The 70,709-nt window shown below is 39.6% G+C and overlaps 3 protein-coding genes across 5 annotated transcripts; 2 read left to right on the forward strand and 1 right to left on the reverse strand.

Annotated features, from left to right (window-relative positions):
• Positions 1-1,518: 1,518 nt before the first annotated feature.
• On the forward strand, positions 1,519-18,733 carry LOC128699185 (small subunit processome component 20 homolog). Its single transcript, XM_053791763.2, has 3 exons — positions 1,519-1,651; positions 4,539-4,749; positions 10,343-18,733. Exons 2-3 carry the CDS (start codon positions 4,546-4,548, stop codon positions 18,503-18,505), a joined length of 8,367 nt encoding a protein of 2,788 aa, XP_053647738.1. The 5' UTR covers positions 1,519-1,651; positions 4,539-4,545; the 3' UTR covers positions 18,506-18,733.
• Positions 18,734-22,761: 4,028 nt separating this feature from the next.
• Positions 22,762-40,639, forward strand: LOC128699184 (uncharacterized). The gene is made up of 3 exons (XM_070096711.1): positions 22,762-23,244; positions 29,091-29,222; positions 30,190-40,639. Exon 3 carries the CDS (start codon positions 30,450-30,452, stop codon positions 35,307-35,309), a length of 4,860 nt encoding a protein of 1,619 aa, XP_069952812.1. The 5' UTR covers positions 22,762-23,244; positions 29,091-29,222; positions 30,190-30,449; the 3' UTR covers positions 35,310-40,639.
• A 157-nt stretch (positions 40,640-40,796) lies between these two features.
• Positions 40,797-59,545, reverse strand: LOC138854311 (uncharacterized). 3 transcript variants are annotated; one of them, XM_070096713.1, is made up of 4 exons: positions 59,385-59,545; positions 53,947-54,165; positions 46,923-47,086; positions 40,797-41,586 (listed from the first exon to the last, which is right to left on the reverse strand). In XM_070096713.1, the coding sequence occupies exons 1-4, from the start codon at positions 59,438-59,440 to the stop codon at positions 41,540-41,542; spliced, it is 486 nt and encodes a 161-aa protein (XP_069952814.1). In that variant the 5' UTR covers positions 59,441-59,545; the 3' UTR covers positions 40,797-41,539. The 3 variants fall into 3 exon arrangements, with proteins under 3 accessions (XP_069952814.1, XP_069952815.1, XP_069952813.1); XM_070096714.1 differs by lacking the exon at positions 40,797-41,586 and having other exon boundaries at positions 45,052-47,086; positions 59,318-59,539; XM_070096712.1 differs by lacking the exon at positions 40,797-41,586 and having other exon boundaries at positions 45,057-47,086.
• Positions 59,546-70,709: the final 11,164 nt, after the last annotated feature.

Raw genomic sequence — 70,709 nt, forward strand, 5'->3', positions numbered from 1 at the left:
CGCCCAAGAGGACCTCAACACCGCTAGTAGCGCAGATGCAGCATGGAACCCGTGCCATACCCTACCCTTCATGCCAGTAAACCAGCAATCCGGGATAGCAACCTCACATCTGCCGAGCTACCTCGGTGGACAAAAGAGAGGGCGGCCGGATATCCGCCACAAAGCATACCTCCTTCGGCCACCACCCCCGGAATCCGAAAGGTGGCTTCCAGAGATACACCCGTCGCCCGAAAGACACCCAAAGCTACTCCGGGATACCGGAGAGGGATCGGGACATCCCCAGGCAATCCAGATTCCACGGCAAACTACGCCACCGCCAAGAACCTCAACGGAATGGGATGGACCCCGGTGTCCTTTCCCCTACCTAGGAACTAGCGCGCCTGTGGGAGAAATCCCAAAGGCCAAAAAGAGGAAGGGCAAAAGGGAGGGGTGGGGAGGAGGAGGAGGAGGAAAGGAAAAAGGGGAGATGGGGAGGATGGGGAGGATGGGATAGGGGAGGGGAGAATGGGGGGTAATTAGGTTCGGTCTGAGGAAGAAGACCGACAGATCTAATTCCTCAGACCAAGAGCCTCTTCACCACGCCAAGGAGCCCCCCTTGAAGAGGAGCCTTCTGTATATATAGAACACTAAACTCCAATATAAACCCTCCTCTCAAACTTTTCATTCATAGTTACAACAGAAAACACAAGCTCAACAAAAGGTACGAAACTCTCTTTGACATCCTTCGTGTCTGTTTCACCCTTCGCAAAAAATGCGATTCATATAAAGGACCCTACGATCTGGAATTCATTGCCTGTAGCCACGCAAAACTTGTACGTTGTACTTGTGTAAATTGTACCCAATAACCTAATTGTACCTAATAACACGATTGTAAACAAGCCACTGTACGGGTGGAACTTGAACTCAAGGCAAGTGAGTCGTAAAACTCCAGACCAACGCGAAAGCCACTGGGCCAGCTGGCTGCAATAAGATTAGTCTGACTAGGTATATTTATATATCATAGGGATGTTAGCATGGGTCGCACTGTGACCACAAATGCAAGAGTTTTACGACTCTGCCGTGAGTTCAAGTCCCACCCATACTAGGTTTTTTTTTTATACCTAAACTTATTTATCATTATCTGTAAGAGAAAGCCTGTTGTTGTTGATCCAGTTGTGGGTGAGTGTCTGTCTCTGTTGTGGTTTAGGCAAGGAGGTTCACCTAACCTAATTGCGAACTCATTGTTCCAGTTTCTCTTTCCGATTGTAACTTTGTTTCCTTTATAATTTCAGCCCATATTTGTGTAATAGATTTTTACCGGACTTTTGGAAAACATTGCTTAACAGGCCCCTCAAGGAATGTTCCTTGATGTTGGTGAGGGGCTCTTGATCTAGAGAATTGGATCTATCCTCCGGTTCCCTGAATTAAGTCTTTGAATACCTTCCACATTCCCCCCACGCGTTGCATAATCCTGCGGGTTTAGCGCTCCCCTTAATTATAATATATATCTGCTGAACAGGACGTAAGTTTTCGTGTCCCGTAACACCTCCAACAACAACATGACGGTCAACACGTGTTCATGGCTGATATAAGTTAATATTCCGAGGTTTGCTCTGCATTATATGAACACTGGAATATGAAATGTATCGGATGACTTGGTTGTATCCACATTGTACGTATTGCTGAGTTAAATCATTACTTATCACCTTTGTATTTGAATTTGTATTCCTTTAATGGTTATTTTTTAAGTTTTTGTCCAGGTTCATTAATTAAACATACTTTTGTGATTGTCTAATATAAGAGAGAAGGAACACTGCAGTAGGCCTATTGACCCATGCTAGGCAGGTCTAACTTATACCCAACTACGGCCACTTATCAGATTTAGATTTTGCCACCGAAGTGGCTAGTTTATTGTGCACACCATATCCATCCTGTGGACGGTAGCGCGAGAGCATATGGATACACAAAAGGCCTAGGAACTAGTCTTACAGAAAGGCTTCCCTTATGGTTTAGCGCTTCTTTTTTATTATAATAATAATACAGAAAGGCTTGAAATAATAAGATATTAAGAGAACCCCAATGGAAATAAATATCTCTTGACTTCTTGGGTTATCCTCGGTAATTTACACGTTACTAGTATATGTGATAATTATAGTCACATAAATTTGTGTAGTTGGACTTGTGTACTTGTATCTAAATAAACTTGACTTATTAAGAAGTAAGTGAAGTTCATTTATGTACAATTACACAAGTGAAATGTATTGGGTAACTTAGCTGTATATGCATCTTAAGTATTGCTAAGTTAAATTACCCACTTATAAACCAAAGAGTTAGTCAAAGTGACTTATTTTCATGGGGAGTCCTTATAATATCTTATTAAAAGCTTAGCTGTTAGGTTCAGTAAAAATCAGTCATGATTATAACCATAGAAATAGTCGATTGCTAGCGCAGTGTCAGCATCGCTACTTCAGGCTCAGGTTCTTCATCTTCATCAACTTTATCTGTTTAGGTGCCAAATCAAATAAGGTAGCCAGATGAAATTGGTAACCACATGACCAATACCTATATTATCTTTTACCCATGACTGTAATTACTGTATTTTGCAATTAAATCTCTCCAGATTGGCATATTAGGGGCATGGATTATTTTCCTGGAGATGGCTTTAAGGATAAATGTCCCTTTGACCTAGCCCCAGACCAGGCTGTTGCTGCTAGCTGCATGCAGTTCAATGTACATATATACCATAGCCTGTCTGATCAGGAACTCACTTGAGAAACTTACAAATTTCCTGTTGAAGGCAATCAGGGGTATGTTGGTAATTCCCCTTATATATGTGGGAAGGTGTTGAAAAATCTTAATTCCTTTATGTACTCATTGCAGCCCTGCTTTTCATTGGGGTCGGGGGTTATTGTGCACCGTCTGCCAAGCCTCTTGCTTTCATAGGGAATAATTTCTGTGTGTACATTTGGGGCCAGTCCCTTATAAAATCAGTAAAGTAGACCCTTACATTACACGGTAGTTAGGTTCCAGAAAATGCCGTGTTAGGTAAATCTGTGTTAGATAACTGAAATACTTTCTATTTCTTTCAATTTTTGGCCAGTGCTTCCTTCCGTACTGCAGATATACTGGCCCCTTTCTGCAGCTCTGATTCTTTGCCTTTGCCTGTAGAGGGAGCATCTCTTTCTAATTTACATCTCTTTTTTTTTTTTTTAAGGGAATGTGCCTTGTGCATACCTCAAGTGCCACAGAGTTAATTCTTTCTATGCAAAGCTTCAAATCTGTATTGTTGAGGATATCTTCCTAGATTGCTTCATTTAGGACATGGTTAATTTGATCCCACTGTATGTTTCTGTTATTGAAGTTGAATTTGGTGAAAGCACCCTCATAACTGATCTCATTTTGCTGGTCAGGAGCCTTGCACATATATGTCAGTACTTCTGTTATGTTGTGATCTGAGTGTATTGTCTTAGTTACTGTTATATTTCATATCAGATCATCATTATTATTGAAGATGAGGTCAAGTGTATTTTCCAGTTTTGTTGGCTCCACTATTTGCTGCCTTAAGGTGGATTTGTTGCAGAGATTCAATAGCTCGTGTGCATGTGAATTTTTATCTGAGCTGTCTCCTGGGGTTATCTCTGCTTAAACATTTGCCACATTCCTCTATTTTAGGTGTTTTAAGTTGAATCACCCAGCAACAAGATATTTGGGGGTGGGGTTGGGAGATTATCTAAGGAGTAGACAGTTTTCAAAAGCTGTTCCTTGAATTGTTGGGAAGTTGTATCTGGTGGCTTGTATACAACCACAATGACAAGGTTTTGGTTTTCAGTCTTTACCGCCAAAACTTCAACTACATCATTTGGTGTGTTTAGTAATTCCGAGCAAATGAGCAACTATTTGACATACAGGCCAGATCCCCCAGGTTGCCTGTTTTTTCTGTCGCATCTGAATAGGTTATACCCTGTGATCCATATTTCATTGTCAGAGTTATCTTTTGTGTGGGTCTCTGTGAAAGCCAGAAACATTGCATTTGATTCTGTCAGCAGTCCATTGATGAAAAGTATTTTGTTGTTTGTTGATGACTTTAGCCCTGTATACTTATTTGCAAATACAAATGTAGTGATGGTATGTAGGGGGCATTACTTGCTGGCACTAATATCTGTTGTTTTGGGCGGGAACCTTGGGGGTGTGTTTCCTTAAGACACCTGCTGTTGCTGTTCACCTAGCAATAAATAGGTACCTGGATGTTAGCCACCTGGTGTGGGTTGTATCCTGGAGACAAAATTAACCTAATTTACCAAAAATACTCTGCATAACCTTTGTTATGCAGAGTATGTCATTGTTGTCAGCTTGGTCTGTATAAGTTGTATCATGTACTTGTAGAAATAAAGATTATTATTATTGTTATTATTATTATTATTATTATTATTATTATTATTATTATTATTACTATGATTATTATTATTATTATTATAATATTATTTCTATTAGGAATAAGTATGTTGTGGTTTAACTTAACTTATACTTTTAAGTCTATATAAAATATTTTTTTTTATCAGAACTAAAATGAAGGAGACGTCACAGCGTCAGGCCCACAAAGCCACCAATACTTTCAAGTTTCAAGGGTTTGGGGAAAAAGTGAAAGCTCTTCGAGTTAGTGCCAGAAAATTCCTTCTCCGGCGTCCTCAAAGTGAAGATGGAGAGAATATCACCATCTTTTTCCAGACTCTCATTAAGTGTAGAGAACTGAATATCACTGAAGCTTTCCAGGTATGGTGTATGCACATCTCTTGTTACACTGCAGTCTCACATATCTATATCTTAATTTTTAATGGTTTGTTGTTACTTCTCTGATCATTCTTGTTTTTTGATCACTTGTCTTTTAATTTGCCACTTTTTTTTTTTTCTTTTTTTTTTTTGCTGTAGCCATTACTAATAATTGTACAGTCATATGTTTAAAGCACTCCGCTTTTTGTCATATCTGGTTTTCAGTTCACATCATCATTTATTGCTGTTCAGTAATAATAATAATAATAATAATAATAATAATAATAATAATAATAATAATAATAATAATAATAATACACAAATAACCCACACTTAGGAGAGGGGAAACTTATGACAGCATTTTAGTTTAACTAGGATCATTGACAAATTAGATCACTGACATTGTGATTTATCAATGGCCCAGGTTCAAAAAATAAAAAATAAAAAGTTTATTTCTTTGCAAAGATTACAATGTGTGTTTACATTTCATAATTTGAGTGGTACAAAAGAAGCCACTATCATGCCAAGGCATTTCAGGCAAACTTAACCTAATACCTAAAAACTACTTAACTAGACGGGTGAGTAGTGGTAGATTATAAATATTCAATATTTTACTCTAATATTAATATGAGGTAGTACAATTTATGATACAGACATACATTTTTAACTTTGTAATAATGGCTTAATAGTTAAGGGATAATAAAATATTTGAGAGAGTTGCTTCAATTTTGGTTAGAGATTAGCATAGTGTCGGTATGGTTATTATTGAGAGATGAGATGATTTTTAAGTATAGCACTAAATTGATTTATGGGCAGGGGACCTCTTGCTGTTTTGGGCAAAATGTTCCAGATCTTCAGGCCCGTTATGTGCATTGCATTTTTCCATAGTGTGACACAGACACGAGGGATGTCAAAAAGTGTTTTGTGCCTCGTGTTATGCCTGTGTGCTCTGTTGAAGCTGTCTAGAAGTTTGAGTGGAGGGTTGATATTGGAGCTTAATGTTCTGTATATATAGTAGGCACAGTAATAAGTGTGCATATTTTAAATATTAAGTAAGTTAAAGCTCTTGAAGAGTGGTGGAGTGTGTTGTCTGATGCAGGAGTTTGTGATCATCTGCACAGCAGCTTTTTGTTGGGTTATTAAAGGTTTAAGGTGAATGGCCATGGTAGATCCCCAAGCACAAATACCATAGATGAGCGATTTAAGTAAGGAGCGCCATTTGGGGTACATAGTATTGTATCTTGGAAGGATGCCTACTGTTTTGGAAATTTTTCTTAGTTATATGCTGGATGTGGGTCTGAAATATAAGACTACAGTCAAGGCGGAGACCTAGAAATTTGCCCTCAGTGTGTCTTGTAATAGGTGAACCATTTATCGATATGTTTAGCTGGATATATAATGCTCTGTTTCCAAAAAGGATGAAGTAGGTTTTGTCTATATTGCGAGTGAGTTTGTTGGTCGTCGTCCAGTTTGATATTTTATGTAGCTCGCTTTTTGCAGTGTCACTAAGTATAGGCAGGTTTGGGTGGGAGAAGATGTAAGTGGTGTCATCTGTGAATAGAACTGGTTTAACCCCTTCAGGGTCCAAGGCCCAAATCTGATGTGGTGCCCCAGTGTCCAAGAATTTAAAAAAAAAAAATTTGTTATTTTTTCTTATGAAATGGTAGAGATTCTTTTTGTGAAGGTAATAAAACAAAAAGTACGAAATTTGATGGAAAATTGACAAAATTATGCTCTCACGAATTTTGATGTGTCAGCGATATTTACGAATTGGCGATTTTGCTGACTTTGACTCACATTTTCAAAATTCAAAATTCAAAATTCAAAGTTTATTCTCTATAAGGATTACAATGCTGAGTTTACAGAAATTTGGTTATTGTTTGGTTTACATGTAGTAAAATTGAGATTACAGAGTGTACCACTCGAACGCTTAGCATGGCTAGGCATTTCGGGCATACTTAGTTTTATTCTTAAATGTAAAATATTACAAATTATGAGGTAAGTTGGTATTATGGCTAAGTGACTAAATACTATTTTGTGAGTTTAGCAATGTGAATGCTTTTGTTTTGGCACAGTATATAGTTTCAGTATTGGAGTATCACAGGATTCATTATTTTAAGACTGAGATTAATATTTCTGTTTATGGTCAAATGAGTGAGCGATTGTAAGTGTGAACCACCAGGTGGTATTCGTGAAGTTAGTTGACGGGGTGTATCAGGGAGATAAGATGTTTTCTAATGGTAGTTTTGAAGGTGATGAATGTGTCTGCAGTTCTAGAGTTCTCAGGTAGGGTATTCCAGATTTTAGGGCCTTTGACATACATTGAATTTTTGTAAAGGTTTAGTCGGACACGGGGAATGTCGTAGAGATGTTTGTTTCTGGTGTTATGCCTGTGGGTTCTGTCACAACTATCAAGAAAGCGTTTTAGGTCAAGGTTGATATTAGAGTTTAAGGCCCTGTAGATATAGATTGCACAGTAGTAAGTGTGGATGTACTGAACTGGGAGTAAGTTTAGATCTTTGAAGAGTGGGGGGGTGTGCTGCCAGGGATGGGATTTAGTGATTATTCTTACTGCAGCTTTTTGTTGGGTTATTATTGGCTTTAGGTGTGATGCTGCAGTTGATCCCCAAGCACAAATAGCATAGGTGAGGTATGGATAAATAAGTGAGTGGTATAGTGTGAGAAGGGCATTTTGCGGCACGTAGTATCGTATCTTGGAGAGGATCCCAACCGTTTTGGATACTTTTTTGGCTATATGCTGGATATGGGTGCTGAAATTCAGGTTATTGTCAAGGTATAAGCCTAAGAATTTTCCCCCATTATTTCTGGTAATTAGAGTGTTGTCAATCTTAATGTTAATTTGTGCATCTCCTGCTCTGCTACCAAACATGATATAGTAAGTTTTGTCAGTGTTAAGCGTAAGTTTATTGGCTGTCATCCAAGTCGATATTTTAATCAGCTCCTCATTCACAATGGTGTTAAGGGTGGCAAGATTAGGGTGAGAGATGACATAAGTCGTGTCATCAGCAAAGAGAATGGGTTTCAGGTGTTGGGATACGTTTGGAAGGTCATTGATGTATATGAGGAAGAGCAGGGGACCAAGGACACTTCCCTGCGGAACTCCAGTATCAAGTGGCCGTGTTGTTGATGCTGTGTCTTTAATGGTGACGTACTGATACCTATTAGTAATGTAAGATTTGAAATAAGCAAGCGCATGGCCTCTTATACCGTAGTGGTCAAGTTTGTGGAGTAGGATTTCGTGGTTTACTGTGTCAAAAGCTTTTCTTAGGTCAATAAAAATTCCTAGTGGATATTCCTTATTTTTAGGCCAATTACTTTATTCCAGTCAATCAAATTCTTAGCTATTTCACTAGTATTACTTCTATTCTATCGATTGAGCACAAGAAATTGCCACGTTAACTGTTTCAACTACAAAATAAAGTGATCAGAAATTGTTAATTTGGCCAATTTAACACAAAGTTCAAAATATTCCAATTTCAAAATAGGGTCCAGAATAAACAATGTAGGTATTCCTGGAACTAAACTAACATTTTTTCTGTTCGTTAGTTATGTTTTGAGGCTTTACAAATAAATTCCATTTTGATTTTTTATTCACATAATGAATTTTTATTCACACCAAAAAATAGAAGATTTACTGTTATGCAATACTGTAATAATTGTATAAATATCATCACCATATTTGTGAATGTATATTAGACCCACCAGCTGGCGTGTATTAGATGTGTGAGGCCGTTTGTTTACTCTTGAATATCGGCAAAAATTTAACATTTCCGCTACTTTGAGCTCAGTTTCAAGCCATTTCCAGTGCTAAAACCAATCAAAATCATCTCTATTTCTGTAATATGTCTTCCATTCTATCAAATGAGACCAAGAAATTGCAAATACAACTATAAAAAACATACAAAAAACACTGCAAAGTCGCTGTTTTAATCGAAAAATCATGATTTCAGTTTTTTTCTCTCATTATACACAGTGTGCTGCAGGATTTGTTTTATGTGGTGCACACACATACCACACAGATGTATTCTCTCATATCTAGGCCCAAATGTACCACTCACAGTTTATCAGAGTGAGCTGAGCTCATGACGTAGATCTGTGGTTTGGACCCTGAACGTAAAGCCGTAGATCTACGGGACAGACCCTGAAAGGGTTAAGGAGTTGCAATGCATTTTCGAGGTCATTGATGTAAATAAGAAAGAGTAGAGGACCTCCGACACTTCCCTGTGGCACTCCAACAACTACAGGCTGAATATTGGAGGTCACGCCACTTATGTATGTACCTACCATCCAACTTACGACCTGCTCGACATACGACCACTCAACTTACGACCATGTTTTTTATGCCAGATTTCTGGGAAATAAACAACTGTTTGTGTTGTGCACAGTGCTTATCCTAAACCTTACAGTATAAAATACAGTACTAACAGCATAAAAAGTAAAGTAAAAAATGAAATACCAAAATAAAACAATAAAATAAAATCATTACAGTAGTGTGATATTGATATTCAGTAGTAAGATTTGACTTACATCCATTTTGACTTACAACCAGTTGATTGGAACCAAGCTTGGTCGTAAGTCAGATGGTACCTGTACATACTGGTGTCTATCACTATGATAAGATTTTAGGTAATTGAGAGAGTGTCCTCTGACCCCATAATGCTCTAGTTTTAGGCACAAGATATTGTGGTTTACTATATCAAATGCTTTCCATAGGTCTATGAAGATCCCCAGAGGATATTCATTTTTTCAAGTGCTGTATATAGTAATTCGAGCATCTGAATAATTACATCATTTGTGCTTTTTTTTGGCCTAAACCCAAACTGGCAGGGATTCAGTATGTTATGGGATAGGAGGTAGGAGTAGATTTGTTTATGTATTATTTTTTCAAAGATTTTTGAGAGTAAAGGCAAGTTAGATATTGGTCTGTAGTTATTTAGTTCTGTAGGTTCGCCTCCTTTGAGGATTGGGGTGACCCTTGCTGTCTTAAGTATAGATGGGAATGTTGAGGGTTCAACAGATTTGTTAAATAGTGTTGCAGTAATGGGGGAAAGCACATGAGCTGCTATTTTTTATTCGTGTTTTTTTTTATGTATGTGGGTTTTGTGTAGAAATATTTTGACACATTCATCAATATTGTGGCTGTCCACTTGCTCATCTAGTTCAGAAAATAATTTAATTCCATAATAAATTTATATTACAGCCTCTCCTCACTTAGTGACATGCTCGTTTACCAACAACTTGGACTTACAACGGGCTCTCTGACCAGTATGCATGCCTAAATAATGAATATTAGAGCCGATTTCCTCTATTCTGTTTATTATAATGTACAGCGTACTACTGTATAAACATTTAAAAATATACTAAAAATGTTATAAATGGTGCAAAGGTTACATTAAAACAAATTCAAAGATGGTTGAGATAAACCCACTACCATTATAGCATGCTCCTTGCTTAGTGACAAATTCGTTTACCGAGCTGGTCTTAGGAACGGAACTCCATCATTAAATGAGGAGAGGCTGTATTTAAGTAAAAGATATTTGTTATAACTTGGGCTAATAGTATTCCATTTGTACAGGCTTTTCAGACTGACCTGGGTGGTGACGTCCAGACAACGGTTCAACTGGTTCATCAAGAAAAGCATATAGCTAAGTGTCTGGCTGATCACTTGGCAATACCAAACTCTCTGGCATTGCATCCACTTCTAGACCTCTTGGTAGCCTTTGCAAATGACATCCCTCAGGAGTTCTACCAACAACATTTTTACCAATTTTTGCCACTATTGGTTTCACAACTTTCAACTAAAGATCCTGATCAGATAGAGTCTGTGTTTCTTTGTATTGTATCATTATTTGTAGTCTTACAGAAATATGTCTGCGATGACCTGTATGAACTGTATCATGTTCATCAGTATGCAGCTTTATTTTCAGAGGCATACCCATGGTACATTAATGAACTCGCTGCCCAAAGTCTTGCTTTTCTGATACGGAAGCTTCCTAATCGGAACACGTTTTTGGGTATAGCTTTTAGAAAATTAAAAAAAGATGAGAGTCAGGTGCAAGGTCTGGGAAGACTCATTGCAGCATTAATGAAGTCGGATGTAGCTCAGCGTTTACAGAGTATAACTTCTCAGATATTATCTTCGTTATTGGATCTCTTGGGAGAGGAAGATATACCATCTAGTCAAGCCTTGGAAGCTGTCTCTTATGGCCTTAAAAATGTTGCTAGTTACATCACAGCCCAGCACCCAAACAAGAATACCAAGTGGCAGACATTATGGGAGGAAGATTCTACCCTGGTATGGCCTACTTTATGGAGTAGCATTAAATCATTGCTTCCCAGTGCTTGCATGCCTGGTGCCTCCTGTCATCATCTTCATGCTGTTTTACAAGTGACACAGGTTTTAGTGAGTTATAAACAATGTGCACTTCTCATAGATTTATCTGATGCTTTACATCAGTGTAAAGCTGTAATTAAGGCTCCTCTACCAGACAGTATTGGTAATACTGTCTTCAATATTGTTAGCATCCTTCTGACCTCGCCTCATCATCAAGTTCTTGGTGTGACTCTTAATGAAACTGTATTAGAGCTCCTTGATTCTCATTACTCTTACATAATTAAATTCAGTGTTATAAAGCAGTTTGTTGATCATAAAAGATTTGACACAGAGATCTTACCACTAATATTACATTACATGAACAGTTTAGTAAGGACTAGTCAAGGGGAAGATGTTGATAGAGAAGTGCTATCCATGATTGCCTTCCTTGTTCAGTGTAAACAACCACCATGTAGCACTGGAATGGACCTAAGCTCATGGAGAAAATACCCACTGGATTTCACACGCACAATTTTGGCCATTGGAAGTGTTTGTGAAAAGAGTGTTCCATCATTAATTGAAACCAAATTAAGTGGAGGACTGAAAGAAGATCTATCTAATTTAGAGGAATTGCTCCTGTGCTTGTTGTGTTTACCTCATGTGATACCCCTGGATTATCAAGATTTGACTCCATACCTTACCTGGATTCTCAGTGATGCAATTGAAATATTAAGTGACAAGACAGAGAAAGTTATTGATGATGATAAAACTGCAGCCACAAAAAAGAAAGGAAAATCAAGAATTGAGGTCCCAGATCTCATTATTGACTTAAATGTTAAGCATAATATTTCTTTGAATGGAAGAAAAATTTTGTTTTTATTGGGAGTTTTGATTGAGGTTATGGCACATACATTAACTGCTGATGATTTTCTTGCCAGCCTAAGCCACCAACAAATATTAGAAGTTTTAAAGCAGAAAAAGCATTATAGAGAAAATGTTCATATCCTGAAGGCAATGGATTTGCATTTAACTATTGCATTCACAGAGGAAAATTCTGACATAATAAATGAAATTTTTTTGAAAGATATTTATTGTATACTTGCACCATCTTTGACCTCTTCAAACCCTCAAGCTCGTTTGTTGGTGATTCATATATTCTCTCTGTTCCCAGTAACCTTACTGCCACCACCAGAAAATATGGGTAATGTTGAAAATATGTTTCAGATTATGTTGAAGGCAGAATGTGTGGCAGTAACACCTTGGGAATATAAGGATCGCTTACGATATTTATCTATGTTGGATGCAGAACATGTGCTGTATCATCGTCCAGTGTGTGGAACGTATGATCTGGCTCCACTTTTGCTATTTCTTGGACAGTTGTATGTAAATTATAAAGATGTTTGGCCCTCAGTTTTACAAGGAATATCTAGTTATGCCCACTCATTAAGAATGGAAATCTTTTGGCCTCTCTGGTTTGCTAGGCTAAAGATAGCCTCTCACATTACCAGCCAGGTATTACAAGGGTATTCAGTAGACCCTAAGGAAGCTCTCTTCTTTGAAAATGAAGTTCTTCTTGATGTTGTCAGTCACATAGCAAATCACAGTGGCTTCAAAAGTGTACCACTGAAACCAGATCATCTTAATTTCAGAGACTTACTCTGGAGAGCAATGAGGAAATTCCCTGATATCTGTGAAGCTAAAAGTAGAGATCTGGTACCATTGTTTCTGAATTTTCTTGAAAATGAGATTTTCCCTGCTGACTTTACTATAGCTCCAACTCAAGATCTCACTGTCAGAGGGATTTCCAATAATGCAGTTTCCACTGAAGACCTCAGTGATTCAATATTAAAAGATGAAAGCTTTCACTTGACTTTAGAAAATGAGTACAAAGGAGATAAAATCAATCATTCACTTCCTAAAAGGGCACCTATTAAGTCGTTGTGTGAACAGCTAACTGTTTTTTCACAGTTTCATAACCCACGAATGCTGTTTCAGACAAATAAGTTGGAACAAATCTACAAAGAATTTTTAAGCCATTCATCTCCTACTCTTCAGAAATTAGCCCTTGATTGTATAATGACATATAATTACCCTTATCTCATACCTTATAAAGAAAGCTTATACAAGATTTTAGATGATAAATCATTCAAAAATGCACTAACCCTCTTCAGCATTGATGGATCAGAGCAGTGTGTGCAGGACACCCACCGCAGTGACTTTATGCCATTCCTTATGAGAATTCTCTATGGTAAAATGCATTTCAAAACAGGCTCCAATACTTCTGGTAAGGCTAAAATTTCAGTGCGAAAGTCTGTTGTACTTAGATTTTTAGCAGGTGCCAGAGAATCTGAAATAAATTCCTTCCTTGAACTGTCTTTTGATGTTCTAATGAGTCACCTGAATGGCACTGCTTTGGATGTAGTGAATCAAAGCTCTCAAAATCTTGACATAAAAAAAGTTGTACCTCTCAACAGACTACAAGGGGCACTCACCACACTTGAAAATATAATAGAAAAGATTGGAAACTTATTAAGAGACAAGATTCCCTTCTTACTTAAGATAATACTTTATATAGTAAACCTGGTGTCATTACTGTTGGAACAACGTACAGAAATTAATGAACGAAATATTTCTTTTCTGAAATACCTACGACAACAGGCACAAAAGAGACTCTTGGCATTTTTCCAACAGTTTGAAGAGTACTGCTGGTCATCAGAAGAAATTGAAGCAGTCTTCCAGGCAGTTGTTTGGCCAAACTTAAAACGTCTTCCAGATGAAGGAATCGCCACCCCAACACCTTTATTATGTCTCTTTCAGTGCTGGGCTGAAAATCCAAGATTTTTTCCTTTACTTGGTAAATGTCATGAGAAGGACTCTTCACTAACTCCACTGACAAGTATTGTGAAGTTGCTAAACCATGAAAAATGTAGTAACTCTGTAACTGCAATTATTTTAAATATTGTGGAAAAATTACTTACACTGGAAGATTACAGTGCTGTGGATAGAGAAGGGGAGAAGACTGCAGAGCCACTGAACTTAAGTTCTCACATTGTAAGCATTGGGAAACTAGATTCTCGTGATGGGGAATGTAAAAAAAATTATGGCTCAGCACTGCTTGTACCTCACTTAGATGGTCTTTTGCAAAACATGAAGGTCATGATATCAAAGTTGGGTAAAGGTCAGAGTGTAACCCATCGTGACCTTACTATTCTTACTAAATTGACAGAATGGGTCACAAATAAGGATATTAGTGATGACCTGTTAAGCCTTATTATTCCACTTATTGTCAAGAAACACATCAAAAAGGAAGAAAAGATATCTCAGTTACTTGCAACCTGCTCTTATCTTTTGCCTGTTATAGACAATTCAGTTCAATATTTACGGCCATTCATTACTCAGTTTGGTTGCCTGGAGAGCCGTGATGCACGAAATGCACTCTGTCAAGCTGTTACAGCAATAGCCGTAGTTAATCCACATTATAAAGTTCTTGCAGATACAGCAGCAAGTTTGAACTCGTGGAACCCAAGGATGGTTGAAGAAATTGATTTTGAACGACGGCTAAGTAGATACCAGCAGTTGACTGAATATTGTAAAACTCAGCAGTGTCTTGATAAAATTGATGTAGACTTTTGTCAACTTCTTTTATACAACAATATGTTTGTAATATGTCATGTTGAGGATTCATCCTTAAGAGATTTGTCAAGTTTGTGCCTAACTCAGATGATCGACATGCTCACTCGGCTGCAGTCAAATTACCCTTCTGAGTTCAAACAGCTTGTGGTTGATAAATTCCTTCCACTGATTAAACGTGGTCTTCAAAGTGAAAAGGAAGTTGTGAGGACTGAAATTATACTTGTTCTTCGCAAAGTAGTTCACAAATGCCATACATATGTAGACAGATTAAAAGATCTTTATAAATTAGCAGATGAGACAGATGAAGAGTCAGATTTCTTTAGTAATATGGGACATATTCAAAGACATAGACGAGCTAGAGCTCTGGGAAAGCTAGCTGATAAGTTGAAGAGTGGTGACTTATCTTTGGCAAGTGAAACCATCATAGATTATCTGATGCCAATGGTAACAGTGTATCTTTTCAAGGATATGTATGTTAAAGAGGATTATTTGATGTACAGTTCAGTAAAGTGTATTGGGGCATTTGCTAAATTCCTACCTTGGCATTCTTACTTGAAAATGTTACAAAGCTACCTGAACATGTTGCTTAAAGAAGACATAAAGCATCTCAAACTTGGGGTGAGAGTTTTAGATGCTGTAATTGATGGCTTTCATGAGGATGTCGAAGAATTTGCTATTCCGACAACAGTAAAACCACTTGCAGAAGATTCCGAACTTCAAAATGTGCAGAAAAATGAACAACTTACTTCTAAAGCAGGAGAACGTATTGAAAATGATGAAGAGAATTATGATCACTCAGTAGCAAGCTATGAGAAATCTTTAAGTAAACCACAGAAAGTATATCGCACACTGGTCAATAACCTCATTCCACAAATACAGAAGACTTTAGCTGCCAGAACCAGAGCTGAAACAGAACACAAACTTAACAGAAGTAAGTATCCTGAGGATGAAGATGTCAAACGCATTCCTCTTGCATTTGCACTAATTAAGCTTCTGAAAAAACTCCCCAGAAATGTACTTAATGCTAATGTTAATAATGTGCTTATGAAAATGATTACCTTTTTAAAATCCAGAGCAGAAAGTATTCGTGAAGAATCTCGCAGTATGCTTGTAAAAATTATGCTTGAACTAGGAGGGAAATATTTGCCTTGGTTAGTGAATGATTTACAAAGTATCCTAACCAGTGGTTATCAAGCACATGTGTTAGTTTACACTTTGCATTCTGTTTTAACTCAGTTACGCCCTGTTTTGACTGCAAATGATGTTGATGCATGCATGTCACAAATGGTCAACATTTGTAAAAAAGATATTCTTGGTTTTCAAGCTGAGGAGAAACATGTGGCTCAGATAACTAGTAAGGTAAAGGAAGCCCGACATGATAAAGGCTATAATATACTGTGCTTTACTGCTGAATTCATATCAGCAGAGAGTCTTAAAGATATTATTTTGCCATTAAAGGATGTGCTAGCCGATACACAAGATAAGAAAGTAGTAAATAAAATGGCTAGATGTTTAGTTGAGATTGCCAATGGACTGGAGAAGAATCAGGGTATATCTGTAACTCATAAATCTCTATTCATTTATGGAATTTTAAATGAAAAATTAACTGAAATAACATCTGACAAGAGTACAGAGAAATTAACTAAAAAAAAAGATATTCAAAGACCAGATTCATTATTAATTCAACCAGAGCCAAAGAGAGCAAGGCTGAACCCCAAAACTTCACTGAGGGCAACTGCTCATGTACTAATTGAATTTGCATTGCATCTTCTAGGTAATTTAATGAAAAAAGAAAAATTGTTGCCAAAAGAGTCAGAGCATCAGAAATTGCTAGATCCATATATTTCAGTGCTGGCCCGCTGCATAAATTCTGAATATCCTGAGGTAAGCTTACAAGCTCTGAAATGTGTTACCTGGTTAATTAAATTTCCTCTCCCATCCCTTCAGAATCAGTTGAAAAACATATGTGGTCAGATGTTTATAATATTAAACAAATTTTCCTCCCCAGAGCTTGCCAGGGGAAAAATATATGATCTTGTTCAGTTTTCTTTTAAGACATTAGCCTTAATTCTTAAAAAAGTGGAATTTTACATGATGAGTGAAGAGGAGGTTCGTGTGTTGTTACACTATGTTGAAGGAAATCTTGAGGACCGTAATCAACAACAGACAGCTTTTGTTGTTCTTCAAGCAATCGTTTCAAGAAAGATAGATGCTCCTGAATTGCATACATTGATGAGGCGTGTTCAAGAAATGAGCATTACATGCAATCGGCGATACGCACTCAATCAAGCACGTGTCACTTACTATGCATACCTTCTCACATATCCCATGAAGCCCAAACGTGTTGAAGCCAACATACTATATTTCCTTGGAAATGTATCATATACACATGAGGAGGGACGGTTATCTGCCACAACTATGATTAATGCTATTATAGCCAATTTCCCTATTAAGCTATTTAACAAAGCACTGGAAACAAACCTGTGGTTCAAATTGTCTGAACAAATATTGAAAGATGAGTCAAAAGAAAATCTCTTACTCTTGCATAAAGCACTGAAGACACTTTTTCAGAGATCCAGTAGAAAAGAATTATTGATAGAATTGTGTATGAAGCTTTTGCAGGTGGATGATGAAAATGTTACTTCAGATTTAGTAGGTATACAGCTGGCTTGTAAAGCCTTGAATGCCTTTCTTGATGTGCCTTTTAAACTTCTTCCAAATAGTCTTTTGTCAAGTGTCACTTCTCAAATAATCACACTTATTAATCCATCAAGGTACAGTGCTCAGCTTAATACGAATAACCAACAGGATGAATGTGATGGGACAGACATGGATGCTCATCTTCGACAAATTGATACTACTCTTTGTGCACTTCTTGAAGTGCTGACCAAACTGGTGAATGCCTTCCAAAGTCATCCAGAATGGAATACATATGTTAAAGAAAGTATGTGGGATTTTGTACAAGCTCATTTGCGCTACCCTCATATACAGGTGAGGTTAAGTGCTGCTGGCTTGGTAGGTCATGTGTTAGCTGCACATCCTATAGAGGATAAGACATCACCCTCACTTGTTTCTTCAACTGACCAAGCACGTTCCCTTGTATTAGACCTTTGTGGGCTTTTGCAAACACAAACTTCAACTGGCATTCCTGTTGTGACTCAACTATCACTTACAGTTGTGAGGAACCTCATATATATAATTCGTCATTCTTGCAAAGTGTCACTAATCCACAAACTACCTAAAATAGATGATAACAGCGATGCTGAGAGTCAAAATATCAAAACTGGAAACTCTTCTGGAGAAGAAGCCATTGTACCTAGTGCAGTGTGGGTCATTCGCCGTGTAGGCGATATGGCTTATGAAGAACTCCAGAAAAGTGGGAAGGATTATACTGTAGTGCGAGAAGCATTATTAAACCTCATGGCTGGTCTGGTTGTTGCAATTGGAGACCAAGTAAAATCAACGACTCTTCTCACTTACATGGTGAAGCATCTTGCTCGTGAATTGTCTGATGAACATATTCCTACATCCCTTGTTAAACAAACCCATGAGGTAGCAGCGCTTGTGAAGGAATGTGTTGGTCTGGAAACTTACACTCGCCACCTTACTTCAGCACAGGTTGTACTTTCCAAGAAACGATGGGAGAGACGTGCACATGACCACCAACAGCGGGCCATTAATCCTCATCTTGCAGTGAAAAAGAAGAGAAAGAAGCAGGAATCATTGAAAGAATCTAAAAAGCGAAGAATTGCTGATAGGAAGGGAAAAGTTAAGATAAAAAAGAAACATTAAGAGACCATGTAATCATCATGGAGTAATTTAACTTTTATTATGACAGTAAAGCTATCATTATCTTTGTCTAAATCTGTTGGTAGTAGTTTTGCTTTCATACATTTTAGTGTTTGAAGCTATGCAGATGTTACTATAATGTCATTTTTGTATGACTGCACAGTGCTCTACCAAGAATTTTTTTAAAAATAGATTTGTGACTTAAAAAACAATAAAAAATAATATATAATATTCCTCTGTTAATATCTTTTATTTGCACTCATCACACTGTATTAAAATTTTCTAAGTAAATTTTAGGATAAAAGCCACCTTATGGCATTTAAATATATTGGTAAAAACCATACCAAAAGTATTATTCAGAGGGCTGAGGAGGGGCTGTTGATATGGTCTGAATATGTAGAGAGGATGGATAAAAACAAAGAATGATTAGGAGGTGTATAAATCTGGGGTAGAAGAAAGGATGGGCAGTCGTCATCCCAGGAAAGGCAGGGGGTAAAAGATGTTTTGAGTTCTAGGACCTTGGACATTCAACAAGTTTGTGACTGCATTATACAGGAGTGGAGAAAAGTGATTTTTATGAATTGCTGTTGGAGTGTGAGCAAGGTAGGCATGCTTTTGGAGTGTGAGCAAGGTAGGCATGCTTTTGGAGTGTGAGCAAGGTAGGCATGCTTTTGGAGTGTGAGCAAGGTAGGCATGCTTTTGGAGTGTGAGCAAGGTAGGCATGCTTTTGGAGTGTGAGCAAGGTAGACATGCTTTTGGAGTGTAAGCAAGGTAGGCATGCTTTTGGAGTGTGAGCAAGGTAGGCATGCTTTTGGAGTGTGAGCAAGGTAGACATGCTTTTGGAGTGTGAGTATGGTAGGCATGCTTTTGGAGTGTGAGCAAGGTAAGCATGCTTTTGGAGTGTGAGCAAGGTAGGCATGCTTTTGGAGTGTGAGCAAGGTAAGATTTATGAAGGGATTCAGAGAAACAGTCAGCCAGATTTGAGTCCTGGAAGTTGGAAGTACAGTGCCAGAACTGTGAAGGAGGGACGAGGATGTTACTGTTTGGAGGGCCAGCTGAACTGTGATGCCAGTCTGCTTCTGGCAAGACAGTGACTGAATGAATGATGGTGAGTGTTATTTCTTTCTCAGATCACCCAATCTCAGTGGGAGATGGTCAGTGTGTTAATAATAATGCAGATTACAGTATTTAGTGCTGTATAATCTGTATGAGTTTAGCTCTTCCATATGATTATAGTAATGCGAGTAAATTATAATAGGCAAAACAAGGATATGTATCTGTAATTTTGCCACAGAACCAGGATCTGTTAGCAGATATCCCCTTAAGGAAAGTGAATTGATGCTAATGAGGGGCTGTTGATCCAAGGAACTGAACCTATCCCTCCCTCATGATTAAAATACCATACAATATAACCCCTAGAAGCTTAGCACTTTTGCCTTACTTAACTGGGGCTGGCTTAAGAAAGCAGGAACTCGCAGGATTGTGATGAAGACAAGTCTTGTTTGGAAACTTGTGAATCAGTGGAGTTATTACTGTCTGCATCAGTCTTAAAGAGGACATCAGGCTGAAGCTTACTGAATTGATAGGCTTATAGCCCCGATTTACACATATAAAATTTAATCAAGGCTTTTTAATGAATCATAAAAATGTATGCCTTACAGGGGTAGGGGTGAGGATGACTGGGGACTGGTAGAGCTCTTGATCCAAGGATTTTGAGCAATGTTTCCCTTTTTCAAATCAAAACTCGCCTTTCCCAGGCACTGTATGACCCCAAAAGGTATAGCTTCCCAGTTATTGTAATAATACCCAATATTTACTGTACATGCCTGAGGCTCAGCATACTTAGTACTGCAGTTCTATCAGTCAAATTAAACTTTCTACTTTAACTATACCAAGTAAACCAAGACGATGATGAAACTGTTACTATAAAGGGATATATGAAGCACAATACTGAATTACTCTGAAGACAATATTTTGAGTTGGAGTACTGACTAGAGGAGACTGCATCATGGTTGCCAACAATTAACCTATAAAGGTAATTCCTACCAATGCTCTACCTGGCGATGTATGACCCTTATGCATTTAGCGCTTCCCATAAATATAATACTACAGCAATACTAGTAAATAATAATGATTATAAAACGAACGCCTGACTTGTGATGAATGGTTTTGAAAACCGACAAGTTGAAGAATTGAGACACTTATGCAACATGTGGGAATCTTTACTGAAGAAACGTTTCGCCACACAGTGGCTTCATCAGTCCAATACCAAGTAGAAATGGGTAAGGAGAGGAGGTAATCAGTCCCTCAGCCTGGAATCGATGTTTTCAGTCCATCACTCTTGTAGGAAGTACAGCATATGAATGAATGAATGAGGACTCACAGGTAAGGACCCACTAGGGGCGAGGGGCAAGTGGGGACAGGGCGAAGAATAGTCGGTGAGAGGAATGTCTTGAGTTGAAGATAAAGAGCCAGGACTAGACCCAACAGCTAAGCCTTGGGCCAGAGAGGTGGCTTATATACTGCAGTCAGGTGAGTGAAGCAGGAGGTGGGATCATAGTGGGACCTTCCACTAGTGCAAGTAGGTCGTCGTCCAAAGGTTGGACAAGCGTTGAAGAGGTCTTTGTACCAGGATCCCATGATGTTGCAGTGTCTGACAGATGTGACGAAGCCACTGTGTGGCAAAATGTTTCTTCAATAAAGATTCCCATATGTTGCATAATTCTTCAACTTGTTGGTTTTCAAAACCATTCATCACATGTCAGACACTGCAATATCATGGGATCTTTGTACAAAGATTTCTTCAACACCTGTCCAACCTTTGGACGACGACCTACTTTCACTAGTGGAAGGTCACACTGTGATCCCACCTCCTCTTCCTCTTCCTGCTTCGCTCACCTGACTGCAGTATATAAGCCACCTCTCTGGCCCTATGCTGTACTTCCTACAAGAGTGATGGACTGAAAACATCGATTCCAGGCTGAGGGACTGATTACCTCAATCTCCTCCTCTCCTTACGCATTTCTACTTTGTATTGGACTGATGAAGCCACTGTGTGGCGAAACTTTTCTTCAATAAAGATTCCCATAAGTTGCATACGTGTCTCAATTCTTCAACGCCTGACTTGAACTAAATAAGAACACATCACTCAGCGTATCTTTTGGGAGATGTATGACCCGTATGGATTTGGTTTGAGATACTGTATACTGTGTCTGAGATCTAAATGCAAAACATTTAGGAAGGTTACTTTTTCTCTGACTGCAAATCGAACAAACTGTTGGAACCATATTTTTAGGATTTTATTGCTGGGGCTCCTTGTAAGGGCTCTTGATCCAAAGAATCGGAGCTGCCCTCTGTTTCCTTTGATCAATAATGATTATTTCTCATAACCCTATCCCTCAAGGGAGATTCCTTCATGCTGGTGAGGGGCTCTTGATCTGTATAATCCTACAGGTTTAGCGCTCCCCCATAATTATAATATATAATCTCATAACTCTAGCAGAGAGTTTAGTACTCCCAAAATAAATATATCCCTTTAAAGGGAGGGGACGCTGCTCTACTGATCCAGAAGAATTCAGCATTTTTTAAAGCAAAAATGGAAGGGACGCCTTGATTCTGATTAAGGCCTCTTGATCAAAGGAACTAGTCTTGTTGTAAATCTCTGCACTTTCTCCAATTTCTTGATGTTTGACAAAGTGTGGGTTTCACGTTGGTGTTGCGGACTGTGCGCGCGCGCGTTGCTTCACCATTATTCCTTCACTTGCACAGCGCTGTGTGACCCTAGTAAGTTTATTCAGGTACAGGTACATATAAAAAGCTACATAAATTTTTATACATAGCAGCATATATGCAGATTACCTAGGATAACCCAACCCTAGTGGGTTTAGCACTTGGTTTTGTTTATAATAATCCACTTGTAGGTTCTTCAGTATAAGATACGATAAAAGTTTATAGACTGAATAGTTCTATAATAGCATATTAGAACACTGTTATTGATATACATTGGTGGTAAATAATGAAGGTATAACATAGGATGACGTAACAAAGGCAGCTCATCCATGGAGGTACGATGATCATGCCAGGTGGTATGTTTCTTCATCTTCAGGCGCTGTGTGACCCTTATAGGTGTAGAGCTTATCCATGAATATAGCAATGACAATCACAATGGCAGACAGTAAATTGTAATGAAATATGCTATACTGACTGTATTAGGTTATGCTATATAAATCCATATAATGTATTATATATGTGTCTATTACACCTGTGCCCTTAAAATAATTGTAAATAAAAAATAGGTTTGCATATGTATGAAATACCTAGAAAAACTAACACTAAGGGAAATAAATCGTATTTTTTTATTTGAGTGGGTTTTCCTAAACTCATTATACATAATATACTGTTTTATAAACCAATATTGTATGATCCTTGTGGTTTTAGCGCTTAGTTTTGATTGTAGTAATAAATCCAAAACAATTGTACAATCAAGACCACTGTAAAAATTTTGTTAATTAACTGCCACTGCCCAAAATGTTTTGCATAAATACGGTTTTCCACATGAGAAATAAACTGTAAACCAGTTTTTGTAACTAATGCATCTACCTGGGAAGTAAACAATTATTATAGGGAGTAACTGATTTAAAGAAGAGTGGTGGAAGTCTCGGAGTATAAGCGACCAAATATCGATGGCTGTGACAGTGGGCTTAATGGACGACGCCTTTGCTACAACCACCAGGATATTAATGGTGAACATCGTGCCATGCAGCCACCTGAGGGCTGGCACCCTGAACTGAGTGCCAGGGGGCAGACTTAGGCAGTGAACGTTATAAAAGCGAGAAGCTCTGGCTCTCGAAGTTTTATTGTAAACTCGTTTACCGTGACCATTGTGTGGGTGGGTCGGGAAGACATAGTCAAACTGGCAGGTTTTCGACAGTTTTGTGATTTTTGTGCATAGCATGAACAAGCATTTATGATTTTTGTTATATCAGTATTCATGATTAATCAAAATGCCTGAAATGACAAATTTTATCTCAGTATTAATGGGACCACGGTGGACATAAGCCAGAAGGCTTGATAAATAAAATTTGCATTATCTTATCTTAATATTTATATGTATGACAAACAGTGTGTCTAATGACAATAAAATGTATGCAAATATATTTCCAAGAATAATTTTGCCTGAATAAATATCAAACTGCTGACCCCACTGAAAAAAAAAAAATATTTCGGTTGGGTTTTATCGAAGATTTTCTTATTATTAAATTAAGCGCTAAACCCATAAGCACTGTGGAAGGGGATGTGCGAAATTAGAAATATACGAAGGTTAAGAATGGGTGTGCAAGTTAGGGGTTAGTGGAGATGAGGGGTAGTATATTATGTAGATTTAACCTAAGATAACCCAATAGTCCTTTCTCTGGGTACATGAAGTTCACTTAGAAGTTTCTTCTATTGCTGACTGCATATGTAAGCCATATTTAGATTTACAAATTATTTCACAGTGTATTATAAATTTATAGAGTGAGTTCAAAAAAAAACATAACTGTAACAGACATACAGCAGTGACTAATTGTGCAGTTAACCTAGAACAACTCTTATAAAATAATGGCTGTAAACCAGCAAGCCCTTGTGGTTTAGCGCTTCTTTTTTATTATAATAATAATAATGTAAGCCAGCAAATGGAAATAGACAGATACTAAAGTACTTTTATAAAAGGTTGTTTGCTCTCAACTTATCAACTACCTAGAACAACCCAACAGTCGAGCATGACACCACTGGGGTTATCGTTTGTGCCTTATTTAAACATACATGTAAGTCATTTTTACATTCAATACACTCATTGTAAGTATAAGATAAATGTAAAACTTAAAATTACAAAACTTATGCCGTCTTGAATGGCATTGTAACCTTTGGAAAGAAAAATTTTGTTTGTGGTTTGTATTAGCTATATGCACTTCAAGAGGATGCCTTGAGGTTGAAGGTTCTTGATTTAAGGAATTAAACCTGATTATCTCCCATTCCTCGGGTGTTGTATAAACAACAATAATAATAATACTGTTGCAGCATGATGCAGTGTTTGTATAAAGGCGAATGACATTTAGGTTTGCATGCAGAAAGCCCCTTAATATGCAGATTATTATTACAATCAAGGGGGAAGCGCTAAACCCGGAGGATTATACAGCGCCGGGGGGGGGGGGGGATGTGGAAGGCATTCAGGCTTAATTTGGGGAACTGGAGCACAGATCCAATTCCCTAAATCAAGAGCCCCTCACCAACATCAAGGAACCTTCCTTGAGGGGTTAATATGCAGAGCATTTCGGGCAAACTTAAGTTTAATAAGGCAATAACAGTGTAAGTAATTTTATACATACAGTCACTATAAGTATAAATTTAGGAGTTACACTGAGGATAAGAGAATTAAATATCCTATTAGTTCATGCTACATGGCTTTTATCAAGTTTAATTAAGGAATTACAGGTTTGGTTATGATTATAGGTGATGAGGATTCTAGTTTATTAGCATAAAGGAGGGGGGGGGGAAATCAGTGTTTTAATGTTTGAGAGGATTACAGATATTGAGAATGAGATTATATTGTTTTATATGTGTTCGTGACATTGAGAATATGGAAACAGTTTTCACATATTTAGCTGATATTGAGATATGTTAGGGATTTTAATTTAATTTAATATGTTTATTATTCACCCCATACCCATCCTGTGGGTGGTAGTCAAAAGAGTACAGAGGTACATAATGGGTCCAGGGACTGGACCCCAAAGTTTTGATTGCTGAGCAAGTTACAAAGGTAATGAATTCCAGGTAGATCTGGTCACAATCATGACAAGTTACAAAGGTATTTACAGATTACAGAGGTACATAATGGGTCCAGGGACCGGGCCCTAAGTTTTGATAGCTGAACAAGGTACAAAGGTAATGAAGTCACAAGTTACAAAGGTAATGAATCATGTAAGTAAGTAAATTTACTTACTTACGTTTATACATGGTTATAATCATGAACGAATTTTAAAGTAATGTGCAATTCACACGTCCACACCCAGTAACAATTGTAATGAGTTATCAGTGCAAATATTAATTGTTGGGTGACACACGCACACACACACACACTTTCCAGAGCTAAGGGGAATGTCCTACGAAGAAAGGTTAAGGGAAATAGGCCTGACGACACTGGAGGACAGGAGGGTTATAGGAGACATGATAACTACATACAGATATTGCGAGGAATAGGTAAGGTGGACAGAGACAGGATGTTCCAGAGATGGGAGACAGAAACAAGGGGTCACAATTTTGAAGTTGAAGACTCAGATGAGTCAAAGGGATGTTAGGAAGTATTTCTTCAGTCACAGAGTTGTCAGGAAGTGGAATAGTCTGGAAAGTGAGGTAGTGGAGGCAGGAACCATACATAACTTTAAGACGAGGTATGATAAAGCTCATGGAGCAGGGAGAAAGAGGACCTAGTAGCTATCAGTGAAGAGGCGGGGCCAGGAGGTGAGTCTCGACTCCTGCAACCACAAATAGGTGAATGCACATACACGCCAGGGCCAGGAGCTATGACCCGACCCCTCCAACCACAAATAGGTGAGCCAGGAAGTGGAACAGTGGCGAGTGATGCAGTGGAGGCAGGAACCATGCATAGCTTGAAGACGAGGTATGATAAAGCTCATGGAGCAGGGAGAGAGAGGACCTAGTATAGTTCAGTGAAGAGGCGGGGCCAGGAGCTGAGTCTCGACCCTTGCAACCACAATCAGCTGAGTACAATTAGGTGAGTACATGCACACACAGTTCGATTTTAGGCCCTTTTAAGTACACTGGATTTTTAAAGAGATTTAGCCGGTGAAATTGCCGACCTAGAAAATGTACAGAGAACTTTCACGGCGCGCATAACGGAGATAAAACACCTCAATTATTGGGAGCGCTTGAGGTTCCTAAACCTGTATTCCCTGGAACGCAGGAGGGAGAGATACATGATTATATACACCTGGAAAATCCTAGAGGGACTAGTACCGAACTTGCACACGAAAATCACTCACTACGAAAGCAAAAGACTTGGCAGACGATGGACCATCCCCCCAATGAAAAGCAGGGGTGTCACTAGCACGTTAAGAGACCATACAATAAGTGTCAGGGGCCCGAGACTGTTCAGCTGCCTCCCAGCACACATAAGGGGGATTACCAACAGACCCCTGGCAGTCTTCAAGCTGGCACTGGACAAGCACCTAAAGTCAGTTCCTGATCAGCCGGGCTGTGGCTCGTACGTTGGTTTGCGTGCAGCCAGCAGCAACAGCCTGGTTGATCAGGGGCTGATCCATCAGGAGGCCTGGTCACAGACCGGGCCGCGGGGGCGTTGACCCCCGAAACTCTCTCCAGGTAAACTCCAGGTAAACACGGATAATTTTTTTTTTTGCCTAGTATTATATATATGGGTTTTGTTGCAGTGTTCAAGAAAGTGCTTCAGGTCGGGATTATTATTAGAATTTATTGTTCTGTAAATGTAGGATGCACAGCAGTAACAGTGAATGTTTTGTATAGTGAGTAGGTTTAGGTCTTTGAAGAGAAGGGGGGTGGAGGTTGCTTAACAGTGGATTGTGATCATTTGAACTGCAGCTTTTTGTTGGGTTATTATTGGCTTTAGGTGAATTGCTGTTGTGGATCCCCAGGCGCAAATAGCATAGGTGAGGTAGGGGTAGATCAGTGAATAGTATAATGTAAACAGTGCTGTTTGTGGTACATGATAACGTATCTTTGAGAGGATGCCAACTGTTTTGGATACTTTTTTTTTTTTGTTGTGTTGGATATTAGTTGAATTTCAAGTTGCTGTTAAGGTGCAGACCCAAAAATTTTCCCACATTATGTTTAGCAATAAAAGTATTGTTAACCATAATGTTTAGTTGGACATTATTTGCTCTGTTCCCAAACGTAATTAAAAGGTTTTGTCAATGTTAAGTGTAAGTTTATTGGTAGTCGCCCAGGTTGATATATTTGCGAGCTCTTCATTAACAACAGTGTTGAGTGAGACAAGATTATGGTGAGAGATGACAAAAGTTTTGTCGTCAGCGAAGAGAATAGGTCTAAGTTGTTGCGATACATTTGGAAGATCGTTGATGTATAATCTTTTGACTACCGCTCGCAGAATGGGTATGGGGTGCATAATAAAGATATTAAAAAGTTGATGTATTAAAGGAAAAGTAGGGGGCCAAGGATGCTTCCCTGTGGTATGTAAGTGTCCAGAGGTCTTGTTGAGGAGGTTGTCCTTATAAAGACTAGTGGCTAAAGCTCTCTCTTCACACACGGAGAGCCAGGGTTCGATTCCCGGCGGGATGAAAACATTTCGACGTGTTTCCTTACACTTGTTGTCATGTTCACCTAGCAGAATAGGTACCTGGGTGCTAGTCGACTGGTGTTGGTCGCATCCTGGGGGACAAGACTGAGGACCCCAATAGAAATAAGTTAGACAGTCCTCGATGCCGCGCTGACTTTTTTTTAGGTTATCCTGGGTGGCTAACCCTCCGGGGTTAAAAATCCGAAGAAAATCTTATCTATAAGATTATAGGTGCATGGCCTCTTATACCGTAATGATTAGGTTTTTGAAGTAGGATGCTGTAGTCTACTGTATCAAAAACTTTCCTTATGTCGATAAAGAGTTTAGTTTAATATCTTTATTATGCACCCCATACCCATCCTGTGGGCGGTAGTCAAAAGATTACAGAGGTACATAATGGGTCCAGGGACTGGACCCCGATGAGGAGCCCTAGAGGAAATTAATTTTTTTCGAGTGCTGTGTAAAGCAGGTCTAGCATTTTATAATTGCTTCATTTGTGCTTTTGTTTCTCCTGAAGCCAAACTGGAAGAGGTTGAGAATGCTTTGTGATGTTATAAATGAGTATAATCTCTTGTGTATGAGTTTCTCGAAGATTTTGGATAGTAAAGGCAAGTTTGATTTTGGCCTATAGTTGTTTACTTCTGTTGGGTCACCACCTTTGTGTATTGGTGTAACCCTTGCTGTCTTGGGTAATGTCGGGAAAGTGCTACTTTCTAGTGATTTGTTAGAGTAATGTAATGGTGGGAAAGAGGACATGAGACGCTAGTTTGAACACTAGTGATGGGACATGAGCTATATTTCCTTATTTTTTTTAGCGAATTAATAATCAAGATGACTTCAGTGGGCTTGGTTGGTGCAAGACAGAGGGATGTTGGGAAGTTCCCATCTAAGTAATCACTTGCTTGGATATTGGTACCTGGAATTTTTCTGGCGAGACTTGATCCTATGGTCGAGAAGTCATTTATCTTGCTAGCTGTGTTAATTGGCTGGAGTTGCTGTTCGTTTGGTTTAGTTAGGACAATAGGTTTAGCGTTTTCACATGAATGCTTTAAAGAATAAGATGCAAATCTGATGACTGCTACACTGTTGTCTTATTATTACGACATTATATATTACAGTATTATATAAAAAAAAAACTTTTTGCAGCTGCATTAATTAGGTACTGTTGTAGCTGGGTACAACAAAATTATCTTTGCTTACCCTAATACATACCAAATTAGCTTCAAGGTGATATATTGACCAAACTCTAATAACTTTCAGAATGTAAACAAGAACATGTGTACTGAACTGCAAAAATCCATGTTGAAAGTCGACCAGTAATAATATAGGCGGAAGACAATGAAAATTCCTGCATAGAAGACCCAAGTGACTATAACTTATCTTACCACATTAGTAAGTGTTTTGTTACTTAGTTTTACTACCTCAAGTACATCTTATTAACTGCATCACATGCTTAGCACAGCATGTACAACCTGAATATTTTTTTTATATATTTAATTTAGTATTTAATTTATGTAATTACACTTGTTCACGGAATTTTTTATTGTAGTGTTGTCATTTAATCACTGTACTCTTGGCTCTTTAGCCTGATGTTTGCATATTGCCATGGTAAACAAACACTAAATTACCAGTATTGTATATAGGGTCATCTTGACATTTCACGTGTAGATTAAACAAACAGTAAAAAGAGGTCTTTTTCGCTGCATTTCGATCCACATCGGTTTTAACTTTGACACATATAACAACTGTAACTTCACTTAAGTTGGCGTTACTTGTTATTAATGCGTGTGTGCAAAACATCATGGGTATTAGGAAGTATGATATAACTTTTCCATCCAGTCTCTAGCTTGTTAGGTGACTATTTGTACAAAAACTAAGAGATAAGGTGGGGATACTGATAAGTGTTGAAGTCATAGTTTGTGCTCGGTGCATTTAAATCTAGTTAAAACGAATAAACAATTTGAATATAATGCAGAATGAGAAAATAGTAATGCTAAATGAAAGATGGACAACTATATGAACATAAGAATGGAGGAGTACTGCAACAAGCTTACAGGTTCATGATAGGCAGGTTAAACTCAATCCCACTCATGTACCTTTCAACAATTCTTAAAGCTAACTCTGTGAAAAATTTAAATAATGATATTGTTGCTGGAATAATTCTCATCTAACAAATACAATTTCTATATACTATGTGCTATATAAATCGATTGAAGAAAATATTAACATCTGAATTTCACGAAGTGGAATTTTTGTGAATGTTTAATTGTATAAGATTTAAGAATTCTGTATATTCCCGTTCTTTTTTTCAATCAATGACAATTGTAAGCAAAGTGATTAATTGTCTTCAATATTTTAGGTCACATGTGATATATGCTGTTAAGGCTAAATAAGAAGCTTTTCCATCAGTGTTCCAGCATCTATTAAAACTGAAAATGCAAGTTCCAAGGAGAAACTGGATTAAATATGGTAACTATAACAATGTATACTTGTATTTCTAGTTTAAATACATTGCAACGCAACACCATATACTGGATTAATTTATGTGAAATAACTCTATGTTCATCATAGGCTGCGGTTAATGTATGGTACAGCAGCCATCAAAACATTTGCATAACAATGAAAAATTGTAGAAATAGGTCATGTATGGAACAAGGAAAACCTCCGGTACAAGGAAACCTTCCTGAACAAGAACCTTCTGAAAAAGGAGAACCTCCGGAAAAAGGACAACTTCCAGAACAAGGAGAACCTTTGGAACAAGAACCTCCAGAACAAAAACCTCAGGAACAACGAGACCCTCTGGAACATGGAGAACCTCTGGAAGAAGGAAAGTTCCTGGAACAAGGAGAACCTCCGGAACAAGGAGAACCTCCAGAACAAGGAGAACCTCTGGAACAAGGAGAACCTCTGGAACAAGGAAAACCTATGGAACAAGGAGATTCTCCGAAACAAGGAGAACCTCCAGAACAAAGAGAACCTCTGGAACAAGGAGAACCTCTGGAACATGGAGAACCTCTGGAACAAGGAAAACCTATGGAACAAGGGGATCCTCCAAAACAAGGAGAACCTCCGGAACAAGGAGATCCTCCGGAACAAGGAGATCCTCCGGAACAAGGAAATCCTCCGGAACGGGATTCTCTGGGTAGGAGCACGGGACACAGCTGTAAGGATAAAGATCCAAGGCAAATACCAACTGAACCTGTGGTCGTTGCTTCATTTAAGAGCGTAAAAACGAGCAACTGTAAAGATAATTATAGCACAGGAGCCTCAGGAACATTAAGTCTAGATGAAAAACAAATTGAAAAAATAATTAATGAGAAAAATTCACAGAGTAGCAGTGCTGGGGATGACAAATATCTTGATTTTGCATCAAACGCTGAAATCAAGCAGGAAGTTGAAGATATTAATACGAGTCAGGAATTATGTGATGAACACATTCACTTAGGATTAGTTAATTCTGATAATCTACTTGAAAAAGACACAGGATCTTTCAAAAAACCGCATAAATGTGATTACTGTGAAACATCATTTCGAACCCCTTATGAGCTGGAACGCCATGGCAGAATTCACAGTGGTGAAAGGCCTTTCAAGTGTCAGTTGTGTGAAATGTGCTTCAAACGGAAAGATCATGTTGAAGTGCATATGCGACGGCATAATGAAGACAGACGCCACGTTTGTGATATATGTGGCATGTGGTTTGTAACATCGTCATGTCTGCTACGACATAGGAGGCGAACCCACCAGGTAGCTGATCCTCCTAGTCATTTAAGGCAAAAATCTAAACCAAAAAAAATGCACAGTAGATGCTCGTATAATGCTAACTGGAGAGAAGATGAGAAGGCATCACCTGATGATGGTAATCAGAATTCTTTACCCACGGGGAAACAACGAAGCAAATCTAAGAGGTATAAGAGTAGAGCTAAGGGTGATAGTACTTACCGGCCTGGAGGCAAAACGGTTTGCGTTTTCAAAAAGCGTAAATTGAGAAATAGGAGTTACTCGTTTGCTGAATTAGACGACGATATTGAATGCTTTGAGAGTGATGAAGGGGATAAAATTCCTTATCTTAAGATACAAACTAAGAATAGCGAACAGGAAGTTGACAGTGTGATCAATGAAGCCTGTGAACTACAACATAGTTTGTTTCCTGTTGACTTTTTCAGTCATTCATCCTCTCTGGATCATGTGCTTTTGCTGGAAGAAATAAACAAATTAATATCAAATAGGTCTCTCACTGATTCTAGAGAATGTAAGTTAGATGTCTCTTGTGCCAGTGACCTAAATTTAGAAGGTGGATATCCTATATTGGAAGAAAAACACACTGATGAGCCTAAGTCAGAATCAGAAAGCGAAGGCTCAGAAGTACCACAAATTTCATGTGACGTGACTTTTGAAGAGCCAGAAAATGAAACTAAAGCTAATAATACAAACAGTGAAAAAAAAAACATTGACCCTAGCTCTAATGCTACTTTAAGTTTCACCGTGGACAGTGACAAAGATTTATCAGTTGACGCATTGAAAATGCAACTGAAAGGAAATACATCTGAAAATTACAGTAGTAGACTATTCCATAAAATTGACTTAAGAACAAGTACTATTTCTAATAATATTATTGTTGAGTCTGCGAAAATACAGATGGGAGCGGAAGAATGTATAGTGAAAGACAATGAAAGGTGTACACAATTACTGAAAATTCTCTATCGCTCTCTAAGAAAAACAAGACATGTTAGCAAAACTGATGAAGGTTGCCCAGACAATGAATTATCTATGACTGAACGTCATATCTCACATTGTCTGCCTCATTCTACACTTTTAAGGAGCAGGAAGAGCATATGGCAGAATCGTTGTATTAGGAAAAAATGGCTTAATAAAAGTAGAGACTTTTTATATGCTCACAGCTTTAAAGAGGATACTGAAATTAAAGCACATACAAAATCTAATAAATGCCATTTGTGTGATTTGTTTTTTCGGTCTCTTTCAGAATTCAAGCGACATGCTAGAATTCATAGTGGTGAGAGGTCTTATCTTTGTGAATTATGTGGTTTTGGATTTATTCAAAAATGCCATTTACACTTGCAGGTGCGAAGACATACTGGTGCAAGACGTCACACATGCAGAGAATGTGGAATGAAGTTTTTTACTACATCAGATCTCAGTAGACATATATTAATTCACAAAACAAACAAACCATTCAAATGTCATGTATGTACTGTAACATATAGGAGAGCTTCGCATTTAGAGCAGCACATTCGACGCCATATTGATGCAACTCCACTTACAGGTCATTTTTGTGACACATTTTTTACCACCGCGTTACTCAAAAAACACGAGAAGCATCATTTTAATGCAGACCCACATTCCTGCCCTGACTGCAGTGCGTCCTTCAGCTCTGCGACATCTCTTTCCAAACATCGACATGTACGTACTGATGCTCAATACAATCTGATGAAAATCTGCGTTAAAGGTATGAAAATTAATGATCGGTATGAGTGCATATCATCAAAAGGATCACCACTCTCGCTTATTATAAGGAGAGTCACCGGAGGATCCAATTTGAAAATACCCGGTGTGAAAACATGCACCAAGGAAAAATTTCAGCCTCAAGATACGTATGTAGATGACATTACTGAGCAATGTATTTCAGACTGGGAGTCAAAAGATTATTTTCTGAGAAATACATCTTCACAGAATTGCAAAGATTTGAAACCTTTAGAAAAGCAGTCAAGAAAAACTTCGAAGAGTAATAATCACGAGGACGACAATAAATTTTCCAATGAAGACGGCTCGTTTTTGACAGAGAATAAAACTATTGAAGGTAGCTTTGATATTTCCATCAAAGATCGACCATTAAGTTCAGATCATAAAGAGAAAATTGTTCTTGGTAATACAAGAAATATGTTAATAAAATCAAGTGCCCCAGGGAAAGTGTGCAGTGGTAATGAAAAAGATGTTCAAAGCGTTAGTAAATTTAGCCCATGTAAGGTCAGTTGCACTGAAGATTTAACTAACACAGTTTCCGAGACCCTAGTAAACGTTACTAAAGATGAACTCGGCACATTTCGTTCGTGTATATTGCAAAATAAAGTGAGAATTGGAAAGAAATGTATTCCACCAATAGAAAATAGTACTTCGTCCAGTACCTTGCATGAAAATTATAATGGAGAAAATAATATAAAAAACCAAGATGCAGATATACATTTTAACGGTGTCATGCAAAATAAGGTTAAAACTTTGTCTCAGGAAGCTACTGTCCTTTGTAAAAATCAGGCACAGACAGCTGCTTTAATAGATGTTAATTCTGAAGGGGATTGCATTGTTAAAGAGAATGGAGTGGCATATCAAGATGTGGTCAACTTTAATGGGAATCGTGAAAATAATACATGCCATAAGGTTTCTCCTCTGAATTCATGTGTTCACTTTAAGAAAGGCAGAAGTCAGGTTTCCAACAATTTGGAAGTGGATCCTGAAAATAAAAGTGGTTCTGTTGGAAAAAAATATTTCGTCCCACATTCTGAAGCCTCATCGAGTAATACAAAACTTGGAAATCAACAGCCAGGAGAGATGTTAAGCCTACAAAAGAACGAACAAATTACTGAGTTATTCACCTCAAAAACATTACCAGCAGGATCTGAATTGCATTGTATCTCAGAACTACCACTGATATCACCAATTTCATGTGGCAGTGAACAAAAAGCTATTATGCCTAAAGCAACTCCAGTAAGCTCTGTTGTAGCAAGCACGATAAAGGAAAATAAGAGAGAAAATATGATAAAGGCAAATGATGCAGAATCTATGATAGAGGAAATGCATACAAAAAATTCAGATACAATTTATCCTTTCTCTAAGGAAAAACAAAGTGATGATGGTAGGCTGAAACCATTCTCATATGTTTCAAATAATGAAAAAAACGTAAATGTCCAACAAAAAATTGGAATTACAAGCTCACATTCTGCCCCATCAAGTAGATATCAACAATCAAATGATTCAGGATCATTATATGAAAGCCAGGAAAGTAAACGAAATTCAGTAACCACGTGTCCTACTTTATTACATAAAGCACCTGAACAATTTGGATCAGAGATTATAGGTGAAAGGAAGCCTCTTATACAGGAAGCACCAATTAGGCAACAAAACAGACTCAAACATAAGCTAGCAGCAGTGAAATCTTTGAATGATGAAAGATTTAAGTATATCAAACAAGATCTAGTCTCCAAATTTGTTTCACTATACACAGATAAATTAAAGGAAACTCAATATAGCACTCATGTTTATAATTATATGCCTGATATTCCAAATGGTAGTATGGCTGATATTTATTTGGGAGGTTCTCATATTTTAACAAATCCTCAGGAACCAAATCATGAGAGAGTGATCTCAACTACGACAGAGAACTGTATGAACAACAGCTTAAAATTTCAAATTAGCAATATCCTTGCACTAGGATCATATGTATCTCATTCGGCATCTTCATCCACTTAACCCAGTTTTAATCAAAGAAAAATAAATGATGTTGACCCAAGATAGAGAACCCCAATTCTAATACGATTTAGTAACTTTTACCATTTCATCATTGTTTATGATAATGGAATTGGATATTTTTGTGTCCTGTTTATCTGTTGCTTTTAGTAGTACTGTACATAGGTGCATAGCAATTGATCATTTTTTTTTTTTGTTGTGGTAGAAAGACTCAGGATCTCATACATTAAGTGTAAATATTTAGATCTTATTACTGCACTTTGCAATTTCCCTTATTCAGTAAATGTATTAAAGCTTCATAGTGATGTATTTTAATATTATCGTAATGTATGTTATGAATGTGTTCAAATGCAGTACTGTATACAGTAATTTGTTAAAGATTACGTAGGTATATTGACAAATGAATATTTTAGCGATTGTTGAGTGATTATTAAGCTGCAGGATAAGTTCATACTTTATAGCGCAAATTTCTCCCAATTTTGAGGTAGAAAGTTGGAAATTCGGATCACAGAGAAAGAGGTATTTCTGCTTACAATATTGCAGTTGAAACTTACCTGTATATTAAATGAATAGTATATAGAATGAATTTCTGCCAATTACTGACTTAAGATGCTCGGGATCAGTTTTAGAACTTAAAAGCTCTCTTTCTATTGGCTTTAGAGGTCTTTGAAAGCGTATGTTCAAAAAAATTATAGCAACATATAATAAACCACGGTACGGGTGGGGTTAGAACCCATGGCAAGTTAGTCGTAAAACTCCAGGCCAGTGCGTAAGCCACTGGGCCAGTTAGCGGGAGATTCAACTGTAAAAACTTGCATTTGTGGTTGCAGAGGGGCCCATGCTAATCTTCTTATGGTGTAAAAAAACACTTAGATAAATCTTATTGTAGCCAGCAGGCCCAGTGGCATACGCTCTGGCTTGGAGTTTTACGACTCGCATGGGTTCTAGCCCCACAGGTACCGTAGGTTGTTTGTAATCGTGTTATTACGGTTTCGTGAAACATAATACGCTGTAAGTGCTAAAATTTTAGGTACAAAACAAAGTTTGAGAACAAGTCTAATACTGTGACTGGAGGAAATCTTAAGTCCACAAAATGAAAATTTGGCCCAAGCTTTATTTAAATAAATGTTGTCTCTCTCTCAGTACATTGTGAAATGCTCTGATCTTCAATACATGAGATTTGTCCTGATCTTTGCTATCTGCCCCCACTGCCTATTATCATATTACAATAATCCATACAGTTCTCTTAGATTCTTAAACACTTGAAAACAAATAATGCATTAAAAAACAAGATTGCTTAACAACCTTTCTACCTTACTGCATGTTGTAGTTACTTCACATAACTAACAAACTCTATAAATAAAATTGATATCATGACTGATTTACAAGAACAAGTATACCGTGCTGTAAGAGGTCACAACACATCAAATAACCACATACTGAAGAACATCACATATCACTCGAGTTACTAGTCTTGCAAGACACCGTTATACGTGAAATCATGATATATAGGTTTCATAATTCGACAAAAATAATAATTTTCCACATAGTACTTAACATTTTAGTTGGATGTACTGAAGTGTACATTAATAAAATACAATGCATTTAGCTAAAAGAGCATGTAAAATAATAACAAAATCTTATTTTAAATTCTGGTTGGTGGTCCAGTATTTTTGGTCTTGGAATGCATAAAGAGGGTTGATGTGGATCACTTTTATTTGTATTCTGCTCGGGTCACACATTCGGTAACTTATAATAACTTTCCAGTTTATGTACAAGTATTGACCTCTCATTATTTTCAGGTTAGAAACTCTTATCTTCACCTCATTCTTTCTAACTGTACAAATTGTTTAATTGTTTTCATTGATTTTAAGCCTGCCCGTAATGCTATGCATTCAAGTGGCTTTGGCATGCTGCATTTAACTGTATTCTTTTGTACTTCTTTGTATCATGTTCAAATTAAAAAAAAAAAAAGGCGAAGGCCATCTGCAATACACGAGTACTACCTTTAACTATATTAAAGATTTTTTTTTTCAAAACTCATGCTTATTCCCCTTCCTGACATGTCCAGCATTACTTAATATCCAAGAGACGAGATGGGTGGTGGATGAAAAAAAAGTCAAAATCAATTGAATAACGAAAGAATGAGTACGGTATGAGTACCAGTCTACAAGGTAATTAGAGCGGGGGTGGTGTTTACACCAATTATTATTATTATCATCGGGGGGCGCTAAACCCGTAGGATTATACAGCAGCTGTGGGTGTGGAAGGCATTCGGGCTTAGTTCAGGGAACTGGAGCACAGATTCAATTCTCTAGATCAAGAGCCCCTCACCAGCATCAAGAACCTCCCTTGAGGGGATGTTTATACCAAGAGGTATACTAGGCCTCCCCCTGTTCAAGCTAAATTTGGAGTGCAAAGTAGGCATGCATATTTTTTCCCCCTAAAATTTTCATTATTCAGTTTAGGTCTTCCAAAGTGATTTTAGCTTAAGCATAATATTTAAATCATGTTTTATTGAAAGGGTGCTCTCTGGATGCGTGTTAATGTCACAGCTGCTCTTGCCGATAACACAGTTCTTTTGGGAGATTCTAAAGAATTTGAGAGGGTAAATGAAAGATACTTCAAGTTTTGAATCCCTGACCGGATTTGTCCATAGCTTTTGCAAAGTTTTTCATGAGCCCCATTTTATGTATAGCGGTGGTAGCAAAATTTTGTTTGGTTCAGTGAGAGGTGGATGTTGAACATTTTTCATCCCAGGCTCCAATGATTGACGAGGTGGTAGTCTCTCATGATGTAGTGGGAACTTCTTGCACGGCTGCCCTTTTAACATAGAAAACAGCAGTACCTAGTGTATCTACCCTGTTTGGCTAAGAAAATCACCTACCTTTCACCTCAAAATATAAATTTGCACATCACAACCACCTTTTATGACTGCTGGAACAATAATGAAGGGCAGTGAGACTGAGTGTGGTAAGAACCTATTGTGACACAGGTGTATATTGAAAAGTAGAGCTAACAATTTTAACCGTGATATTCATTATCAGTGACTTAAAATTAATTGGAAATGCTACTCTGGTCTCGGAAGCATTTTGGTTGTTGACCAGTGATATAGTTATCAATACCAGCAGTGTTACGCTGCTCCATGACTTTCTTAAGTAAATTCCCAATATGGAGGCCTTGTGGGAGTTTTTGCTTACAGAACACAGCGCTGTTTGTCTGTGAATGTATGACAGGTGGCACTACCACGGGGTCACCTTTGTGTATTGGTGTAACCCTTGCTATCTTGAGTAGTGTCGGGAAAGTGCTGGTTTCTAGTGATTTGTGAAAGTTATGAAATAGCAGGCGAAAGGATGAGCCGCTCGTTTGTACAATAATGGCGGGACTTCGGCCAGATTTCCTGATTTATTTTTAAGCGACTTAATAATCGTGGTGACTTCAGTGAGCTCGGTTGGTGCAAGATATGAGGAGGTTGGGAGATTCCCATCTAAGTAATCACTTGCTCGGGCATTGGTACCTGGGATTTTACTGGTAAGATATGATCCTATGGTTAAGAAAAAGTCATTTGTCTTGTTAACTGTATCAATAGGCTGTAGTTGTGTTTCATATGGTTTAGTTAGGACAATATCCCTAGTTTTTCCAGTTTGTGGGTGCTCAGAATCTGAGTGTCTTCCAGGTCTTTTTTATATCTCCTCTTGTTTCGGTGGCCTGGTGGCTAAAGCTTCCGCTTCACACACGGAGGGCCCGGGTTCGATTCCCGGCGGGTGGAAATATTTCGACACGTTTCCCTACACCTGTTGTCCTGTTCACCTAGCAGCAAATAGGTACCTGGGTGTTAGTGGACTGGTGTGGGTCGCATCCTGGGGGACAAGATTGAGGACCCCAGTGGAAATAAGTTAGACAGTCCTCGATGACGCACTGACTTTCTTGGGTTGTCCTGGGTGGCTAACCCTCCGGGGTTAAAAATCCGAACGAAATCTTATCTTACAATTGCTTAGCCTTTCTTATTAGTTTGGTGAGGACTGATGTATAGTGTTTAATAGTATCTTTGTTTATTAAGCCCTGGTACAGCATCCTGGAGGTTAGAGATGTATCGGATGTGAAAATTTAGATATCCGCGGATGCGGATATGTAGGAGGATATATTTCTTACTTTGCGGAGGCGGATGTAGATGCGGATGTAAGAAATTGTGCGAATGTTCTGCTGATTCGGATGCATATGCGGATATCTGTTTACAGTAAAATGAGGATGCAGATGTAAGAAATTGTGCTGATGTTCCGCGGATGCGGATGCAGATATCCAATACTACTGGAGGTGGTTTTGAAAAGGTAGATGTTGAGAAACTGATCGTTACGGCGAGGAGCTAACACAGACATTGAAAATGAAGACATTGTGATGGATGTTATAAAAGGTACCAAATTAAATTTTAAATTCTAACAAAAAGAACCTGAAATTATCAAGAGCAAATGATGCACTTCTATATTCTGAAGAACTCCACCGAAACTTTAAGCACCACCACCACTTTATTTCACGATGGTCCATATAATAGTCATCTTGCCCTCCAACACCATCACTGACTCACGAAATCGTAAACTATGGTACGGGTTGGGAATGAACTCGCGGCTAGCGAGTCGGAAAACTCCATCACAACCACAACAAGAGTGTAATGAATCTTCATCAAATCTGAATACATTATGTATTTCAGTACAGTATTGTTCTGTTAAAAGAAATTCCACTTCACTGTTTTAGTGGTATTCATTGTAACCTCTTAAGAACTTATTCTGTGAATTCTAAGAGCTTACCGTTATCAATAAACTGTACATCAAAGCAGTATTATTATTATAATCAAAAAGAAGCGCTAAGCCACAAGGACTATACAGCATCAAAGCAGTAGCAACAGGACTTCACTTAGTGAAGATCAAAGTCTGACGAGCTTTGTGTAGTTCTATGGTAATATGCAGTGGTAAATTTGGATTTTTAACCAATGTTGTATTATCAAGGAGTATTAACTAATCATTGTGCTAAAGTGTATTTTTGCTTTATCTTATGTACCGATTCTAATTCTTTTCCAGGTTCTTAAGAACTAAAGGAATGTTATTTTTTTATTCAGTATAAATGATAGAACTACTGTGATGATTGCAGGTTATGTAATATACTTTACACCATGTGATAATAGGTTTATGTTACTGTGACAAAATTATCAAGCCTTCATGTTATATTAAGGTGCTTTTTGTTTAAAAATAACGAAACGTTGGTAATTTTATTTAAGCATTAATGGTGCAGCATCAATAAGCAAAGCATTGTATATCTAATATTTTTATTAAGTAAACACTTAAGATAATTTGTTAGTGGTATACATTTAATATTGAATACTGGTATTCAAAATTGTGATTTCATTTTATAGTCCCATTTATTTTAATTAGCTCTATACACATGCATTGATGTGATAGTACCTGAAATCAAAACTGTATCATTCCTTAAAATATAATTATGTAAATAGTCAATTTTTGTATTGTTTGATTTCACTTTTCCTGATCAATTCCAGATTTACATATAGGCAATGACCATGTTTGGGCGCAGGAAATAATTATGTATAAAAGTTTGTGCGATCAATTCACTGACATTCGACCTTACAGTATGATCGTAGCAAGGTCATTAGCTCATGATTATTTTACGTTAAAGAATTTACAGCTTAACGACATAAAATTTTATTGTACATTTCTGTGGAAAATGTATATATTGGTCTTCCAGTGCTTACGCAGCTCAAGTATGATTAGAGTACTTACATTACCCCTGGGATGGGCGGCAATCAGGTCTGAGGAAGGTGGAGTGTAGCTCCAATTCCTTGGATCAAGAGCGCTTCACCAGCATCAAGGTACCCCCTTGAAGGGACTTTTGCCCACAACACAGACTACTTAATTTTAACACAACAGCATAGTCATGACTTTGCACCCACCTTTCCACTCTTTCAGTGGGGATTCCTTGCCATGGTAGAGGGGATCGATCCGAGGAAATGAACCTCTTGTACCCGTTGATCGACTCTAAATACCCCCAACCAATCCTTTTTTTTTTTATTCTATTTGGCCTCACTGAGGATATTTCCCCCTCAATGTAAATCAGATCCTAGACAGTTGGACCACTATCAGACCAGTTTTAATGTAACTTCTGTTGGGAGTGCTGCTGCTGTTGTGGTGGCGTCACTCCACCCGATGGAATTTTGATCTTAGGGCATGTCAGGTGACCCTCCGGCGAGAGACTAGGTAGCCATCTGGCGGGGCCTCTGGTGATACAAATATTAGATGTAATGTTGCCTGAAGATGCAGGAGCGGCAACTAAAATTGTACAACTCCTGGCATTCGTTCTGTTTTGCCCACCGTCATTTTAGCTGAAGCAAGATTATACAATTAGTTGTATTGTATAATCAATGGTTTCAGTCTAGCTCTGCCAGTTCTGGAGATGCCATCCTGATACAAGACATTAGGTACGGCACTACCTATCTCCGAGGACAGTTGTTCAAAGTGGGTACGTGGTTTCCTTTTGTTATAATTGGAACTTATCCTTTTTTGTTCCTATACAAGACGAGATCTAATTCTCTGGAATCCCTAGTCAATCACAACAATACCCTCTACCAACCTGTGTGGCCATGACCTCTCCAGAACCCGGAACAGTTTTATGCAATCCTTTGTTCCGTGAACCCTGTACTTATTCATATCCAATAAGTTTGACTCCTCCCCCAACTTAACATCACTATTGAACCGCCACCCCATCCCCCTCCCAAATGAAATAAATTCACGGATCCATGCACCAACTGACAATGAGGCTCAGAGACATCTGCCCAGAGCCAGCGACAGATGAACACTGACAATGAGCAAAACACACACACACACACACACACACACACACACACACACACACACACACACACACACACACAAAAAAAAAAAAAAAAAAAAAAATCCTCGATCATGGCACTCCCGTATTATCTTACTGGCCCTGTAGGTTACCTGTAGTCGCTTATGGAGATCACCGCCCCCGCGACTCTGTCCCATACCAGGCCTCCTCGTTGCTGGCTTAACCGATCAGGCTATAAGTAATGTGAAAGACCTGGGAGTGATAATGTCAGAGGATCTCGCCTTCAAAGACCACAACAATGTATCTATCGCATCTGCTAGAAAAATGATAAGATGGATAATGAAAACCTTCAAAACTAGGGACACCAAGCCCATGATGACTCTTCAAATCGCTTGTTCTCTCTAGGCTGGAATGCTGCTGCTGCCCCCTTCAAGGCAGGCGAAATTGCTGACCTGGAGGGTGTACAAAGAACTTTCACGGCATACCTAAGTACAATAAGGCACCTACATTACTGGGAATAGTTGAAGTCCCTTGATTTGCATTCCCTGGAACGCAGGCGAGAGAGATACATGATAATATACACTTGGAAAATCCTAGAGGGATTAGTACCAAACTTGCACACGAAAATCACTCCCTATGAAAGTAAAAGACTCGGCAGGAGATGCAACATTCCCTCAATGAAAAGCAGGGGCGCCACGAGTACACTGGGAGACAACACAGTAAGTGTTAGGGGCCCAAGACTGTTCAACTGCCTCCCAGCATACATAAGGGGGATTACCAATAGACCCCTGGCCGTCTTCAAGAAAGCACGGGACAGGCACCTAAAGTCAGTACCTGACCCGCCGGGCTGTGGTTCGTACGTTAGCTTAGCTGGCTGACCAGACCCTGATCCACCACGAGGCCTGGTCTCAGACTGGGCCGCGGGGGCGTTGACCTTTGGAACCCTCTCCAGGTATAAGACAGCCAGTGGTTTGTTGGTAATATCTCTTATGCGTGAAGGGAGGGTGGTGAAAATCATGGTACCTGCTGTTTACAATATGCATAAACGAAACGAGGGAATAAATAGAAACATGATGACAAAAAAAGAGGCCATCAAATGAGGACACACGAGAACTACAGGGATCTCCGGATATGTTGATGTGGGAAAAAGTGGCAGATAGGGTTTAATGTAGACAAATGAAAGTTTCTAATCCCGGGGAAAAAATACGTATATTACTTCTAATTAAACACAGTTGACCCCTGAATGCGGAAAAAAATTTAGGATATTTGGTTAGCAGTAATCTAAAGCCAAGACAACAGTGCATTATTGTTCGCAATAAAGCTGATAGAATTCTTTGCTTCACTTCAAGAAATTTATAAATAACAGTCTTCATGTTATACTTCGACTTTATGTAATCTTGTTGAAGCTTCAATACTGCTCATTTCTGGTTTCCATATCAGAAATTCTATAAACGAGTTGAAAGATGTACAGAGAAAAATGAAGTGGATCCCAAGCATTAAATTTTACCTACGTACATACTCTGGAAGGACGCAGAATTAGGAAAGATATGAATAAAGGAGATATAAATAACGTGCTGAAAATATATAACCAGGACAGGAGTCAGCAATGGAGTCAAGCTAGACAGGTTTAGACTCAGAATATCCTGTGGGGAAGCACTGATTTGGCAGTAGAGTTCCCTTCCTTGGATCGAAACCGATTGCCTAACGTTCCACAGGCTCCGACTCCTATGGGTTTAGCACTTACCTTTAAATATTATAATTTGCAATCGAGTTGGGGCTTATTCCACTCGTCCACAAGTAACGTTGAGGGGAAAAACAGTAGAATTTAAAAGCAGGTTGGATAGGCATACGAGCAGGTGGGTGTGAATTAAATGTGCCTAGCATGGGCCAGTGGGCCTACTGCAATGATCCTCCTGTCTTATGAGAGAAATAGTAAAAAAGAAATCTCATCCTATAGTTTGCAAGGAAATTTTGATTTATATTAACATTATGGTCTTATTAACACTATTGTTAATGAAGAGCTAGTAAAAATATCGACCTGGATGACTGCCAATAAACTTACACTTAATACTGACAAAACCTTCTACATTATGTTTGGAAGCAGAGCAGGTGGTGCCCAGCTGAACATTATGATTGACAACACTCATGTTGCTAAACATAATGAGTGCAGATCTTTGGGTCTGCACCTTGACAGCATTTTGAAATTCAACTCCCATATCCAACACACAAAAAAGTATCCAAAACAGTTGGGATCCTCTCGAAGATGCGTTACTATGTACCACAATCAGCCCTACTAACACAATACTATTTACTCATCTGTCTCTACCTCACCTATGTTATTTGTGCCTGGGGATCAACAGCAGCAACACACCTAAAGCTAACAGTAACTCAACAAAAGGCTGCAGTAAGAATTATCATGCAGTCTAATGCTAATGATAAAGAATGGTGCTTCTAGTTAGTTTAATATCTTTATTCTGAATTACCACTTCCTATTGCGCACATAATTTGTCCATAGCCACAAATACTGTCCCGGGAGGATTCAAAGAGGAAAGAGTTACTATCTTCAAGAAAAATAGATCTGATGTCAGCAACTATAGGCCTTTTAGCATACTCAGTATGATGTCCAGAATTCTGGAGAAGGCAGAGTACTGTGAAGCAGTTAAGTATCTTAATGACAAAAACATTCTCCATAGTTACCAGTCAGGTTTTAGATCTCATTCAACCGACACCTCCATCGTTAATTTGATGGACTACTTAAGAACTGAAATGTCGCTAGGGAATTTCATAGGAATGATAACCTTAGACTTGCAAAATGCCTTGATACAGTCAACCACAATATATTATGTAAGCGGCTGTTGGACATCGTACTGTTAACAGATAAGTACCGATTGCTATATGTTTAATGCAGGAAAGTGTACTCATCTTACAAGTTCTCCATAGGTCTGCAGTGGCCACGGAATGATGTAGGAAGGGGAGGAGGATACCATAATGAAGTAATGTGTGAGCATTGGTTGTGGGAAAATCGTCTATTAATCCGGCATTATCGAGGCTATAATTGGGTGTTTCGGCCCGAAATTGAAATAGGAACCCCTGTTAATGTTTCCTGCTGAAGAATTGGGACACAGAATTTGTGGGACCTCCAGAATTACGTGTGGATGGTGGAAAATAAGGAGACTACACCATTACAGGGAAGTATGCTACTGTCCTTTCATTTAGATTTCTCGTTGGCCAGTGTAGGTTTTTAAATTTGGTAGGTGTTGTGATCCAACTACAGTAATTAAATGGTAAGTGGTAATATGAATTTCTTTTCTAATAACACTATTGTATTATATGTATTGTACAATAATTATGTAAAGCATACCCAGCAAGCCAAATATACAGTTCACACAATTTTATAATTTACCATTATTAGTATTAATGTTAATATTGTAATTATTAATGTCAAGTCAAGCTTTTTTGCGAGTGGTGAAAGAGTGGGCATCGAAGGAGTTACAGTCCTGCGATGTACTGTGACTAAGTCCCACTTACCTCACCCAAATTACTTGCACGTAATAATTCAGGTAATACCCTGTAAACTTCATGTAGGTAGTTTCTCACAGTAACTGTGTATACTTGAATAAACTTATTGACAACACAAACCCCCACTTTTCAAAGATCTAAACATACTCACTGTACAAAACATTCACACCTACTTCAGTGCAACCTACATTTACAGAATCATAAATTCTAATATCAATCCCGAACTAAAACATTGTCTTAATAGTTGCAATAGGACCCATAGACATAATAACAGACACAAAAATATATAACATTCATCGTGTCCGGATAAATCTCTTCAAAAATTCAATGTACATAAAATGGCCAAAAATCTGGATCTTTTGCCCGAAATCTCCAGAACAGCTGACTCAACCAACATATTCAAAACTACCGTTAAAAAAAAAAACTATCTCCCTAACTCACCCCATCAATTAACTATGTGAAAACCACATATGCTATTTTCAGCATCATGAACACATCCAAAACAAAATAAGACTTGCTCTTATTATCTATAATTCTCCCAATTTTATCCGTACACTCGCCCAACTGACTGGAAACAAAATTCATAATCTTAAGTTAGCGTATCACGCCGAGATAAAACCATCCCTTTACTATTTTATACTAATTGCAATACTGTTATGTTTTGTACTACCTCACTGTTATCAGTCTTACTAATGTTAAACTTTTTAATTACCGAACTTATACTAATATCCAATAATAAATATTAATATGTACTGCTTCATAACCTGTGTCAATATAGAATAGTCAGTAAGAATTAGGATTAGTCTGCCAGAAATGCCTAGGCATGCTACTGACTTTGTAATTAATATTTTTATAATATGTAAACCACACATTGTAAATTTTGTATTGAAATAAAAGTGTTTAATTATCAATTTCAATACCAATGTCAAAATAACACTGGCAACATCACATGATTAAGATCTAAACACGTTTTTTCCTGTATAATTTAAAATGTATATTTTATGGTTCAACAATAAACAGACTTAAATAAAATATAAATTATTACTTTAAATGTATGCAAGATACAAAAATTTCAACAGCTATAGTTAAAGATTATATCTATACTGATATACCATTTATACAATTTCATCTAAGACTTAAACATTTTTTCTTCAGTTTACAAGAACATACTTCCCTTGCTAGAGATTTCAACCTTATTAATGAAGCTGGCTTTGTTTATAGCATGATAATGAACACCTCCATTACCAATTCTGATCCTGGCTATGGTATTTAGATCTTGTGTTCCAACAGACTTCTTCCAGTTAATCCAGACTCTCTTGCGGTACTCCCGAGCCTTCCACCGAGACCAGCCACTTTTCTTCAGTTTAGCAGCCAGTAAAATGGCCGCTTTTGGCTGCTTTCCATTATACCTAAAAAAAAAATTTTCGTATATACCGAGAAAAACCCAGGATTAGTACAATCCTTCCTGTTCCATATTATACAATACTTTAGCTATATATTTATTTATTTATTTAATGTCTTTGCAAACAGTACATTGAGATTTTGTATTTACAATAGTGGGTTGCAATGCAAAGAGAGCCTATTATGCCTAGGCCTTATGGGCCAACTTAACATTATTGGTTTACAGTCTAACTTAACACTTAGGATTATATCATAGTTGTACAGTAGGATAGTAATTATTTCAGTTGTACAGTAGATTATTAATTATAAATGAATCAAAATTTGTACAAGACAAAAGATATATTCATATATTCGAAAATGCTTTTTGTGAAAACAATGATTCAATTATATTCCTGTCAACAATGGATAAAAGGTTCAAAGTGATTGTTGAAGTTATGATGTGGGAGTACATAAGTAAGTGTGTACTGAGTATTCAGCGTTTAGTCTAGGGTGATTAAGTGGCTTTTGAGAAGTCTTAAATTGATTTTCAGACTGGGTTACTTTAATATCTTCTGGTAATGAATTCCATATTTTGGAGCCCTTTATGTGCATAGAGTTTTTACACAGTGTGATATGGACACGAGGTATATCAAAAAGAGATCTGTCTTGTGTTGTGGTCATGTGTCCTGTTTAGGTTGGTGAGAAGTTTGAGTGGAGGGTTTATATTTGCGTGTATTGTTCTGTGTATGTATTAGGCACATAAATAAGTATGGATGTTCTTAATGGTGAGCAGATTCAGACTTTTGAAAATTGGTGGAGTATGCTGGCGGGAGTGGGAATTTATCATTATTCTTACTGCTGCCTTTTGCTGGGTTATTAGGGGTTTAGGTGATTGGATGTTGTTGATCCCCATGCACAAATTCCATATGTAAGATAAGGGTATATGAGTGAATGGTACAGTGCCAGGAGAGCTGATTGTGGAACGTAGTACCTTATCTTTGATAGTATGCCTACAGTCTTGGAGATTTTCTTGGTGATTTGTTGTATGTGTGTCCGGAACTTAAGGCTACTGTCAAGGTGGATACCTATGAATTTTCCCTCTGAGAGTCTTGTGACTGTTGATCCGTTTGATACAGTTGACCATGACTTGCTCCACGTAAAATTGTCACACTATGGTATTAGAGGGCACTCCCTCAACTACCTCAAGTCTTACCTCGGCAACAGAAGCCAATGTGTGTACGCAAATGGGGCAAGCTCTTCCGCACAACCAATTACAGTTGGTGTCCCACAGGGAAGTGTCCTTGGCCCTCTTCTCTTTCTCCTATACATAAATGACCTACCAAATGCTTCGCAATTACTCAAACCCACACTTTTTGCAGATGACACTACATACGTCTTCTCTCACCCGAGCCCAGTCACGCTAGCCAATACTGTAAACACCGAATTACAGATAATATCTACCTGGATGAGGACTAACAAACTCACACTAAACATTGACAAAACCTACTTCATTCATTTTGGTAACAGAGCTACAGATGTACCTCTTAACATAAACGGATCACCTATCACAAAGCTAACAGAGGGAAAATTCCTAGGAATCCACCTCGATACTCAAATTTCATACACATACCTGGAGTTTACCTGGAGAGAGTTTCGGGGGTCAACGCCCCCGCGGCCCGGTCTGTGACCAGGCCTCCTGGTGGATCAGCGCCTGATCAACCAGGCTGTTGCTGCTGGCTGCACGCAAACCAACGTACGAGCCACAGCCCGGCTGATCAGGAACTGACTTTAGGTGCTTGTCCAGTGCCAGCTTGAAGACTGCCAGGGGTCTGTTGGTAATCCCCCTTATGTGTGCTGGGAGGCAGTTGAACAGTCTCGGGCCCCTGACACTTATTGTATGGTCTCTTAACGTGCTAGTGACACCCCTGCTTTTCATTGGGGGGATGGTGCATCGTCTGCCAAGTCTTTTGCTTTCGTAGTGAGTGATTTTCGTGTGCAAGTTCGGTACTAGTCCCTCTAGGATTTTCCAGGTGTATATAATCATGTATCTCTCCCTCCTGCGTTCCAGGGAATACAGGTTTAGAAACCTCAAGCGCTCCCAGTAATTGAGGTGTTTTATCTCCGTTATGCGCGCCGTGAAAGTTCTCTGTACATTTTCTAGGTCGGCAATTTCACCTGCCTTGAAAGGTGCTGTTAGAGTGCAGCAATATTCCAGCCTTGATAGAACAAGTGACCTGAAGAGTGTCATCATGGGCTTGGCCTCCCTAGTTTTGAAGGTTCTCATTATCCATCCTGTCATTTTTCTAGCAGATGCGATTGATACAATGTTATGGTCCTTGAAGTTGAGATCCTCCGACATAATCACTCCCAGGTCTTTGACGTTGGTGTTTCGCTCTATTTTGTGGCCAGAATTTGTTTTGTACTCTGATGAAGATTTAATTTCCTCATGTTTACCATATCTGAGTAATTGAAATTTCTCATCGTTGAACTTCATATTGTTTTCTGCAGCCCACTGAAAGATTTGGTTGATGTCCGCCTGGAGCCTTGCAGTGTCTGCAATGGAAGACACTGTCATGCAGATTCGGGTGTCATCTGCAAAGGAAGACACGGTGCTGTGGCTGACATCCTTGTCTATGTCGGATATGAGGATGAGGAACAAGATGGGAGCTAGTACTGTGCCTTGTGGAACAGAGCTTTTCACCGTAGCTGCCTCGGACTTTACTCTGTTGACGACTACTCTCTGTGTTCTGTTAGTGAGGAAATTATAGATCCATCGACCGACTTTTCCTGTTATTCCTTTAGCGCGCATTTTGTGCGCTATTACGCCATGGTCACACTTGTCGAAGGCTTTTGCAAAGTCTGTATATATTACATCTGCATTCTTTTTGTCTTCTAGTGCATTTAGGACCTTGTCGTAGTGATCCAGTAGTTGAGACAGACAGGAGCGACCTGTTCTAAACCCATGTTGCCCTGGGTTGTGTAACTGATGGGTTTCTAGATGGGTGGTGATCTTGCTTCTTAGGACCCTTTCAAAGATTTTTATGATATGGGATGTTAGTGCTATTGGTCTGTAGTTCTTTGCTGTTGCTTTACTGCCCCCTTTGTGGAGTGGGGCTATGTCTGTTGTTTTTAGTAACTGAGGGACGACCCCCGTGTCCATGCTCCCTCTCCATAGGATGGAAAAGGCTCGTGATAGGGGCTTCTTGCAGTTCTTGATGAACACAGAGTTCCATGAGTCTGGCCCTGGGGCAGAGTGCATGGGCATGTCATTTATCGCCTGTTCGAAGTCATTTGGCGTCAGGATAACATCGGATAGGCTTGTGTTAATCAAATTTTGTGGCTCTCATAAAAAATTCATTTTGATCTTCGACTCTCAGTCTGGTTAGCGGCTTGCTAAAAACTGAGTCATATTGGGACTTGAGTAGCTCACTCATTTCCTTACTGTCATCTGTGTAGGACCCATCTTGTTTAAGTAGGGGCCCAATACTGGACGTTGTTCTCGATTTTGATTTGGCATAGGAGAAGAAATACTTTGGGTTTCTTTCGATTTCATTTATGGCTTTTAGTTCTTCCCGCGATTCCTGACTCCTAAAGGATTCTTTTAGCTTAAGTTCGATGCTTGCTATTTCTCTGACCAGTGTCTCCCTGCGCATTTCAGATATATTGACCTCTTTTAGCCGCTCTGTTATTCTTTTCCGTCGCCTGTAAAGGGAGCGCCTGTCTCTTTCTATTTTACATCTACTCCTCCTTTTTCTTAGAGGAATAAGCCTTGTGCATACATCGAGTGCCACCGAGTTAATCTGTTCTAGGCATAAGTTTGGGTCTGTGTTGCTTAGTATATCTTCCCAGCTTATATCGGTTAGGACTTGGTTTACTTGGTCCCACTTTATGTTTTTGTTATTGAAGTTGAATTTGGTGAATGCTCCCTCGTGACTAGTCTCATTTTGTCGGTCTGGGGCTCCACGCATACATGTCTGAACCTCAATTATGTTGTGATCTGAGTATATTGTTTTTGATATGGTGACATTTCTTATCAGATCATCATTGTTAGTGAAGATGAGGTCTAGTGTATTCTCCAGTCTAGTAGGCTCTATTATTTGCTGGTTTAAATTGAATTTTGTGCAGAGATTTAAAAGCTCGTGTGAGTGTGAGTTTTCATCAGAGCTGCCTCCTGGTGTTATTACTGCAACAATATTATTTGCTATATTCCTCCATTTTAGGTGCCTTAAGTTGAAATCCCCCAGGAGCAAGATGTTGGGTGCAGGAGCTGGAAGATTTTCCAGACAGTGGTCAATTTTTAACAGCTGTTCCTGGAATTGCTGGGATGTTGCATCCGGAGGCTTGTAGACTACCACAATGACTAGGTTTTGGTTCTCGACCTTTACTGCTAAAACTTCCACTACGTCATTTGAGGCATTAAGCAGTTCTGTGCAAACAAGTGACTCTGCAATGTACAGGCCAACCCCCCCCCCCACTTTTGCTTGTTCACTCTGTCACATCTGTATAGGTTGTAACCTGGGATCCATATTTCGTTGTCCAAGTGATCCTTTATGTGGGTCTCAGTGAAAGCCGCGAACATTGCCTTTGCCTCTGCAAGCAGTCCACGGATGAAAGGTATTTTGTTGTTTGTTGCTGGCTTTAGACCCTGTATATTTGCAAAGAAGAATGTTATCGGACTGGTGGTATTGTTGGTACAACAAATTTCTAAGAAAATCTCCAAGACTGTAGGCATACTATCGAAGATACGGTACTATGTTCCACAGTCAGCCCTCCTGGCCCTTTATCACTCTTATTTACCCCTATCTCACCTATGGAATTTGTGCATGGGGCTCAACAACAATTAACCATCTCAGACCACTAATTACCCAACAAAAGGCTGCAGTTAGAATGATAACAAATTCTCACTACAGGCAACACACTCCACCAATATTCAAAACACTCAACCTACTCACCATACAAAACATCCATACTTATTATTGCACCTATTACATACATAGAACACTTAACTCTGATATTAACCCTCCCCTCAAACATCTCCTTGCCAACCTCAACAGAACACATGACCATAACACAAGGCACAGATCACTCTTTGATGTTCCTCGTGTCCATCTCACGCTATGCAAAAACTCAATGCACATAAAAGGCCCTAAAATCTGGAATTCATTACCTGTAAATATAAAAGAAACACTACCTGTTTATAAATTCAAGTCTCTGCTCAAAGATCACTTACTCACTCAAAACCAAATAAATACTGAATAACTGAACCTCATGAATTGTATATCCTATATGTTACTCACAATTATATCACACAAATGTTAAACCTAGGACCCAATCTAACTATTATTTTTTTAAATACACTACCTACCAGAATACTCCATTCGACTGAATGTACAGCAATGCAAGCAACCATATGACCTGTCTTTGTAATACTCATTTGTGCTTTATAGTTATCTGTTTACAATAATGTTTTATCACTGATTTCATCATTGCTTAGTTAATCTTAAGTTAATTTTAAGCCAACCCGTAATGCTATGCATATAAGTGGCTTTGGCATGCTGCTCTTACCTGTATTTTTTGTACCTCTGTTTGTATGCTTAAATTACTAAATAAATAAATAAATAAATAAATAAAGTTTGTTAGTCATCATCCAGGCAGATATTTTCTGTAATTCGGCATTGACTGTGTTTGCTAGTATGACTGCGTTTGGGTGGGAAAAGACATATGTAGTGTCATCTGCAAATAATATGGGTTTGAGTAGCTGTGATGCAGTCGGTAGATCATTGATGTAGATGAGTAAGAGGAGTGGTCCAAGGACACTTCCTTGTGGGACTCCTACTGTGATTGGTTGGAAGAGTTTGCATCATTTGCATACACATATTGAGTTATGTTACTAAGGTATGATTTTAGGTAGTTGAGGGAGTGGCCTCTGATAATATAGTGCGTTAATTTGGAATAATAGTAGTTCATGGTCGACTGTATCGAAAGCTTTACGTAAATCAATGAAAATGCCCAGCGGGGCTTCTTTCTTTTCAAGTGTGGTATATATTAGTTCTAGCATGTGTATGATAGCATCATTTGTGCTTTTATTATTCCTGAATCCAAACTGACAAGGGTTTAATATGTTGTGTGAGACGAGGTAGGAATAGATCCGTCTATGAATTAATTTTTCAAAGATTTTAGAGAGTAGTGGTAAGTTAGATATTGGTCTAGAGTTATTCAAGTCAGCCTGGGCTCCTTTGTGGATCGGAGTGACCCTCGCTATTTTGAGGATTGTTGGGAAGGTAGATGATTCAGTGGATTTGTTAAAGAGCGTTGCAATAATTGGTGACAATACTTGAGAAGCTTTTTTGTACATAAAAGCAGGCAAGTTGTTTATGTCTCCTGCCTTGTTTTTAAGGGTATGAGCGTAACTTCTATGGGGTTGGTTGGAGCTAGGAATAGCGTATTTGGGTAGGTACCTATGAGGTAGTCTGATGGACGGGTATTTGCGCTTGGTATTTTGTTCGCTAGATTTTTTTCCTATGGTGGTGAAGAAAACATTGAGTCTGTTCGCTGTTTCCTGAAGAAGCCACTCGTGGAGAAACGTTTCCTTTAATAAATATCCTGAACTGTACGTGTCTTATCACACCTTGTATCACCATACCATTTCTCATTTAAGTAGGACATGTGCAACAGTTTATTCCGAAACAGTGTGTATATTTCAACAGTCTAGATTATGTCCATGTATTTTAGTCATACAGCCTCTGGATGGCGAAAAGTCTTACAAAGTAAAGATACCCAGATGTTGCACACGTGTCACATTCATTATTCTGAAACGTATCGTCTACTGTGTAGGGGAAACTTTTCGGAATAAAGATATCTACTTGCTGCGCACGTTCCTTAATCTTACCTTTTATAACCTGGTGTGGGTCTGAGTGCATTCCACAGGAAGATTCCAATGGCCAACAAAATAGTTACAATAGTTGACCAAAACAGCAGAGTTGGCCAACGAATACTGGAACTCTTGGTGGTCATCTCCTGCAGGTAGTCATAAGGCTCCATTTGATCCAAGTACTCCGACGACACATGTTCTTTATAAGACTTTTCGATATACATATCTGTAGCCGCTCTGTGAAAAAAAAATAATGCTGGACAACGAAATACGAAAGCATTTTATTACCTGGCTCCCGAAAAGCTGAATCACAGACTGCTAAACGAACAGAGGTCATACAGCACCTGGGGGATGGGAGGGAATCAGGTTTGATCCAAGTGAAGGGCGATTCCAGTTCCACAGATCAAGAATTCTTTACAACCCCCAAAGTTATCCAAAGGACGCAGACCTAAGGGTAACAGTTGCCCATAACCTTCCTCGAGAAAAAATGTGGAAGAGGAATTTTGAGGTAATCGCCTTTCTCAGACTGGAGAATGGGCGAAAAAAATAGTATAACCTCACCTTCAAGGACCATAACATTGTATCAATCGCATCTGCTAGAAAAATGACAGGATGGATAATGAGAACCTTCAAAACTAGGGAGGCCAAGCCCATGATGACACTCTTCAGGTCACTTGTTCTATCTAGGCTGGAATATTGCTGCACACTAACAGCACCTTTCAAGGCAGGTGAAATTGCCGACCTAGAAAATGTACAGAGAACTTTCACGGCGCGCATAACGGAGATAAAACACCTCAATTATTGGGAGCGCTTGAGGTTCCTAAACCTGTATTCCCTGGAACGCAGGAGGGAGAGATACATGATTATATACACCTGGAAAATCCTAGAGGGACTAGTACCGAACTGGCACACGAAAATCACTCACTACGAAAGCAAAAGACTTGGCAGACGATGCACCATCCCCCCAATGAAAAGCAGGGGTGTCACTAGCACGTTAAGAGACCATACAATAAGTGTCAGGGGCCCGAGACTGTTCAACTGCCTCCCAGCACACATAAGGGGGATTACCAACAGACCCCTGGCAGTCTTCAAGCTGGCACTGGACAAGCACCTAAAGTCAGTTCCTGATCAGCCGGGCTGTGGCTCGTACGTTGGTTTGCGTGCAGCCAGCAGCAACAGCCTGGTTGATCAGGCTCTGATCCACCAGGAGGCCTGGTCACAGACCGGGCCGCGGGGGCGTTGACCCCCGGAACTCTCTCCAGGTAAACTCCAGGTAACGTGCCGACACGATGGATACAAAATGCAATGTAATGGCGAAATGTTTCCACAATATTGATACCAAAGTGTTCACAAGTGTCATTCCAACAACCTGCTGAGTTTCTAAGCCATCTATATAATAATACCTATGACAAATATCTTTGAATCTTAATACAGGGAATTCTTTAATGCATGACCTATTTCTACAATAATGGTTTAGAAAACGAACAAGTTGAAGAATGAGACTTGTGCAAGATGGGTACCTACTGTGGAAAAGTTTCACCAGCCAGCGGCTTCATCAGTCCAGTACTCCCACTAGTAGATTTTGTCCACTGGCGAAACCGGGCCCCATTTCTTCACCTCACCTGCCTGCAGTAAAGTCCTCCGCGCACATGCTGTACTTTTATCAAGATTGACGCAGTGCTGCAAAACCCTAGTGGGTTTAGTGATTTTTTTTATTATAATAATGAGATTGATGAATATGAATGGGTGAGAGTGACTTGCGTAGCATGGGCCAATAGGCCTACTGCGGTGTTCGTTTCTTATGAATCTCCAGGCTGAGGGACTGATTACCTTAAACTCATCATCTTGCACAGTTCCTTTGTATTAGACTGAAACCACTGGCTGGCGAAACATTTCTACAGTTACGATACCCAAGCATCTCATTCATTATACTTAATATAAATGTTGCACACGTGTCTTATCTACTATGGAGCTGAACTTTTCCAGGCTGAGTAACTAACCACCTCAAAAACTACTTTTAAAGTTGAACTGATTTTATCCTCTACCTCTACACTGCTTCAGTTGTCTCCCAGTGTAACTTGTTTGACTGAAGAAGTCTATATAGGCGAGAAAGTTTCAACAAAATTACCTAAACAGTGCACATGTGTCTTATTCATCTGCTTGTCGGTATTTTATATCATTTCCATGATATATAAAGGGGAGTGAAAGTACAGCATTAAAATGCAATTTAATTCTAAATCAGTACAGGTGCAGTACAGCAATCCTTATTCCTAAAAACTTGGGAAAATCGGCTCTAATTATGTTTAGATTCATAGAGAAATGCAGACCTGACGTCTCATTCGGCTGTTTAGAGCGTAACTACAGAATCTGAGGCTATGGAAAATTGTTTTAGCTCCTTAGGTAATATTTATTTAAATATGAGTGGACTCGCTAATTGAGAAGTTTCCATCATCGTTCCTCTCACTCCCCAAGTTTTTTTAAGGTGTCCTGTAGCCTGATAGCGCATTCAGCTTACATACAAACTGAGGTCCAGAGCTCGACTCTCCTCCGGTACGGCTAGACGTGTTTCCATAAAACACCTGCCGTCCATGTTCACCCATTAGTATAAAATGGGTACTTGGGTGTTAGTGGACTGGTGTAGGTCGCCTCCTGGGACAAAACTGACCTAATTTGCCCGAAATGCTCAGCATAGACATAGACAAGGATGTCAGCCACAGCACCGTGTCTTCCTTTGCAGATGACACCCGAATCTGCATGACTGTCTTCCATTGCAGACACTGCAAGGCTCCAGGCGGACATCAACCAAATCTTTCAATGGGCTGCAGAAAACAATACGAAGTTCAACGATGAGAAATTTCAATTACTCCGATATGGTAGACACGAGGAAATCAAAACTTCATCAGAGTACAAAACAAATTCCGGCCACAAAATAGAGCGAAAAACAAACGTCAAAGACCTGGGAGTGATCATGTCCGAGGATCTCACCTTCAAGGACCATAACATTATATCAATTGCAGCTGCTAGAAAAATGACAAGATGGATAATGAGAACCTTCAAAACTAGGGATGCCAAGCCCATAATGACACTCTTCAGGTCGCTTGTTCTATCTAGGCTGGAATATTGCTGCACACTAACAGCACCTTTCAAGGCAGGTGAAATTGCTGACCTAGAAAATGTACAGAGAACCTTCACAGCGCGCATAACGGAGATAAAACACCTCAATTACTGGGAGCATTTAAAGTTCCTGAACCTGTATTCCCTGGAACGCAGGAGGGAGAAATACATGATTATGTACACCTGGAAAATCCTAGAGGAACTAGTACCGAACTTGCACACGAAAATCAATCACAACGAAAGCAAAAGACTTGGCAGACGATGCAACATCCCCCCGATGAAAAGCAGGGGTGTCACCAGCACATTAAGAGACAATACAGTAAGTGTCAGGGGCCCGAGACTGTTCAACTGCCTCCCAGCATGCATAAGGGGGATTACCAACAGACCCCTGGCGGTCTTCAAGCTGGCACTGGACAAACACCTAAAGTCGGTACCTGACCAGCCGGGCTGTGGCTCGTACGTTGGATTGCGTGCAGCCAGCAGTAACAGCCTGGTTGATCAGGCTCTGATCCACCAGGAGGCCTGGTCACAGACCGGGCCGCGGGGGCGTTGGCCCCCGGAACTCTCTCTAGGTAAATAACAAGCGGCTTTCTGTATAGTAGTATGTCATTGATGTCAGCTAGGACTGTATACCTTGTACATGTACTGGTAGTAAATAAACATATTTGTACAAAGTTGGATGGCATTAAATCAATCACATGAAAAGTAGTGAAACTATGAAACTCGTGACAGCCCACAAGGCCACAGTATGAGTCAGTTCCATTAGGATAAATAAACAGGCGAGAACGGTTGGGTGATTAAGCCCAGCCTGTGTACACAATGTGCAGTAAATCCAATAAACTGCATAGGGTCTTATTTACATACTTGTAATAATGGTATAATTACTGACAATGTTAGGTAGAAGTGCTATATGTGCAAATAATATCACATTTGTTGAATGTGTGTCCTTTGCCTAACATTTATCTACTTTATATATTATACCACTGATATTCAAGACCTGCCTAGCATGATCCAGTAGGCCTACTGCAGTTCCTCTTTCCAATGGTTCAGTTTAATGTTTATTATGCACCCCATACCCATGATGATAAATTAGACACATGTGCAACTTTTGGGTATCTTTATTGAGGAAACGTTTCGCCACACATTGGCTTCATCAGTCCATACAAAGGAGAATCTTGAAGAACAGGAGGAGAATGAGGTAATCAGTCCCTCAACCTTGAGTCGATGTGGTCAGTCCATCAATCTTGAATAGAATACGGCATACGTGCGGAGAAGGAGCTTATAAACCGTTGGTAGGAGAGGTGCAGCAGTCATAGGTGGTGTCACATTTGTTCAATATGGAAGTAGGTCGTGCTCAAGGATTAGGCAAGCGAAGAATTCCCAAGTATTAAGATCCCAAGAAGTTGCAGTGTCTGACAGGTTTGTAGATGAATGGTTCAGAGAACCTACTTCCACAATGTGACACCACCTATGACTGCTGCACCTCTCCTGCCAACGGTTTATAAGCTCCTTCTCCGCACGTATGCCGTATTCTACTCAAGATTGATGGACTGACCACATCGACTCAAGGTTGAGGGACTGATTACCTCATTCTCCTCCTGTTCTTCAAGATTCTCCTTTGTAAGGACTGATGAAGCCACTGTGTGGCGAAACGTTTCCTCAATAAAGATACCCAAGAGTTGCACATGTGTCTAATTTATCAACATGTCGGTTCTCTGAACCATTCATCTACAAACCCCATACCCATCCTGTGGGCGGTAGTCAAAAGATTACAGAGGTACATAATGGGTCCAGGGACTGGGCCCCAAAGTTATGATAGCTGAACTAAGTACAAAGGTAATGAACTCACAAGCTACCAAGAAGTCATGGTATTTATGGCGATTTAAAGAATTTTATATAAATTGCAGCGAACCAAAACTAAAATATAAGAACTATGGAACGTAAAAAAAAAAAATAGGAATGAAAAATATATGTAAATTGAATGCACATGACATGGGCCAGTAAATCCACTCTTATATTAATGGTATACAATACTGATAAACAAATGAATAAGACTTGCTGCGCAGGCGAAACGTTTTGGAAATAAGAACATAAGAAAGAAGGAACACTGCAGCAGGCCTACTGGCCCATGCGAAGCAGGTCCAAGTCTCCCAGTCAGTGTAACTTAAGTCTTGCACATGTATTAACTAAAAAGTCACTTGTGTCCTAACACTATCTTAAACTTAACATAGTAAACTGCTTGATCTTGGTATATAAAAACTGACATTATTCTTACTGTTAGTTGTCAAGAGTTCAAAAGAAAAGCCCGGATCCAGTACTGGAAATCTAATACCAGTGCTCACTTGTTGGATAACAATGGTATGGAAGCTCCAGGACAGACTGCCGCAAGTACATGCATCAAGATAGACAGTGACACATGTGAAGTAGAAACAACAAATAACAGCACTGACTGACGTGTAGAGAGCAACTGAGACAACCAGGACCTCTGATAGTCACCACCTGACTTGAAACACCCTTCCATCACTCCCCCATAACAACCACACCATCTGTTCTGGTTAAATGTAAATGTTATACTGATACCGACAACCTATGGAATATGACTTTTGTGTACGGTACAGGACACACTATTTTTGTTTTGTTTTGCCACCAGTGTCTTGATCACTTCTAATATAATACTCTAATACATGGTATATACAGTGGAGAGTGACGAATAACAAGGTTCTACATGGAGTTGATAAATGATAAACTTGGGCAACATTTGGGTATCAAGTGTCGCATTTATCAATTTGTCGGTTTTCTAAACCTGAAGGGGTTTCGTGGGTCAACGCCCCCGCTGTCCGGTCCATGACCAGGAGCTCTAAACCCGCAGGGATTATACAGCGTCTGTTGGGAGGGGGGCGGGGGTGGAAGGCATTCAGGCTTAATTCAGGAAATTTGAGCATAGATTCAATTTCCTAGATCAAGAGCCCCTCACCAGCATCAAGGAACATACCTGGAAAGTTTCAACGCCTCCGCGGCCCGATCTGTGACCAGGCCTCGTGGTGGGTCAGGGCCTGATCAACCAGGCTGTTACTGCTGGCCGCATGTAACCTGACTTATCAACCACAGCCCGGCTGGTCAGGTACTAACTTTAGGTACCTGTCCAGCGCCTTCTTAAAGACAGCCAGGGGTCTGTTGTTAATTCCCCTTAGTAAGTGCCTTATGTATGCTGGGATGCAGTTGAACAATCTTGGGCCCCTGACACTTACTGTGTTGTCTCTTAGTGCACTGGTGGTGCCCCTGCTTTTCAATAGTGGGGATGTTACATAGGCTGATGATATTTTATACCATTTTCAACAGTCCAACATTAGTAAGACCTCGCTTAGAATATGCAGCTCACTTCTGGTCACCATACTATAGAATTGGATATAGATTCGCTGGAGAACATTCAGAGAATGACAAAATTAATCCAGTGCATAAGAAATCTTCCATACGAAGATTGAAATTCCTTAACTTATATTCTCATATAAGACGTAGAATGAGGGGAAGACATGACTGAAGTGTATACCTGGAAGATCATTGTCCTCTTCGCTTTCGGGCTGAGTGGACGCACTGCGCAAACAGCTCCTGCTTTCTCTGGTGCGCAACTTCCTGTTTTCACCAAGATGGCTGCCAGCTACCGCAGGAGGAGCAACACCGTGTGTGTTGACCTTGTTAAAGGGGCAATTTACCCTACGAATGCCCCTGTTTTATTACCAACGATTATTCGGGACACGTTTGGCATTGAAGTTGAAGAATTGCACGGAGTAGCACTTAATGGATCATCACGAATCTTCATAAAGTTCTGCACAGTGGAGGCATATGAAAGGACGGTGACTCAGTACCAGGAGAAGAACATCACCGTATCGTCTGGTCTGGAGGTACGCCTGCGAGATGCCTCAAAATACTACACCTGGGTGAGGATCCGCAACGTTCCTTTCGAGGCAGACGATGTGGATATCCGAGAGACATTTCAAAGATATGGTGAGGTGCATGGTATAACTTTGGTTCGATGGACAGAGGGAATCTATGAAGGGTTGCCGGCTGGATCTTACACCGTCAAGATGTCTTTAAGAAGACCTATTCCATCGTATGTTGTCCTGGAGGATTTTAGGACACAGCTGTACGTGACCTACGCGGGACAACGAAAGACGTGTCGCCTGTGCGGCGCTTTTGACCACATGGCGGCCGGATGTGGTAAAGCAGCAGCGCCGCGGCCTTGGGAACGGCAAGTAGACACAGAGTCTCAGGCGGAACCTCTGCCGAAGTCTTTGAGCGCAGCAGGCAAAGGTAATTGGGCGGATGAAGTGGAGGGTGAGTTAGAGAATTGTGTGACACTACCAGTGGCTTCGGATGCTCCCCCGCAAGCGGGCCCGGGAGTTGAGCAGCAGCCTGTGGGGGTGGGAGAGACCGGTGATCCACAGGAGTTATCTACGCCCCTACAGGAGATGATTAAGTCTTTCCTGGACGTGCCTGCGGAGGAGAACCCAACTACAAACAGGAGAATTCTGATGGTTGAGAAGGACTTGATTGAGCAGATTCCAGAGCCTCTGGGGTCAGAGCCTGGCATGTTGCAGTTGCTACAGGTGGAAGCTGAGGTGCACAAGGGCAATGGAAATACTGATATGGAAATTGAGGGCACATCTAGAAAGAGGGCTGGAGGCTCGTCAGATGAGGATGTTATAACACCAGCTCAGCGTACAGGGAAGAAGACGTGGGCAGGAGTGATTAAGAAGGGGCAGGGTAGTGCACAGGGGGGGGAGGGGGTACAGGTGGGAAAGAGTGCACGGGAAAAGACAGAAGCAGCAAAAAGTGGAACAGACAGGACACAGAGACATAGAGGAAAGCCACCCTTTCTGAATCTTTAAGTGTCTAACGATAAACGTGAATGGCCTTAGAGCTGACGGTAAACGAGTATGGTTGGAGGATGTTTTGCGGCGTTTTAACATTGATGTGTGTTTTATTCAAGAACACAATTTCAAGTATGGCAGAGAGTTGAGGCTGAACGGTTTTAGGATGTATGTTGGTAGTTCAGGGAAATTAAAGGGTGGGGTGGCAGTGGCAGTGAGGGAATCCAGCCCATTCCACGTGCTCAAGTGGGAAGAGGGAGGGGAGGGGAGGGTGGTGAGGGTGGAAGGGATATGGGGTGAGATTAGAGTATGTTTTCTGGGGATATATATGCCGGCAGATAGTAACATACGGGTAAAGGTGCATTTTGTAAGGGAGGTTTTGCTTTTCTACATGCGGGGTTTACCAATGGTTTCTATAATAGGTGGGGATTGGAATTGTGTAATCAGGAATAAGGATGTGGAGCCGAGAGGGGCAGGGTGTGTACTTGGAGTATTGAGGGATTTGTTGAGGGATGCAGGGGTTTATGACATAGTCAGGGGCGATGGGTGGAAAGTAGAGCACACGTTTATGCGGAGGGGTTATGCTGCCAGGTTGGATCGTATATATATAACTCGAGATATAACAGTAGAACGTGTAACGACGATAGATTTAGGTTTTTCGGACCATCGTGCCGTTTTGGCAGAGATGGCATGGGAAGGGATGGTTCGTAGGTATGTGGGTTATTGGAAAATGAATGTGAGGCTACTTCAGGGAGAGGGGGAGGGGTTGTTTTTTAGGGAATGGTGGAAGCAACTATGGGAGGCTCGCAACGAAGAGGAGGATGTCTTGGAATGGTGGGAGAAGCACGCTAAATTGCAGATTAGGGAGTATTACCAGCATAGAGGAAGGGATGAGGCGAGGTGGAGGTATGGGTTACAGAAATATTTAGAGGGGCAGCTAAATGATTGTTATGAAGGGGGAGGGGGGGCTAGACATGGAGAAATAGAGGTTTTAAGGGGAAGATTGAGGGATATACAAAATTCTCGTTTTGATGCGATACGTGTGAGGGAAGGTTTAGAGGAGGTTCTATGGGGTGACAAACCGTCAGGATGTGTTTTGAGGAGATTTAGGAATAGGCAACAGATGACCACGATTATGGGATTAGAGGTGTGTAAAGGGGTGGGGGGATATAGGGTGGGGCAGGTACTTAGTACCACCGATGGAATGAGCAATTATGCTGATTATTGGTTTAGGGAGAATTTTAAGCAGAGGGAGGGAGGAGAGAGGGAGGGAGAGATTCTGGGAGAAGGAATTCGAGGTATTTTAGGGGAGGAGGAGAGTGCGGTAATAGAGGGTAGGATCAGTGAGGAGGAGGTGGAGGAGGCGATAATGGGCTTGAGTAGGGGAAAAGCGCCGGGCATTGATGGAATTCCTAATGATTTCTATATTACACATTGGGATTGTATGAAGGAATGTCTGGTCCGGTTGTTTAACTGTATGAAGGAAAGGGGAGTGTTGGGGGAATCGCAGGGCACGGGGGTAGTAGTTTTGGTCTATAAGGGAGGGGGGGGGAAGACCTTGGGAGCTTTTAGGGCGATCTCCCTCATGTGTGCAGATTATAAAGTTTTTGCGAAGGTTTTAGGTAACCGTATGAAAAAGGTGCTTGACCGAGTCCTACATAGAGGACAGTGTGGGATTCCAGGTCGAAGTATGCGTGAGGGGCATGGAAGAATTAAGGATTTTGTGGAGGGTAGACAACGGGGGGGGATCTTGGGGATTGATTGGGAGCAGGCTTATGACAGTGTAGATAGACATATGTTGTGGTGTATTTTAAAAAAACAGGGTTTTGGTGATGAGATTGTGCGCTGGGCGACTACTTTGTATACGCCTGCAACGGTCAGGGTACAGGTTAATGGAAAGTTAGGGTTGCCGGTGCAGATGGGGATGGGTTTGCGACAGGGTTGCCCCTTGTCTCAAATCCTCTTTGCATGCATGCAGGACCCTTTTTATAGGCTTATAGAGGAAGGAGTGTGGGAACAGGGAGAGGTGGGTCCTGGGAGATGTGGTATTGTGGGGTATGTGGATGACACCACAGTTTTGGTAGGAGGGGAAATAGGATTGGGGAATGTGGGACGTATAATAGAGATCTTTGGTGGGGCGACAGGGATGAGGGTTAATGGAGCAAAGTCAAAGTTATTAGAAGTAGGCACGTGGGTGGGGGGAGGGTTGGGGGAACAGTATGGGTGGAACGTAGTGGATAGAATTAAGATATGTGGGGTTGTGTATATGGCGGACGCTGGGGAGGCACAGAGAATAAATTCCAAGGAAGTAGTGAGTAGAGCGATGGGTAGGATGCGCGGGTGGAGGGCTGGGGATGTAACATTGCAGCAGAGGGTGGTGGTAGTAAATACACTTGTGTACAGTAAAGTGTGGGGCGTGGCAGAAATATATCCCCTGAGGTCGTGTGATATTCAGGAACTGGAGAGGGTGGTTTTGAGGTATGTGTGGGGTTATGGGAAGCCATGGCTACGGAAGGAGGTGGTGATGATGGGCGTGCGGCAGGGTGGGCTGGGTCTTATACCTTTGGACACACGAGTGAAGGCAGTGTATGTGAAGCAGCGATACTTGAGGGTGGGAGGGGAGAGGGGTAGAAGGGTGGGAGAGGTCATGAAGGATGTGCAAAAATGGTGGAAGGGAAAGGCACTACTGGAGTGTGAAGATATGGTGCGAAATTTGTTGGCAGTAAGGGAAGCAAGAAAAGTAAGGGTAAGTAGGCTTGGGAGGACAGGTTGGCAGGGTACAGTGATACAGGGAGTAGCTACATACCCAATGTATGATTGGAGGGGCATTTGGGAAGACTTTCGGAAGATCAGATTAAAGCCAAGGGTTCGTGAAGTGGTTTATAGATTCTTTATGGGAATTTTAGCTACAAGGTCAGTGCTATATAGAATGGGTTATGTAGGTGCTGGCACTTGTTTGCATTGTGAGGAAGAGGAGACGGCTTTTCATGCCATATATTTTTGTGAAAACTTGGGTTTAGTAAGGGCATGGTTAGCGAGAGTTCTGGGTATAGTGGCAGGAGGGGGGAGAAACATTTCGACTTTGAGGGCTTTGCATTTTGATGTGGGAGGGGTTTCCAAGGACATTCGGAGGGCAGTGATGTATGTTGTGGCAGATTTTTTGTATGTGTCTTGGTGCATGCGGGAGGTGGGGGGTGAATGTAGGGTGCGGGCGCTTGCGGCGAGTGTGTATCGTACAGTATGCAGAAATAGGCTACTATATGGGAGGTTGTGGGTAAATAGTTTTCCCTTGGGTTATCGTAATCTGTCGGTAGGTGTAATGTTAGGGTTGGGTGTAGTTTAGAGCTGGATTGGGCTGGTTCTCCCTAAACTGGCATTCTTGTTTTTTTTTTTTGAGACTAGTGGAGGATGGAAGGTGGAATAAAAGTGTGTGGTAGTGGAGCATATGGGTGTAAAGTCGTTAGGAATAAGGGGGGGCGTAGGGGGGGTGAACTGGTGACTTTTGGTTAAGAGACAGGGGTTTTATGACTTTCGACGTCAGGTACGAACTTGAGCATGGAAGGGAACGTGAGTTTGTGTTTTTTTTTTAATACAGATAGCATGGGGTCAGGGGATGGCAGGGGGTGGCTTTCTGAAGTGTCTTTTGCCAGGTTGGTTTTGTTAATGATTGAGGTAGTACTGCCCGGTACATGTTTTATTAGGAGCCATAAGTTATATTGTGTAACTTAGTGCGTGACAGAGTAAGTCTGATATTGCTCTGGAACATTGTTAATAAATATATATATCTTGTTGAACATAATACATAAAAAAATGGGAATATGTATTAGTGAGAAAAAATAAAAAAGTATCTGGAGTTGTTAGGAGGATAGAAGTTATTTGTAGTGTAGATGTAAATTTTTTATTGTCTCAGGACTTGAATATGTTAATTTTTTTTTTAGTCAATGTAAATGTGAAAGTTTATTATTAATAATAATATTGATGTGTCAGAATGGTGAAAATGTCTAATAAGCTCAGACGGTGAAGATGGGGTTCTCCTTTTGATACTAAATGTGTATTTTGCGTTGAAATGTAATTTATAAGTAGGTTCAAATTTACTTAGTACGTCTTTTAGTTATTCTGTAATAGTATGTTGGTGTGATCATGTAATTATTAGTTATTTCTTCTTATGTATCCTTTGCTGCGCCAGAAGTGTGGCACTCAGTCAGTCCAGCAAAGGAGGTGGGGTAGGGATTGCTATATAAAATTCAAAAGTATAATAGGATGCAATAGAAATACTGTTAAAAAAAATGTGAAGGTAATGTTCTTGAAATGTAATCTGTTTGTTTTTTGTCCTATTGTCTTATGTATGGTTTTAAATAACATATAAGTACAAGTTCTTAAGTGTTATGTAACACTTCATTAAATATCTAAGTTAGTACTGATAGTTCTGGTATACTTACCGTTATTATTATGTAATGTACGTCGTAAGTGACAATATTATGGTTAGGAAGCCTCGAGTGTAAGGCATTTTGGGGATGGTCAAGGTGGTGTTTAGTGGTGCACTGTATATAACAGACACATGTAAAGTAGGATGGTTGGGTTAGAAGGTTCACTGGACCTCGTGTATTATCATGATGTCAGAGTTACCATATATGGGAAATGTTTAGTTCAGGTATAAGGATGCATGTTTGCATGGTAATTATATGGGGTACTGTGATTATGAATTATATGGTGTACTGTGATTATGAATTATATTTTGGATACCTGTTTGTTAAGGGATTGTGGTCTTCTATATATTTATTCTTTTATGTTGTAATACAAAGTTTTAAATAAAATATAAAAAAAAACCTTTGTAAACCATGTATCATGTTAAAAATAAATTTATTATTATTATTATTATTATTATTATTATTAGTATGGGATAAGGACCTGCCTAGTATGAGACTGTAGGTCTGCTGCAGTGTTCCTCCATTCTTACCTTCTTAAACTCTCTAAGAATAATATTTGTCTTACCCATTTACAATGCTACCCAAGGATTCGTTGGTAAATAAGGAACGTGAAACATTTGAGTATTTTTATTTTGGAAACGTTTCGCCATCATCTGGTTTCTTCAGTCCAATGCAAAGAACGATGGAAGACGAGGACTTCGATGTAATTTGTGTGTGAGGTGGTTGTGCTGCCAACCAAGCCACGGAACTTTTGGTCATCAGACCGAGGCCTTCCACATTATTATTATTATTATTATAATCAAGGGGAAGCGCTAAACCCGGAGGATTATACAGCGCCTGGGGGGGGGGGGTGGAACGCATTCAGGCTTAACTCGGGGAACTGGAGCACAGATCCAATTCCCTAAATCAAGAGCCCCTCATCAACATCAAGGAACCTTCCTTGAGGAAAAGGCCTTCCACAGAGATGGCCATTTTTTTTTATTTTATTTAAAACCAATACAGTATACATAAAAATAAAAATAAAAGGAAACAGTATGGATCTCAATCCTGAAGGTTCGGCCATTGACATAAGAAACCCAACACAAAATAAACTAACACAAATGAATTGCACCTATATACTCGCAAGATATAGCTGTATAACATACAACAATAACTTACGGCAAGAACATAGCTACAAATAAACACAGTAACAGGGTCATGGACTGACATATATAAACATTCAATGACTCAAAACTTAACTTACATATAAATTTTACATATAACATGACATATGACAAAGGCTCATTACAATTGAAAAGAATATATACGAGAAAATGTAACAATTACTTCCAGCCTTCTCATTAATCAATAAACCAAAACCTAACATCATAATCCTACTAGAACATCTACATACTTATCCCTAACATTACAGCTTTACATATACCAAAATACAAATAAACATACAAAGAAAACAGCTTAGATCTCAAAACCGACTCATTACAGTTACAATAAACCCGTATACAAAAATCTCAGACACAAAAGGTATGCGTCTAGAAACTAGCTAGATATATCTGTATACCATACAGCCAAAACTTACGTCAAGAACATAGCCATGAAAAACCAATATCAGGGTGCTGACAGTCTATAAGTACATCTTAACATACAAAAACCTAGAACATAACATGAACTAAAAAACACTTCATATGGCAAAGAACAATACCGTTGTATAATGCTATACAAAGTACATTGAAATGACAATTGAAACAAAGTAACGAAGAGGGAACATACAACAAGCATGTGTTGAATACATATAAACCTACACATCACATGCACTACAGTACTATCTTTGTATAACACCTTTGAGGACAAAAGGAGAATCCAGACATACTTAGATCATGTCTTGTGTCACCTCAAACCATCAAACACACAAATACTGTGAGATGTACCCTCTCACACATTATACACACAATAATGTAGTGCAACAACACTACTTACATATTATATTCAATACCTTCTTAAAAACAATGTGAAAAACATATCTTACACAACTACCCTGACCAAACTCACATCACAAAATAAGCTTATTTATTATATTACCAAACATACCACACACGCTAACATCTATACACATTTCCATACTCAAGAAAACTAGCCCGCCGCAACCCCTTACTTTACACTTAAATCTCTTAAATCCTTCAACCTAAATCTACGATAACCTTCAGTAAATGCTGTCTCCCATCTTCCCCCATAAAGATCCCTATTGCGGCACTTTGTTCTATACATCGTGGCCCCTAACACTCTTATCCTTTCCTCGACTCCCACCTCCCTCATTGCCCAAGATATATAAATAAAATCAGTAACCCAGTGGTTCCCAAACTTTTTCAGCTTGTTACCCAATTTAACATGCCACATAAAGCATGTTACCCCTTTCACAAAATGTTGTTATTATTGATATATATGAGATATTTTCTTTTATTTATTGTATTTGAACATTGTGCATCTCTAATGACTATTACCAAAGATGTCAAGAACATCAATGGGATGGATGGAGTTGCATACTTGAAGCTAGTTTAGGAATTCTTGGCTTCATACCAGCTTATGTCTACCTCGGATGATGCTCACAGATAAACTGACAGTGTGAAATAGAGGCAGCCTCAGGAAGTGAGTGACGCGTACTGGACAGGTCGATCTGGGCTACTGAGTGACTTTTGTCCTGAAGCATACTTGTCAAAATACTTTTGGGTTTCCACAAACTTAGCTATATATTTCTTCTTTTCTAATACTGTATATTAGTTTTTGATGTTTATTGTTATTTGGTTTAACTTTATTACTTACTTATAATAGGTTTACTTTACAACTTTATATACTAAGACAAAGTTAACAATAATCCTCATACCGGGTACCGCATTGTTTTCTTGATTTTCAGAATTCATAACTTTTTTTCTGTCACCCCTCCATTACCCCCCAAAAATGGTTAAATTACCCCCAGGGGGTAATTTACCCCCAGTTTGGGAACCACTGCAGTAACCACATACGCAACCGCATTCACCACCTGCTGACTCCACCCACCTATATCTAAACTTAACACCCGCAACACCTGTAACCCTTCCCCGCCCACTAACCTAACTACCCTACTTAGCCAGACCCCTGACATCTTCTAAGCAAGTACAAAAGTACACAGCATGAAATATAGTTTCCGGACATCCACACGCTTTGCACTCTCCACCCTCCCTTAATCTCCTATTAAATAACACAACCCCAGACTGCAAGATCCCATGTAAAAACCTAAACATAACCTCCCTGACACTTGATTTTACACGTAGTTGTTGAAGACATTTCCATACAGAACCCCATGCATACATAGGGTATGCCCCCTCAACTGCCGCCACCACAGACCCACCCCCCACCCTCTCAAGAACCTTCAATTTAAGCTGTTTCGGATCCCTTACCTTCAGTAAAACTCGCAACATAGCCTCCCCCAACATTAAATCCCTACCCCTCCCCCACCGTTGCATATCCATGTGCAGTCTTTCAAGGCCCCCCCTGCTCACCCCCGCCCTCCCAAACCCCCTTTTCAGAAACACACTCAACATACGCTTCTCAAGAGGTATAAGCCCCAGCCCCCCCTGGCTAACGGGAAGCGACACCACCCCTCTACTTAGCCAGTCACAACCCGATCCCCATATAAATCTGAATACCCACAGTTGCAACCGTTGCACCTCACACCGTCGTAACGGATATATTGCCACCACGTGCCATAACTTGCTATACAACAGGACATTCGTGACTATAACCCTTTGATGTAACGTTAATTGCTCTGCCCTCAAACCTCCCAAACTTTTCAAAACTCCATCCACGGTGCGCCTCGAATTTGCCTCTTGTGCATCCCTATCATTCCGCATGTACACTATCCCACATATCAACAACTGATCTACCACATGTCACCCACCCTCAACAGTCTCACCATTATGTACGCTATCCCCTAGATCCAAATACCTGGACTTTACTACATTAATTTTCATCCCCGTAGCCTCACCAAAAACGTCTATCACCCTTCCTACCTTATGTAAATCCCTCACCAAGACAGTCGTATCATCCACGTAACCCACTATACCCGCTTCCCCTTCTCGTGCAAAACCAACCCTCGCTCTCGCTATACTCCACCTAACTGCCCTATAAAAGGGTTCCTGAAGACATGCAAACAAAATTTGCGACAGAGGGCATCCCTGTCGCAAACCCCTTCCCATCTGTATGCTATCACCAAGTCGTCCATTAACCTGTATTCTCATAACTGCACCCAGATACAAAGTTTTTGCTCAAGAAACAATTTCCCTCCCGAAACCCAACCAACGCATAAAAATCCATAATGCATCCCTTTCTACGCTATCATAAG

Source organism: Cherax quadricarinatus, chromosome 54, assembly GCF_038502225.1.
Source record: "Cherax quadricarinatus isolate ZL_2023a chromosome 54, ASM3850222v1, whole genome shotgun sequence".
Classification (NCBI taxonomy): domain Eukaryota; kingdom Metazoa; phylum Arthropoda; class Malacostraca; order Decapoda; family Parastacidae; genus Cherax; species Cherax quadricarinatus.

Excerpts from the sequence above, each read along its gene's own strand:
- LOC128699185 (XM_053791763.2), top strand. The coding sequence starts at position 4,546 with ATGAAGGAGACGTCACAGCGTCAGGCCCACAAAGCCACCAATACTTTC. Across the intron at positions 4,750-10,342 it reads ATATCACTGAAGCTTTCCAG|GCTTTTCAGACTGACCTGGG; the intron begins GTATGGTGTATG and ends CCATTTGTACAG.
- LOC128699184 (XM_070096711.1), top strand. The coding sequence starts at position 30,450 with ATGAAAAATTGTAGAAATAGGTCATGTATGGAACAAGGAAAACCTCCG.
- LOC138854311 (XM_070096712.1), bottom strand. The coding sequence starts at position 59,440 with ATGCATGTACTTGCGGCAGTCTGTCCTGGAGCTTCCATACCATTGTTA. Across the intron at positions 54,166-59,384 it reads ATACCATTGTTATCCAACAA|AGCGGCTACAGATATGTATA; the intron begins GTGAGCACTGGT and ends TTTTTTTCACAG. Across the intron at positions 47,087-53,946 it reads CCCACACCAGGTTATAAAAG|GTATAATGGAAAGCAGCCAA; the intron begins GTAAGATTAAGG and ends TTTTTTTTTTAG.